The 72089-nt window shown below is 32.0% G+C and overlaps 1 protein-coding gene across 1 annotated transcript; it reads left to right on the top strand.

The window, feature by feature from the left end:
- The first annotated feature begins 3234 nt into the window (after positions 1-3234).
- Positions 3235-31116, top strand: LOC149906911 (uncharacterized). The gene is made up of 3 exons (XM_090103984.1): positions 3235-3402; positions 20865-21937; positions 29824-31116. The coding sequence occupies exons 2-3, from the start codon at positions 20896-20898 to the stop codon at positions 30294-30296; spliced, it is 1515 nt and encodes a 504-aa protein (XP_089960110.1). The 5' UTR covers positions 3235-3402; positions 20865-20895; the 3' UTR covers positions 30297-31116.
- The last annotated feature ends 40973 nt before the right edge of the window (positions 31117-72089 follow it).

The following is a 72089-nucleotide window of genomic DNA, read 5'->3' on the forward strand; positions in this document are numbered from 1 at the left end:
AGAGAATGATATAACGTGACGATATCGAAGTGTCAAATCGGATTCCCAGATATTTCGCACCCAATCTATGGAACCCTCGAATCTGGCTCGCCAATAATTTTTGACCCTTAAACGATTTTGGGCCATAAGTGAATCGCGTTAAAATGTCTTTTTACCTGTCAGCTTTAGTCGTACTTATTTATGACAGTGACATTTCATTGTTTTAAAATTACATCAAATATTCAAACGTTTCTAATAACAAAAGAAAGCTTAATTAAATTCAAATTTTGGATTTTTATTTCTGTTTAAAGCTGTTTTTTCATGTTGCTGTTATTATTTAAACAGGATGGCATTTTTTTACGTGAGATTTAAAACGCTTTACTAATAACCAGTAATAGATATTGGATAGTTATTACTATTGGAATTGTAGTATTTACCATTGGAAGAAATCTATTTCTTTGTTTACTTTAAGTTACCTTAAAACTGTAATTATTTTACGTGGTAAAATATTTAATTTAAATGAGCGAATGAGGTTTTAAAAATAGACATCAAAAGAAAACGTCTATAATATAATAAGCGTTGATATCAACGAATATAAGAAAACCTATTTTGACAACAAAACTTTTCCTTTAGTTTAGCTGAAGTATTTGACTTGCGTAATAATTTAATAAAGATTATCTTCAGTAGTATTTGTGTTCAACATTAGTGCTTAGCTAAAATATGCCTAAGCTTGATAGGGATCCTGTATATTCTGACGGAATTATTCAAATGTGAAGTTCAATCAGTCAAAACGAACACTGAATGTCAGAGTTAGGAGTACATCATGCGAAATTTACTGTGGACTACAGATTTACTAGACTTTGGTGTGATTTCAGTGTATTTCGTATATTTTGAGCTGCTCATTGTAGTCAGGCATAATTGCTCAACGTGTTATGGCTTGGAGCAGTTAGAGCATATTTGTATTAGATTTTTTTTCACACAATATGATTTTACGGTAAGGGACTCTGGTGGTGAATGACGATCTACTGTCAACAAAAAATTATCCATAAAATGATAACAAGATGGAAACTAATGACCCATGTGACTGGATTTTTATAAATAAAATAGTTTTAATAATAAAAATAAATATTAGTATAAAAAGTAGAGAGGGCTTTTAAATATATTTTTATCGTCTTTAACAAGTACTTACCTACGTTAATAATTTAGAAACAGGTTTGATATAAGTCACATAATAGGCTTAATAAATATAAATATAACTAGCAAGTTCTAGAGAAAATATAACCAAAAGTTGTGGAATATAAAACGAGTAATATCATAGTGTTCGCCAAAAAATATATAGGCGGTAGCTCTCAAAAACGTCGGGAAGAGCACGTATGGCCAATATTCGGTAATATCCTGACAAAATATATTTATTGGGTCACGTAGGCACGTTGACTCATAATTGGTGAGTTTGTAACGTTTCCCGTTTTATAAGCTGCTGTAAATTTAAAAGATGTACCTACCTTGTGTTAGGCGTGTTTACAAAACTTACTTCTTTATGGGTTAATTGGAGTGCTCTATTTTTATTTAATGCATGTTATAATTATAAATACAGGTATATTATTTTTGTAGAACGTAAGTAATACAAAAAAAGTAAATAATACACGTGTACATACTATGAAACATGCGTCGCTATCTGTCCGCCCCTATGTATGCTTAAACCTCTAAAACTACGCAATAGATTTTGATGCTACTTTTTATAGACAGAGTGATTCTCCAGGAAAGTTTAAGTGCAATTAAGCGGCCGCGGGTGGAAAGCGGGTCGTTTAAATATAGGATTTTTTTATTAAATACTTAACAATACAGTATCAGTAAGCTAAATAGAAATTATCCTGAAGTTTTAAAACGGGTTATAATACTTCTAGCTCTTCTATTAAAAGTGGATTTCAATTAGGGCCAGTATTCCGCTCTCGACTCAATGTAAATAACTCAATTTTTACAGCTTTTATTCGAAGATTTATGTAGGCGTTTATTGACTTTTACCGATAACTCTGTTATAAGTGTAATAGTAATATAAATTACTTGTATAAAAGGTCATGTACTAGGAAGATAAGACAGGTGAAAGGTCTTGTATTAAATTAAATCAACCCTGTTAATGAAATAATCAATTATTGGAAATTTATCTCGTTAAAGTTCATATAGATTAAACAAATTCACAATACATGTGCTACATTATATTAAATATTATATATTTTTATATTTTATTATATATATATTATATTTTTTTTTACACACGCATAAGAGAAGCTCAAAAACTGATTCAATCGTAAAACTTTATTTTAGACTTTATACCAACCACTACAATACAGCCAATATTGCTTTGAAGAGTAAACGAAGTGGCATGACTTACATAGTATAAGCTTAGGCTACGCCGTAGCAACGCCGTAGCAACGCGTGAGTAACTAATAATAATTTAATTAAGTTATATTTAAAGTTTTTTTCTCCACTTCCCATATTGTTATAAAAATAGATTGACCAAAAACGTATTTTTCAACTATAGGTATACAATTGTGAGAAAATTTTCTTTAAAATTTTCTCATTTACAAAGCATTTGAATAGTATAAAATTAAATATTAAACTGTACAGTTAATTATTTAAAAATTATCGTTATGAATAGAGCATTTTATATAAAACGTGTAGGTCTGAAAGACCTTTGCACTTGGGCGTAAGGAGAATCAATCAGCAAAATTTAATTTCAAACCCTACGCAACATCGGCTTATACATTATTGATATATTTATTAAGTATGGTATAGTTTATGTATTTAATACATTTTAATTTATCTCTTTTGTTAACATATCAAACACGCTGCAATTTTCGTAGCAAAGAAAGTGAAAATAAGTGCTAATAAACAATAATAGAGACCTCCCCCAACTCAATTTGAAAGACAAATTCACTTTGATCGAAATTAATAATATTTATTTATACATACCACGTTTTAAAATAGATAATAGTAAAAATAATATTGTAATACTGTGATAGTACATTTAACTTAACCATTTCCAATCACAGATCAAATATTAACTAATTATTAGAAGCGAAAAGTGAAATTGTATCATTTATTAACCGATCCAAGATGATACGTTAAAAATTCCTGTTCTAAAAGGGTATTAATATCTAAGGTATACAATCAAAAATTAACAGTGCATTAAAGGAGCTAAAGGACTATGAGTTTCGGTTGCAGACCTTCAGTCTTATTGAGACCGTCGCCGTGTGCGAACGTGTCTTAACGCTTAACATGTTTCAGTTCTCGTGAATACTCGTCGGGAAGGCACGCTTATGTTATCTGTGCTTTTCAATCTAGTGCTTCTAATAGCTTGTTTTCGCGCGTTAAATTGAAATTCGAATGTTTTTCTCGAATCCAATGAGGTTTCATGACGTTTATGTGAGTAAAACTTTTGAGCTTTTATTGCGTTTTAAGTGACTACTATAAAAATATTGTAACAATACGATCGTTGATATAATTTACTATTTTTAATATGCTTTTTTGTATGATTTTGTATTGAAATATAAACATGACAGAGTGACAGCTTTATTGAATATTGTAGAATCTATAAATTTACTATACAAAGTGAAGCTTTCGAATTAATAAGCCTGAGCATAAAATATTTAAAGCCGCGCAAAATTTACGAGACAAGTTAAGTAAAAAGTTTAATATCTTTTTTGATAGTAAAAAATTTACCTCACAGGCGGCGTTTGGGGTTGTATAGGGTAAAAGTTTTTATTGTTAAGACCCAAAGCTCCCGCGTTAAGTCGCTTAAGTTTCTTTTAATTAGTAGGTGGAATATTATTTACGTTATTTTAATGTATTTTAAATATAGGGCACTATGAGAAGTTTAATACGGAGACTAGTAGAACTGTTAGCGTGATTTTTTATTTAAGATTTTTGTTTTTTTTTGTTTTCGTGAATTCATAATTCATGCTCTGAAAAATTTCTGATGAATAGACTACATATATAATGGAATTTGAGGTCTTATCGTTATAAAGCGATTTCTTCCAGACAATTGTATGGATGAAGAAATTTTATTACACTAAAGGAGAGATATAGGGTAGAGCATAATAATGAAGAAGAAGAAGTTATTTTTTGATTGTTAAATAATGCATCAAATATTCGAATCGAAATGTTTATATAATTTCAAAACATATAGGTATGATATTGATGTAAGTAGTTCTTGAAAAGTTAAAAATATAATATTGTCGAACACCTACGTAGTTGACTAATACCTAAATTACTTACAAATAACTTCGACCTAGTCTAGATTTACCTAGAATCTACAATTATTTTGACAAGGGTATGTTTATTTACTTATGTTGATTTACGTTGGGCTTGGTAAATAATACAAATATTAATTTAAATGTATGTTAGTAGGAAAATGTATTTCTAGTAATTTATTGGGTTTTATTTATAGATATGTGTATAATATTTGCGGATTAGTGTTCTTGGAAATACTAGTTTCCAGTATATTATGAGTATAATATTTTTGATTCCTAACTTACTGCTTTTATGAAGTATTTCGGAGAAAATGTGTATAGTGGTAAAGATATATTTATTGAAATGTTATTACGTTGATACGTAAGAAGTTTTTTCTGATATTTATGTTAATAGTGAATTTAGAAGTTATCGAATTAATATAGTATTAAGGGAAACAATATTCAGTTAAATGAGGTCTTCTTCATTATAAAACCTTTGGTTTAATTGAATTTTAATAATTTGACTATAGGTAGGTATTCTATAAATCATAATATGTAGAAAACTATTATGTACATAATTTGAACAAAATAAAAATAAAAATCAAAGTATTTTAAAAAATAAACCTATCATTTTTCACTACAAAAATTCAATAAAAACATTACAATTACCTATACAATCTATTTCTACAATCTACATATTATTAAATATAATAAGAATATATTAACAGCAAATGTAGACTGATATTTTATGCTTTTATTGCCTTTATATTCGGTGGCTTTACGAAACGCCAATTGGCACTTTATAGCCTTTCAAATTGTCACGCTTCATTTTGAATTCTACACTAATATCAGTATAAGATATTGGAATACACTTTCAATAGTATTTTGAGTTATTTTAATTATTAATATAATATGTATTACGATAAAGGTAAAGCAATTTTTTTTCAATGGCAATTCCCTGTTAGTTTCTGTTTAAAAAAAGTAATCAAGATATGTTAAAATATATTTATTTTTTATGAAATTAAAGGTGGAATAATCTACGATATAAACTTTTGACTGCGTACATTTATCTGTCCCACTATTGGTATACTAAGCGCGAAGGACTTGTAGTTTTACATACCCTGATCACGTGAAAAATACTTAAACAACAAAATTACGTAAAAATTTTTTTGTTACATTTTTCCTGAAAATCCATGTTTTCTTGGTGGCAAAGTTGGGCGGGTTGCTTGTTATGGGTGTACACTGTACACATTGAGTTTTAAGAATTCATTTATTTGAAAAAAAATGCGTCTGGAATTTTATAAGTATTTTTACGTACTCAGCGTATCCAAAATTATAACCTCCTTTGAGCTTAGTATACCAACAGTGGGACACCCTGTATATTTCAATTTATTTATTTTTATTTTCTGTGCAACGTACCTACTTGTATTATGTAGATAACTATGCCATTTGGAGTAGCATATAAAAGTTTCGAAAACTCGGAATAAGTAATGAGAATAAGAAGAAAGAAGGAAGAATTTTTAAGGATTTTATTTGGAAACCTCTTAAAAATTCTTGAAAGGAATTGTATGAGGTTTCATTTTGTTATTTATGTTTAATGCTAGCTGAAAGCGGAGTGAATATAATTCGTTTTATTCAATCCATATATAACCAACTATTAATAGTCTTGTCATATTATGTAGATTCTTTGATATTGAAACTTGAAAGACAAACAATAATTAATTTGAGATTACTATAAAATATTGCTTAGTTATTACGACTAGAACTATTTTTATTACCTACCGATTTTTTAAGCACTAGAAATCACCCTCTTACCGAGTAAAATTTTACGTTTTTTTTAAGCGAAGCTTGAACATTGTCTATCAGATATTCCTTAATTGAAGTCAACTAGTAATATGGACGAAGTAACACTAAAATACTAGTAACTTTACATCAAAATATATTAGTAAGCATTAACACGGATATTTGCTGTCGAATTCCTGCAGGTACAGTTGCAGCTCACATTAGTTTTTATTGAAATCGGTGACCATTACAGTTAGATACAAGTTTTTTTAATCGAAACCAATTCACAGGGACTATAAAAGATTATTGCTTCTGTTTATAATGTTTTGGTTTCTATTAAAGTATAGATTAGTTAATCGTTTTTATGTAATGATAAGAGATATTATTTTGCTATGTTTTGAACTTTGAGAGCTTATTTTTTTTTCTTTTTCATTATATAAAATAACAGAATAATAGTAAGCTTTTCTCCTTATTTAGTTTAAGTAGTATGTTTTGCCGTAGGAATAGGTGTTTCGGTTGTATTATATAATTGACGACGTTATATATTTATTATAATAAAATATTAACTAGTTACCTACTTAAATCAATGATGTTTTAAATAAAATACTGAATTTAAACAGGATAAAATACTCGTATTATGATGCTTCAACAGCTTTCAAAGTCTAGTTAAATGAGTAAATATTTGAGTTTCAGTTTGTGTTTAATTTTTAATAAACGGACATTTGACGGAGATAAAAGTTTTATGAATTATCCTTTTTGGGTCTGCACCTAAAACGATAATTTATAAAACTTTGTCATGGACTTGTTGTTTGTTACCTTGAGCCGATATTATTTTAAATCCGTGCAAGTGACGTTTTAACGGATATGTGATTTTTTATACGGAATAAAGGTGAAAATACATATTCTTACAACATCCATCAAACAGAATGAAACCCTTTCAATGATGGCTATTATTGAGATTCATTCAAAAAATATATAATGTAACTTACAGGCCAAAGAGTCAAGTAGAATTGTTAAATTTCCCTACTTTGGTCAGTTTCAACAATAACAACTTTCTTCTTCTTTTTACCCTCTCATGTGAAGATATTTTGTAATAGAAACATTTCTTGTCTTTTTGAAGCGAATTTGTGAACTGATATGAACCGATTGTCGCAAAATTATTAAAGTAATTAGCTTAATTTTGCAGATGTCCGAAGGTTTTGATGAAGACGTGACTTAGACATGGACCTGTCTAATGATCGCTTTTTCGTCTTTACCAATTAAGATAGAAAGATTTAAGGACTTCTATTAAAAGTTTTAAAAAACTTTGCTAACTAAGCTAACTGTTAAAAACTTAAGCCCTAATTGTTGAATATTGGAGTCACTGTCTCTTTTAGATTTTATTTTATCAGGAATTTACGTTTAATTTATAAATTCAACTTATTGTACAAATATTATAAATGCCAAATATTATTATAATGCATAAGATGATTTACGATGTAGGATGTATCCTATAGTCGGATATACGGACATAATTAACAGATAATATGATATCACTTTGAAACGTCGGATAGATTAATTTATCTAGCATTTACAGCTATAAGCCACCACCAACTGAATATTATTGTTATTGGTTTAATACTTATTCATCATAATAATATTAACAAAAACTGTCAAACATCGAAAATAACCGTTCAATTTAAAACCACTGTTCTAAAAGTGAATAAACATAAAACATTGTACACATTTGCTATGAACGCCCACATTTCACCCCAAAGTAATATTAAAATTTCAAGCCCCAAATGGCATTTTTGCTTAATTACCAGATGCACTTATCGCTCGTCGCTTTTTGATATGTTTTAAGGGACTTTGTATTAATTAAAGCTTTTGTAGGTAATTCAACGTGAACCACAACAATGATAGGGTTTTAAAATTTATCTTTTAACTGCGGTGATGTATGTGTGACTTGGTTGAGATTGAATTCGGTATTTAAAGTATGATTAGTTTTATTATGCAATTTAAATAGTCAAACATACAAACATATTTTGTAGGAAGAAGTACTTGGCATCGTTAACATATTTTCAATTTACGTGTAAATTACAGTTCGTATCGTATGACTTAAATTAAATAAAAAAGTCAACAAATTTTCCCTTACTAAGAAACTCGTTAAAGTACATTCGAAGCATAAATCAAATGTGAATTACATGAATAATAAATGTACTGAATTTATCTAAATTACCATTTCAGTAGGTATCGGACTTTGAGTCATTTAGGAAGTTTTGTTAATAAATGGACTGAAATAAAAGATTTATACAAACAAACGGAAAAATATGATTGTGCATGTTTGTGTATATTTTAAGCTATTGCATAGCTTCTATCGCGGGCCTTGAGCGCGGGGACCGAATCCAGAAATTCCGTAACGAAAAAAACCTCACGCTCCCCACTCCGACGGGAACGGCGGAGGTGTGCTTGAAGGCATGCTATGCAATAGCTTTACCGCGGCAGTCCCCGAATGCCACACGTCTTTTTTTTTTAATATCTAGAAGAATTTGTATCTAATTATAATTGCAGTTCTACGGTGTAAAGATAGATCTGAATTAGAAACTTAGGGTCAAAAAATTTCTTTTCTAAACGTTTAAAACCACGGAATAATAAACACGCATACCATACTCCTATCAACACATATAATATTTTATACAACCATCGAGATAATAATATTATCTCGATGGTTGTATATGTACTACGTAGTACATACTATCTCTATGTATACAACCAATATTTTTGATATTTAAAAGCAATAACCCTTTTCCTTGATCTGATTACAATATTCATTAAATAAGTATTCTTTCACTTATTCTTTCAGTAGCACTTGTACTACAAAGACGTGAAAATAGAAAAAGAAACAAAATGATTGATAAATCTGAAAATAACCGTCGAGTGCTTTGGATTTCCCATTAATTTATTGCAGTGCAAAGTCAATCTTACTAACAATCTAGTGAAATGGAAAGGAATTCACAATCAATCTATTGTAGAATAAATACATTTCTATTGTCTGTTAAATTGTACTTTTAACAATGCTGTTATGTCTGTATGTTTGTAAATAAATATGTAGTTTTAGAAATAATATAAGAATTTGTGTTTCTATATTACCTATATGAAGAAAATAAACTACTTAATCCAAGCTTATTCAATCCCGCAAATTAATTCGATTTAAAATTTATAATTCACATTTCAACGCGTAAAACATATTTTCGCCTACATTAACAACACGCCACACAAACTAATTAAAAACGGCAAACAAATATTTACACGTAATGTTAATATAATGAAAACGCGAAATCGTTCAGAAATTTTCGTAAATCAAACTATGTTGAATGGGTTTTTAACATCGACGGGATTTGGATCAGTATAGTGTAATGAAAGGTCTATCGAACGTCGATTAATCACAGTTTATATGTAAACAGCTTACAAAGATATTCACCAGCTAATAAATGACTTTCATAGCGCTCTACTTTCAAAAGCATTGAAGTCTTGTAAATTAATTCTAGTTAGACGACAGGTAAGGCTAATCACCCACTCGCCTGACCTCATACTAAATAATAAGTTGACGGTACCATTAAATAGAACTTTAAAAGCCTAACTTTGAATTACATAGTAGTTAGTACATTGTTTGCTCGCTCATGTCGTTAGCGTTTGTGAAAAATTGTTCGTCTTTCTTATGGTTAAGTATTTTTCGAGATAATTATACAAGCACTGAATTGTATGATAATTTTATTGCAGAAAGCACCTTGAGGCTCTCCATAATTTCATGATATAATAACTTAAACATTCTTTTTAGCATTATAATAATGTGCCAAATAAATAAGATAGCTAATAACGTAGTTCATCAATTTCGATATAGATTTGATATTGATTATATCATTATAAGACAATTTTTTCGTGTTTTAGAATGATATTATTATTTAATTAACAGGAAACTAGTGATTAATTACATTTTTAAAGTCTTATGTTGTTTGAGTTGTATTTTAAACCGATGATTTTATCGCATGCATACGTCTCATCTTTTAGGCATAGATATAGAAAGTATCAACTCGTTGAAAAAGAAATGCAACACTTTATCATACAGTAAGAACCTTAACCTGTGACATAATTATCGATTCATTACCCAAATGAGACTGTTTCAAATGTCTATTAACGCAAAGCGGCAATCTCAAACATCGCTCATTCGGCGGAATCGTTAAATCGACACATCAATTTCGAAACCGCCAAATACAATCCGAAATACGTTTACTAATGAACCTATTGTGCTACGGTTTTTACACTGCAATTAACATCGATTCTCAATCGATGTGGTCTGTTTAATCATTCGGTACTGCACTCGGTGTGACTACTTGACATTCGATTTTGGCCTATCGATCAGCATCGATAGTAGTTGAAGTGACTCGATTTGTGGTGACGTATATCGATTTTATTTTGATGTTAATTGGCGGATAAATTATGGGTGTGCTATTTCGTAATTGAGTGCTGTGGGATATTTGCCACTTATTGAATTGTGAGGTTTTATTGCACGCCTCATAAGCGAAGCGTTGAGGTGGGTACTACTGTCACTTCGCGCAAAACATCTGATTTTTCAAACTTAAAATGTCTTTATGTATCATACATTGCACTTGTAAGATAATACATACACACACATATTAAGAAAAAACACTATTTTTAACGTTCATGATATTTTTGATGTCATTTTTGTTATTTAAACTAGTTAAAAAACAGTTTAAAAAAGTTCTGTCTTGGACGTCCGTGTGTCTGTATGTGCGGATCCTTTTTCTTGTTAACACGATAGCGACCGAAATACTTTACTAATCGAGTCTTTTTTTCTCTCTTACGCTTGAGTATGCTCAGGAATAGAACCCTTTCATTTTTCAGGGTCTGATTCGATGTGGTTTAATTGTTATTAAATAAACAAAAATAATAATTAATAAATATTTATTAAAAAAAAATTATGAGGCGTGCACTTTTGGATTTTCCAAATTATCTGCTAATATGTCTGTTATTTGTAACATATTTAACCCGAAACCACTAAATTTGTTTTATACTTTGATAAAAATAATTTTAATGTTGGGTTTTGAAGAAATTGTTAAAATTAAAGTACCTGTCTTTCCTTGTCTGTAATGTTAAACATTACACACAACAACAGGCTACGACACAACTGGTATATTTATACATTAATGTAAGAAACGAATAGTCATTTATTAATAAAAATACTATTAAGCTCAGTATACTGTGTCGTGAGTTATAAAAAAGTAATTATATTAATATCAACTATGACATATTGTCATACCCGTCCCAAAATAAACTTTAACGACTGTTTTTAATTAAAACTTACAATGTAACAAAAGTTAGGATTAAAGGTGTGGATGTGATATTTAATTAGACTTTATTACTTAGGTTAGTAGCATGTTTCGATACAACAATTTAATTTACACAATTTTTTCAGACAGCCCTATGTATGCATAGTGACACTTCTTTAGGCGCTATGAGAGTAAAATTTCAAGGTCGCGTCATGGCAATACTGTCACGTCATCGATTAAGGCGAGGATTTTAGTATCTTTGGATCTTGCCAAAGAAGTTTCACTTCTGACACGTGTGTTCGGTACGCACGCCCTTTTTTAATTTGTAAAGACAACGTGGGTGAAGCCGCGGGCAAGCCAGTTTAGACATAAAAATAACATTGTTAGCAAGTTAATGAAAAAAAATATTTTTGTTTTTGTTTTTTAACTTTTATTTATGCATCTAAAGGACAAATTATAACTTCCACCAGATTGGTATGCATTAGCAAGTAGCTGTTATCGTTTGAAATAATAAATTAACTACTCCAGACTGTTAGTGGTTTGAGAAAACTTGGTTGCATCTTCCATTTTAATTACGTTTCTGGAAACATCTCAGAAATCTAGCTCGTTATTTACCTTTGACATAATAGGGTTGTCCTTATTTAAACGGGGTGCGTGTTTGTGTGTTTGTTGCATTGAAACTACATATTAATATTTTATATTACGATCAGGAATAAAGAGACTGTAATGGTAAATATTGGATGGAAATTATCTTCTAAGATGGACAAGCTTGCTCAAACAAAATTCTTAAAATTATTATTTGACTTGAAAAATAATCGTATCTGCACTTACCATACTGGTGCAAACTTCTGTGACGTCACTATTGAATTATCTCTTTGAATTCTGCTATTCTGTAGAATATAGATCATTATTGTACATAATTTTTTTTGTTAAGGAAATAAATATTATTTTTCGAAATATCCTTAAATTATAGTCTAACAACATTTCTCAATAATTATTTCATTTCGATAATTTAACTATGTCAGCTCGTCATTACATATTCTTACGATATGTAGTGGGCGGAACTCATTATAACATACCTAAAATAGGAAATTTCACGAAATCCATAACATCGCTTCGTTAATAACTCACGTACGGACTTTCTCGTACGTAGTTTCGGCATAGTATACAGAGAGAAGTAACCCAACTCCCGGTGTTTAGGTACAGTACAGGTAAACTCAAGAGGTACAGGGCTGTCACTTGTCACATTAATATTTTAAATAATTGTATAAACAAACACTGGCAGCTCACAGCAATGACGCGGCCCTCACGAGACCGGTCCCAGAGCAGGAACATGATGATCAGCGTTGTGTGCGTGAACCAACGGCGCGATGTACCTTTGTTCGAAGATAACCTACTTTACTCCTTATACTATGGTATCGGTCCGAATTAATTAAGATCCATTTAATTACCCTATATTACCCCTCGCACGTCACTCCCATATTATTATTTCCCCAACTTGACATTTAAACACAGTGACGGAGCGAGAAAAAATTGTAACATTTCCAATTTCCAACTCAGTAATTAGAACTTTAGTTGTCAAGAAATATTGTATAATTTGTGGTTAATGATAATTATTATGTGGACTGACAAAGTTTTGTTACATAATTATCCACGAAATTATAGTTGGTACGATTGTTTGTGTCGAATTAATAAGGCAGTGATATTTATCGATAATGATGACTCATTTGAAATGAAAAATGAATAAAGTAAAAAATATTAATTAGTTAACATCTGTAGAAATTTCATGAAACACGCCATTTTTACGTTTATTTAAATAACGTATAATATTATATTGTATGGGTTATTAGTTTTGCGCTAAAGGATTTCAATATAAGTAGCAATACTTGCCAAATATTCAACTGAACTTTGCGAACATTTTTTTTTTATATCGGAAACATAGGTTTTTACATTTCCAATAATAAAAAATAATTGTCACCCATATCAGCCGTTTTATGATATCATTTTAAGCCCTGATTGTAAAAATTGAGCAGTTTTGTAAAATGGACAAAAAATTGATAGGATCAAAGTATTTTACATTTATTTGGAATAGAACATTCATAAATAACAATAAAACTGATACCCAATGACAATTTACCAATTTATTCTAGTTATCGCTAAAACCGCACATAAATATGCAGCAATGCATTTTTTGCAAAATGTAAAAAATTCGTGTAAAAACTGTTTCCCCGCCTTATAAAAATATATCCCGGTTTTCCCATTTCAGTGCGGTAAAGATAACGCCTGTCGTCTAAATAAACAGTGGCAAAGTTAAAGCCGTATCGTGTGTGAAAAACCGGACATGTCCTACCGTTGGCAAGTTTTTATTGTTACTGCATGTTTAGTTTAAGAGTTGGTGTCACTATTCATGTATGATGTTGTGTGTAGAATATGGGAAGTGAATAATAGAAACATAAAAAATAAAAATAGTTAATTATTTAAGTATAATTCAATTATTAATTAATATTAACATTACTAATGATTGATGATTTAACTGTAATCTAGCTGTTACTGAAACTATTTTAGACTAGCTGTTGCCCGCAGCTTCACTTGCGTGGAAAAGATAAGCAAACTTTTTTCCCCTTGGGGGTCGAATTGATCAAAATCCTTTCTTAGCGGATCCCTACGTCCTAACATTTACCTGCATGCCAAATTTCAGCCCGATGAGTTCAGTGGTTTGGGCTGTGATAGATCGTTGATAGATCTCAGTCAGTCAATCACCTTTGAGTTTAATATATTTAAATATTTTATAAATCATATTTATATCGGAGCTATAAATACTTACAATTCAATATCATATGGTATTCATAAGTTATTGTCTTACATACTATAAATATACAACAATGAAGTCCATTCTCTATTACGGTACGTACGAGCGAAATGAAATTTGTATCGAAGATTGATCGACTTGACTATTAATAAAATAACCACTTTTATAGTACACTAGCTGAAACCTGCGGAGTCGCTTGGTACTGGGCTAAAGAGTAACCTATGTGCTAATGCAGACTATAATCTATTTGTGTAACAAATTTCATACAGATCTGATCAGCGGTTTTTGCGCGAAAGAGGAACAAGCAAACCTTTCATCCATCCATTCTTTAAAATTTGGACGTTTATAATATAAGTAGGATACATCGATTTCATACATTTAATATGGGTTGAGATTAATCTGTTCAAACGTTTTGGCGTTCGTAAAATATAATTAGGTATACCGTATACGAGTATATTTTGTTAAAAATATTGTAACTCAACCAATTACTGCCTCTACACAACACTTTATTATGTGTCGCAGTTGGTTTATTATCCTTTTTGAGACTTATAGTCCCAAGTGTCACATTTATTTGCGGACACGGTACAGCAAGTTGAAAGTTTGTATGAAGTTTTGGCGTTACGAAGTTAATGAAATAGCACTGTACAAAAATATAAGTAGAAGAAACAAGATGACAATAATATAAAGACGGCGCTTTATATTATTGTCATCTTGTTTCGGCGTGGCGCTCTTTTTTTCTCGAGATAAACGTTTGATTTTGTCATGATAAAAGTGGTTTATCGCACATAAAACCAAAACTGAAAGTAATTACACAAAATGCTCTGACAAATATCTTGCAAATGTTTTAATATAATTGTTTATGAAAAAAAAATCATAATAAGTATTACCATGTCAAGTAGAAAACGTAAAAGTGTGAAAATTAGAGCTAACTTGGTGATTTTTTTTTATCGAGTCAATTTTAATATTTTATGTTTTTGATTAAACAGAATCGTTGAACATATCATCTAGTTTGATATATATTTTATTTTTTAGATTTGGTCTTGCATATTACACGTATCATCTAATAGAAGATTGGTTATTTTGCTTTATGCGCCCCCTTAAGTATTACTGTTCTACCTATCTCGTATTCTATAGTGTAACATAATAAACTAACAGAAAAATACACCTGCTCATACAAAAGTATAAAAAAGCTAACCATAAAAAATGCAAAAATTCCCTCAGAACGCCGAAAACACCAAACACATCGGCTCCTGCACAAACAGGGTAGTTTATCTTTAAAAAACTCCATCATATTATCCCTGAGGAAATATTTGGTAAATGTGTCAAGCCGATCACTCAATGAAGCATTGTAGCCGCGTTGATAAAACATTGTCGGAATTTTTCCCTCAGCTCTTATTCTTTCCTTTTTGTAAGCTCTTTCCGAAACTTTACTGCACCCGTCACGTTGTTGACACGAAATTTTCCACACAAATTAATGTCTTTGTTGAGACGTATAATGGCGCGACGCCTTTACAAGCCTCGGCGAAATTTGTTTGAACTCCTTTTTTATAGAAGTCAATATACGAAGGAGCGCTGTGGAATTGTTAAAGAATGGCTTACAATAAATGAGTCGTGACGTTTTAATGCGTTGTTATATTTGTTTGTGAGTACTGTGGTTGGTAGAGGTGAGAAAGGACACGTTGATTTAATTCTTTGTCTATAATTTGAATGGTAGAAACATGTATGTTTATTTTTTTTAAATAAAAATCCTAGCTAACGCTTAAGTTTTGTACTTTTGTTAGCGTTAGTTACTACTAAGTATTCTGTGCTTTTGTTATACAGTTTATTTGCAATTCTTGTGCAAAGAAATATGATTGTGAATTGAGTAGCTTTAATTGTGTATAAAAGTTGCGTTTGTGCGTGTTTCATTTCATAAAATTAATGTAAGTTAAAGTCTTTCTTTTAAATAGTAAAAAGAGTTTATTATTCTGTGCACATTATTAAGTTCGCGTCAAATAGAAACAAAATTATGATGCCTTTTATATACCAATAAAATTTCACAAAATCTTAACGTGAAACTTAATACATTATAATTAAGAAATTAGTTTGAAACAGAGGTTATAATAAAAATTTTGTAATAAATAACCCCGATATTATTTTGTACTTTAACAATGAAAACGTGCATAATAATAAAATTATTTAATTGCTGAGGGTTCATTACTGAGTTGAATGTTCTCGAAGTAGTTAATGAAGCCCGGGAGTTTATGACTAACTAGTCTCATTAATTTATGGCCCCCCTGATAATATTATGAGGGCGTTGAGAAAAATATAAGTTTCAAGTAGTACTTCAATTTAAGTTTTCTTTGTAATAAAACTAAGTTCGCGACCTTGTTTTTATTGCTATTGTTTTGTTCGACGAAATTATTTTATATTATTAGATATTTTAAAATTAAGTAGCAGATATTGGTCCTAACAAATAAATAACTTTAACCCATTAAAAATATGATAAATATAAGCAAGTGTGATTATTAAAAACACTTTTATTTTTTAAATAATATCATTCCTTAACGTTAACTTTTATATTTTTACGTAATATGTTAATTGATGGGACTTAGAAGAAAAGTTTTGAGCAAGTTCCGACTTCTGTCTCTTTCCATACTATAAATATTCTAGCATCTTAATGTGATCTGTAATTCATATGAGATAACTTCTCTGTATGTGAGTGGTGAGGAAGCGATGCGATGTTCTGCTTGAAGCAAAGTTTATCTAATTAATTAGTAAGTACTACGGTACCTAATAAATAGTTTAAAATTTAAATGGATATTTGTTCATGTCTAGACTGATAATAATTAATCAAATGATTGCTGTATTGAGGCACTATTTTTACGAAATAAACGAAAAATTCAGACACACATAAGTAATTGCCAAACCAATCTACTTTACCTCAACAACGGCTCAAAAAAAAGAACCACGATAATTTTCAAACAACATACGAAAAGCGACGTCATAAAATATAACACAATATATCACGAGCATGAACCGGCCGTAACAAAGTAAAATTAAAGTTTATTCAAGCAGCGGTACTACGGTACAGTGGACTAATTAAGTAATTAGGCTTAATTGCCCATATGACAGGATGCTGGTGTGACAAAAGCTAGGACTAGTTCAACATCTTTATTCGTTGCTAATTAACTGCTTAAGTATGTATGTATGAAGTCCTTTAGTCACGGAGTAAGGAAACAACTGTATCGAATTGGTTAATTCTTTGTGTTGTTTTGAGGAGAATTTTTTTATTAAGTTATTAAAAAAATAAGAATAGACATCATTCATCGATAACAAATAGGAATATTTGAAATTTTAATGTATCTTAATAATCATTTAAATTTTACGTGATTCACTGCGGGCTAAGGGCTCTATATCACTACATAGTATAAAACAAAGTCGCTTTCTCTGTCCCTATGTCCCTTTGTATGCTTAAATCTTTCAAACTACGCAACAGATTTTTATGTGTTTTTTAATAGATGGAGGTCAAGAGGAAGGTTGTAGTATATAATTTATTAGGTTTTAGACAAAGCGGGCGAAGCCGCGGGTGGTAAGCTAGTTCTACAGTAATCGGGTCAACTCGTAGCATTATAAATGTCATGAACGTAGGCTTTATTTAAAAACAGATTAGTTTATCGTTATTGTTATTAAAAAGTAGATCGATCATGATAAGTGAATATAGATTTTGTGTATAGTATTTTAATAAGCATAGGTATATTTAATCCACTTGTAAAAAAATATTAGAGTTATTCAATGAATTAGGGCTAGTAAAAGAAATTGCAATAAATATAAAAACCATTTCCCGCAGCCATTGGTATCGTAAATAGGGCGTGTGGAAAATTTTGATGTACAATACAATAAAATCGTCAGTAAAATTTATTTATCGCTATTTTCATATTTAAGGAAAATGAAACCCGTCAATGATCTTTCCACGATAATTAACGACCTTAGCACGGAACATCATCCAATATTTATTTATTTATTTATTTAATCATTTATTGTACCACACCATTTAATATTACAATGTACAGTATAATATATATCTGTTTGGATGCGAAGTACAAAAGGTGACCTTATCGCTTAAAAGCGATTTCTTCCAGGCCACCTAAGGTAGAGGATAGATATATAATACATATAATTAATGGAACCAATAGAAACATTAGACCGCACTTTTGTCTCAACTCTTATAAAAAAGACGTAATAAAAACGTTGAATAACGATATGAGCAAAAGTTTCACATGGAAAGTTCACGAGGACACACGCTCATAATCTACATATTTTTACGAGTTTTCTTTCGAGAGAGGAGCATTTTAATAAATAATACCTCTCAGTTATGTTTACGTGCTCTGCTAAAAGGTACGTCGAGTTTTGTTCGTATCAATAATTCGTATCTATTGCAAATAATATATGGCTGTTGTGTAAGGGATGAAAAGCTATCGTCTACAATACATATTTCGTAGATAAAGTGCAAGATGAATGAGCATGCTTTATGTGGTACCTGTTGAAGATTTTAACGTAGTTTTTTTTTGTTCGACAATGGGATCTAGTATTCAACATTTTTTACTGAATTCGTAAATTAATATCTATTAACGAATCAACGACTAGTAAATAATAATATGGAAACTTATAAATTGTGTATAATATGCACGTTCATATATTAAGCAATAGATTGAGATTCTATATTTAAATAAGATTATCAGAACATCAACAGATAATATAAGCACAGTATTACAATATTATTTCCTATTGTAATACTGTGGTGTAAGATTATTAAAATGGTGATCCATTTGCAAATGCATTGAAGGTTCAACCACAGTTCAACGCAATACAAATTTTTCGTTCATTAATTACTATGTAGGTATATTTAAAGAACTTCCGACTCTATAATTGCATCGTTTTGTGATTCCACGATACTTTTTTGTTAAAAGCTATCAAATAAATAAATATAGGTTGTTAAAATTGTTTGAGTTTTCCACCTTTCCTTACCTTTTATGAAAAATGAAATACTCTATACGGGTATTAAAAATGAATAAGTTACCCGCATTTGACGTTCGCCCCGGTTTTCAAGCAACTACACTGTAAGTTTAATATGTTGTTGTCAAGAGGCTGTAATATATTATCAAGAAATGCACCTGATGCCAAGTACTTACCCACTACATTGTTAATACTGCAGTATAAATTTGAACGAGAATTAATTTCGATTATTACTCTGTGCCTCGTTAAAATTTCGGACGATGAGTATTTAGGATTGTGTTTCCATTTCATTTTTCGAGAATATTCTGCGTTGTGATGGTATTCGAATATATTGTACTGTACTTTTTTAACTGCGTTTTATTTCATATTATTGTAGTTTTTTTTTGTTTTTTTTAACCGCGTTTAACTAAATGAAAATATGTTTGTTCTCCTAAAAGTATAAGTACGAATTTGGTTTCATGTTTTAATAATAGTATATGAGCAAACTGCTAACATATTATTTTAGGACAGGGTTGAAGTATCGTAATAATTATCGCGTTATTATTTTTCATAACTTCGATATTTATATTTCACCTCATTTGTTTTGTAAATATAATATTTCTTTATGATGGAGATTAAATGTCTTCATATTGCCGACATCATCATTTTAAGCAACAATTGCAAAGATTTAACTATTCGCTAACAATTGTTAGCGATAAAAATATAAATTGAAAATTAATGTACCTATGTATAGTATCTCTTACATTATGTACCTAAATTATATACCTACTAATAATTTTGTGGCAATTATTCCACAGCATAATATTATGATTGTCTCGAAATATGTATATACGGTTATAAGTTATATTTATATAGATCTTCGTCATTATGAGCAATGATCATCAGAGCATATTAATAAGAACTCATCAGTATTTTACATCGAAAAATAGATGTGCATGTAAAACATTATCTTTATAATATATTCGTGTATGTAAATAGAGTACGTGCGAAGTATTCAAAATACATTTTATTTATTGCCAATACAAGTTAAACGACGCGAACGTTCAGTAAAATTTTTAAAAGAAAGCAATTTGTAGATAGCGTTAGCAAAAAAGCAATATTGTAATAATTTTATTAATGTGAAAAATAATTCCAAGATTCTTATACCATTTTTGTATCGAAAATGTATTGTTTGAAAAGCAACTATTTTTTAGATATTTTAGGTACTTGGTTTTGCTAGAATAAGGAGGCTGTGAAGAAGGATTTTTTTAGTCTTAAAATCCATACTAATATTATACAATGCGAAAGTAACTCTGTCTGTCTGTCTGTTACTCAATCACGCCTGAACTACTGAACCAATTTGCATGAAGTTTGGTATAGAGATATTTTGATACCCGAGAAAGGACATAGGATAGGTTTTATCCCGGAAATCCCACGGGAACGGGAACTATGCGGTTTTTTCTTTGACTGCGCGGACGAAGCCGCGGGCGGAAAGCTAGTAATTATATATACGTTATATATAATATAATATACCTACGTTATATTATAACACTTACAGCGATTTCAGTAATAATTTTTGCCCAATTCTGATAAATTGCAAAATAAATAATATGACATTTTACTCCAAAAAGAAAAAAAAAACTACTTAAATTATATCTTATTGTGAGAACGATACATATTGAATTACTTCATTTTAACTTCGATAACAATATGTGATAATACAAAATAGAAAAACGAAATCTCAATATTTTTTCTTTGTTACAGATAAAGGGGCCTCAATGTGAAAGGCAGTAAAATGGGCTTAAAGTATCTGATCCTAATGATTGCTTTTGCAACAGTCGAAATAAATCTAACAGAGAGTCGGCAAAATGATAAACGAAGATGGAAATCGGAGAAGTCGCCTTACTCACATTACGTAAACATTTGTGATATACAAGACAGAGTGTCGAAAGTACATTGTTACTGCGAAAGTATAAAAATCAAGACAGCAACCAAAGCGGATTGCTGGGTTTTCAACGGCGGGATAGCCGAGGACGATCCGTTTTGGTCCAACTTTTATTCACAACCAAAAATCGAAAGGCTAACATTTAACGTAAGAGCTGACGGCGGGCTTACATTCATCCCTGCAAAAGTAATCGTTCGACTCGACCACTTGCAGTTCCTAAACATTCAATACGCCAATATCTACAGCATACCTTCGTTTGCATTCACCAACTCGACCACGTTACGTGAAATAACGCTGCCCAAGAATAAAATTGTTAAACTAGAAAAAATGGCTTTCGCTCATTTGATAATGCTAGTGAATGTTAGTCTCGTAGAGAACCAAATTACCGAAATTGCGAAAGACGTATTCTATTTCTTACCCAATTTACAAAGATTGTATCTAGCGAAGAACACAATAGAACTGTTACACGACGGTTGTTTTAAACATTTGAACAATTTGATCAAATTGGATTTGTATAATAATTTGTTGACTGTGGTGGTGCGAGAGAATTTCCAAGGATTATCAAATTTAATTACTCTCGATATGCGGAACAATAAATTGAATATGATCGGGGACCTGGCTTTTGCGGAACTTTGGAGCCTTCAAGAACTTTACCTAGATGGCAACGAAATAAAATTTATTTCGGAAAGAGGTTTCGGCGGATTGACTCAGCTTAAGAAACTTTCTTTAGCCGATAATAAGTTGGGAATGTTGGATGATGGAGTGTTCGACGATATACAAAAGTTGAATGTCTTGGATCTGAGGAACAATAACTTGGAAACATTGAAACAAGAGACGTTGAGAAGTGTTATTGATAATATGAAATCGAATTACGCGTTAATCTCTCTTGACGGTGAGTTTTATGTTTTATCGTTTATTTCGTATTTTGTACGTGTTAAATGGAATTAATGTTATAATTTTAGATTTGTACTTTGTTATTTATTAATTTGATGATTATTTTGTATCTTGGTTCTTGATTTTTGTACTATCTTTCTATAATAACATGAAACATGAGATTTTAAAGGATTATTCAGTTTAGAACTAGACGTTAGACGTTAGACGGTTAGTCTAGACGCTGCTTTATTCTGCTTCGCTACATACAGATGATATTATAACTATACAATTAATTGGACAGCTTATTTTATTATAATACTCTGTTTTTTTAAAACGTCTGCTATGTAAATAACGTGGGTAAAACTTGGGTAAAACACTTTTTGACAAATACGCGAGGAATATTTTTTAGAAATATTTTCGTACTTTACATAGAAATGCATGTTTGTGGACGCTGTTCCTACTTCGTGTAGTGTGCGACTTTCGATATTTATTGCACGCCTCATAAGCGAAGCGTTGAGGTGGGTACTACTGTCACTTCGCGCAAAACATCTGATTTTTCAAACTTAAAATGTCTTTATGTATCATACATTGCACTTGTAAGATAATACATACACACACATATTAAGAAAAAACACTATTTTTAACGTTCATGATATTTTTGATGTCATTTTTGTTATTTAAACTAGTTAAAAAACAGTTTAAAAAAGTTCTGTCTTGGACGTCCGTGTGTCTGTATGTGCGGATCCTTTTTCTTGTTAACACGATAGCGACCGAAATACTTTACTAATCGAGTCTTTTTTTTTCTCTTACGCTTGAGTATGCTCAGGAATAGAACCCTTTCATTTTTCAGGGTCTGATTCGATGTGGTTTAATTGTTATTAAATAAACAAAAATAATAATTAATAAATATTTATTAAAAAAAATTATGAGGCGTGCACTTTTGGATTTTCCAAATTATTTTATTTATTCACTGAATAGATAGTGTAAATACTGAGTCAAAAGGATTCACTTTTAGAAGCTTCTACTTGTATCTTGCAATAGTTTCTCTGTTTATATTAATAAAGCGAGTCGGGTGACATTGTCAGCCAACTGTTGGCCCATATTTTATGAACAGAATTAATGTAATGAATTTGTAGAATAACAATAACAGCTTTAATTAAACCCACGATATTTTCTTTGTACTTCTAGACATGACTGTCTCCTTAGTTCATTTCCCGTTGGAATCTCACCTGTATATCAGTAAAGATATCAATTAAAAGTTTTCTAACAACTTTTCCAATTAACCAACTATTTTATGCGTTTCTCAAGGCATTGAGGCGTTTCGAAATCTTGCGTTTAATTATGTCAAAAGTTAGTCATCGTCAAGTTCATATAACTTCTGTTCACGACGCACGGCGATATGAAATGTTCCTCATTACCTTAACAATCTTCCTCTGGGATTAATTACACATCCTAAAATATGAAATATAAACATAAAATTATAGAAATTTTAATGATTTTTTGAATGAGTAAGGTGTATTCGAGTGTTTCGATGAACATATAAATTAACTAAGTTCTTGTTAGCTTGTTCTGTGTGTTGTCCATAGAGCATACAAAATACAAGGTAATTTTTTGTTATTATGAGACAAAATAACACAGCTACAAAATTCTGAAGGCAAATATTTTGATTAATGGAGTAGTAAAAATAATAAAGAAATATTTTCCTTGTTAGACATTCATTATTTATTTAGTAATTCTTAACATCAAAACAATGACAAAAATTCTTATTAAAAGATCAAAAAGATAAAATACCGAGTCCAAATTAGTAGCGTGTTCGTTCATACAAAGAGCTTTAAGATTACAATAAAGTTGTCTTTGTTTCAAGACAATTTTAAGGCTTCTTTCCATTATAAAGGATTTATAAAAACAATTATTTACACTTTCATGTTTTCGAAGCGCAAAAAGATGTTTTATTATATATTCCGTCCTTCATTTGTCCGTATTTATGCAAAATGGAACCACTCGACAAATTTCGTTTTTTACTTTTATTGAAGAATACTCATTCAAAAGTGGTCTAAATTCTTATACAAACAAGAACCACATGATTTTTACGTTGGAAACAAGGTATACTAAAAGCAGAAAGGAACCACCAGCAACAACGAATAATACCATATTAAGCAAAACCGAACCACAGCACCACGGGACTGCTTTGTTCAAACAAATAAACGATATTACTATCATGTCATTTAATACAAAACAGATCCACACCTACTTGGTACCATTATACATTACACATATTTCTATTAATAACAATTATTTTTAATACACAAAATGGAACCAGGTTTCTGTGGTATGGTTATGCGTAAAATAAATACATCATTTAATTGTAATTTTTTATTGCAAAATAAAACCACAAGCATTCGGTTCTATTATGCATAAATAAATATTGTAAAACATTCTGAAACCCATCATCGCTATATGGAACCAAATGCCTTGACTTGTTACAATGCTTCTCATCTTTAAACAACGTATTTCATTACTTAAGTGCAAAACTCCAATTTTTTAAGTAAAACCTCGAACATCTGTCAATATAGGTGACATTCAGCGAAGTAGTTCGAATACGTGACGGTGTTTTTTTCCTCCGCGAAGTAAGTTCTATTGTTTTTGTTAATTACCTTTAAAATTAAATGTGAAAATGTTTAGTAATAAATAAATAAGCAAGCAATTGGTAAGAAAAGCATTGGAGACGAACACCGAAGATAATAATGAAGATACAACGGGTAAGTAGTTTTAGTTAATGCATTTAAGTACTTATTGAATCTGAGATGCAGGTACGCTTTATCCACTTTTGATTCATTCCCAATTGTGGTGTGATTTTAAGAAGATAGTTCATTAAGTAAGTACAAGAGGAATCCTCTGTGGATTTACGTATTTTAACGACAATGTCGTTGTTCACGAAGGCGAGTCGAATTAAGAGATCATTTTGTTACGATTCATCTGTCATTGTGAGATGAAACTACTAAAGTCTAAACCCTGTTTTAAAAATAACTGTCGATGATCTAGGTACCTACCTACTATTTTGGTAAAATACGTTTAGATTCAGATTCAGTACAGTACATTCAGCCACATCATTCAGCGCATATAATTATTTGTTAGATTTTAAAACTCGCGCGGCCACTGTTTTGACCGGAACAAGGCCCTAGCCTGCGAAATTCAAAATTTTAACAAGTTTATTTAATTTTTGCTAGGGTTGCCACTGTTGCGTATGATTTTTAGGGTTCCGTACCCAAAGGGTAAAACGAGACCCTATTACTAAGACTCCGCTGTCCGTCTGTCTATCCCTCTGTCTCATGATTAACCGTGACAGTTAGATAGTGGTACGGAACTCTTCGTTGCGCGAGTCCGACTCGCACTTAGCCAGTTTTTTGTACATGGCGCATGTACATACAACATACTTAGTCGTCTAGTAGGGACACGGCTTTATAAGAACTAATAATATTTTGCTGTCGCCATATACCTACCTACGTATAAAAGCCACGCGGCTTTATTATTTTGATTTAAAGCTTTTTTTCTATTTATTACAGAAGATAACGAAGAACCTTATACGACGCTGCCTCTGGAGAAGCTTTTTTCACCTTCTAGCGATATTCAGTCCATATTACATCTCATTCAACAAGATGCACAGTTTTTATAACGGTCTCATTAGTGATGATGCAATAGAAGACCACATAGATGGACTAGACAGGGTGGATTTCGAAATCCAATTTGATGATAACGTCGAATAAACGTCCTATATAAGTATTATTTTATATATTTTATTAATTAAAGCTTTAATTACGATATTATAAATACATAGTTTCATTTATATCATTAAATCCCTGGGATGTGGTTCCTTTTTGTATAAGAGAAAACCTATCAATTGATAAATGTTAAAAGGAACCACATGCACATTTTCTTAATTATCTAGAAAGTTTAAGAATATTCAGAGCAAATTTATATACACATACTTAAATAAGTAATTTATCAATGAATTCAAATAAAATAAATTTTAATTTTACTTCATCTAACAGAGCTGCAAATGTTTTTGTAAATCCTTTGATATCTCAGAAGTGCGTTTTTGCTGGGTGGTTCCTTTTTGCTTAAATACGGACATTTATGAAATGACGCGGGATTGCCTCAAGCGGCACATCATGTCAAGAGGTCGTGTTCAAATATTTTTTTCCTACGAATAGTTTATTATTCCCCGTTCCACTCAATTTTTAAATGTTTTTAAGGGCAGTTTGCAAAAGTTTGCGGTGATTGTATGAATGTATAAATGTTTAAACCGCAGTAGTGTTATTCTATGAATGCTATTGTATGGGGACACGGGGGGTTACCATGACGTCTTAAAGTAATATTACTTACAGTGTGGGAAAGTGATGGCGATCCTATATATATGAACAGAATTAATGTAATGAAAATAAGCGCTGTCATTTTTCCACACTCGAAATAATACAGCTTAGATAATATTATACGAGGTATGATCACGAATATTAAGAATTCGTTAGAAGAAATCAGCACGAGTAGGAGCAATTTGAATATACCCCAATGAATTAGATAAAAGTGAAATCCCTTGTACTATAAAGCATCATAACATGGGGAATTTATTATCATACTAGCTTTCCGCCCGCGGCTTCGCCCGCGCAGTCAAAGAAAAACCCGCATAGTTTCCTTTCCCGTGGGATTTCCGGGATAAAACCTATCCTATGTCCCGGGGTAATAAGTAGCCTATGTCCTTTCTCGAGTATCAAAATATCTCTATACCAAATTTCATGCAAATTGGTTCAGTAGTTAAGACGTGATTGAGTAACAGACAGACAGACAGAGTTACTTTCGCATTTATAATATTAGTATAGATTATAAGTAGTAAGTTGTGTGTGTAAGTTTGTGATTTTAACTCCTTGGATATGTATCTAAAAGCCAAATTTTGTGATTATAAACTTTTGTGTAGGTATATCTTAAATGTCTCTACATGTAAAGTAAACGAATGCATATATCACGGGGACACTTTAATGTACTGTACGGAGCCAAGAACTAGATGTGTGAGCCACAGTTGGGCTATCATATAATATAATGTATTATAGCAATATGCAATTGTATGCAAGTAGTTTGCTGGTAATTTTTAACCGACTTCAAAAAAAGAGGAGGTTCCAAAAAATAAACCGGTCGAATTGAGAGACCGGTTTATTTTTTATATAGATTTTTTATACGGTACACCCGTGCGATAATAATTCGAGAGACGCGGTTGTAATGAGGATTTTAATTTTGAATATTAATTGTTCCATAGAATAACATTTCAAGTAACTTTTTATACAATTTTAGGTCTTATTTAGGCCGTTTCGTCTTAATATCTACAGGTTCGGCTATATTATCTATAGAAGACTATAATCATAATATACAGTAATATTTTATCAATATTAAGAGAACATTATTCCAATCAAAATAGAAAGAGTATTAAACTTCTAGTAAAGTAATGAAACTTATTTACACTTTAATATATTTTCTTTTGATTTAAAATTCTGTCAAGAAAACTTGTAATCAAATTCGTGGTTTGCATCATAGTCCATTGAATGAGTCCCTCCAAGGGGGGTCTAGAGTGCGTGAGTTAGTAACGTAAGATATTTCTTCGGAAACATGTCAAGAGTCCCTAGGTAATAAACATACTAAAACCCCGGGCCACTAGGAGGAGCCCCGGAGTGGGGGGAGGGGGGAAATGGGTCCATTTTTTCATTTTTCGCTTAAATCTCAAAAACGGTACATGTTAGAGAAAAACTTTCAAGGAAAAATTGAAAGTCCATAAAATTATCTACAAGTTGTACCTGAATCATTTTTTCCTATATCCTACCGTTTCTGAGTTATACGCAGTAAAACATGATTTTGGCTCAAACAATTTCAACATCAATCGATCAAAAAATATTTCTTTCTTCCAAAAAACTCAAATGTGCAACTTGTGACCAGTACTGATAGATTGCTCTTAATTAGTTCTATAATTGGTAAAATAAACACATTCCTCCATGGAAGCCTTTAGGAGGAATCGATTGTCAAAATATTATATTAGGGCAGTTTGAGTTACTGAACTTGATCTTTTTATTTTTTTCTTCCAAAAAACTCAAAAGTGCAACTTGTGACTGGTACAGATAGATTGCTCATAATTAGGTCTATCATTGCTAAAAATACCAGATTCCACCACGGAGGCGTTTACGGGGAATTAAATTTTATCAGGGTAGTTACGATACATGAACTTTTTATTTTTTTCTTCCAAAAAGCTCAAAAGTGCAACTTGTGACCGGTACAGATAGATTGCTCATAATTAGGTCTATCATTGATAAAAATACCAGATTCCACCATGGAGGCGTTTACGGGGAATTGAATTTTATTAGGGTAGTTAGTTAAAAAGTTCATGTATCGTAACTACCCTAATAAAATTCAATACCTCCTAAAGGCCTCCATGGTGGAATCTGGTTTTTTTATCAATGATAGACCTAATTATGAGCAATCTATCGGTACCGGTCACAAGTTGCACTTTTGAGTTTTTTTGGAAGAAAAAAAATAAAAAGTTCAAGTATCGTATCTACCCTAATAAAATTCAATTCCCCGTAAACGCCTCCATGGTGGAATCTAGTATTTTTATCAATGATAGACCTAATTATGAGCAATCTATCTGTACCGGTCACAAGTTGCACTTTTGAGTTTTTTGGAAGAAAAAAATAAAAAGATCAAGTTCAGTAACTCAAACTACCCTAATATAGTATTTTGACAATCGATTCCTCCTAAAGGCTTCCATGGAGGAATGTGTTTATTTTACCAACTATAGACCTAATTAAGAGCAATCTAACAGTACCAGTCACAAGTTGCACTTTTGAGTTTTTTGGAAGAAAAAAATAAAAAGATCAAGTTCAGTAACTCAAACTACCCTAATATAGTATTTTGAAAATAGATTCCTCCTAAAGGCTTCCATGGAGGAATGTGTTTATTTTACTTATTATAGACCTAATTAAGAGCAATCTATCAGTATCGGTCACAAGTTGCACTTTTGAGTTTTTTTGGAGAAAAAAAATAAAAAGTTCAAGTATCGTAACTACCATAATAAAATTCAATTCCCCGTAAACGCCTCCGTGTTGGAATCTGGTATTTTTATCAATGATAGACCCAATTATGAGCAATCTATCTGTACCGGTCACAAGTTGCACTTATGAGTTTTTTGGAAGAAAAAAATAAAAAGATCAAGTTCAGTAACTCAAACTACCATAATATAATATTTTGACAATCGATTCCTCCTAAAGGCTTCCATGGAGGAATGTGTTTATTTTACCAATTATAGACCTAATTAAGAGCAATCTATCAGTACCGGTCACAAGTTGCACTTTTGAGTTTTTTGGAAGAAAGAAATATTTTTTGATCGATTGATGTGGAAATTGTTTGAGCCAAAATCATGTTTTACTGCGTATAACTCAGAAACGGTAGGATATAGGAAAAAATGATTCAGGTACAACTTGTAGATAATTTTATGGCCTTTCAACTTTTCCTTGAAAGTTTTTCTCTAACATGTACCGTTTTTGAGATTTAAGCGAAAAATGAAAAAATGGACCCATTTTCCCCCTCCCCCCACTCCGGGGCTCCTCCTAGTGGCCCGGGGTTTTAGTATGTTTATTACCTAGGGACTCTTGACATGTTTCCGAAGAAACATCTTACGTTACTAACTCACGCACTCTAGAACTTTTTATTCAATGGACTATCAACTGTTTCTAGATTAAAAATAAAATTGGAGAGATTTTTTTTTCTAACTTACAGAATCAGGTGAACCAAATATATTATATAAAAAGTGATTTATTTCTTATAAATAATATCTTATCTCTACACGTTACTAATATTTGTATTTTTCTACAGGTAATAAGCTAACATGCGACTGCCGCCTGGCCTGGCTCCACAAACTACGTGAAGAAACCCGAAGCAAACGGATAAAGGCTTCTCTCACACGCCTCAACTGCATCATGGACAACAAGCTAAAAACCAACATGATCAACATAAAAGTACAACAGAAAACAGAAACACCAAATAAAGTCAACAACTTACAAATGGCACAAAAGAACGATAGAAATTACGATGAAATTGACGACCTTGATGACTACGACGACACACTACAAGATCAAGAGACGGATTTAGATACTAGTAAAGTAGAATACCGTAGGAAGCTTCTAGAAATACCAAAAGATATGCTACCCTGTCCCAGCAAACTCATTTCAGAGGCTTCCTACTCTCCACCCACACAAGATGAAGTCAAATATTACAAAACATCAGGCAGCGAAAACAAATCTCTTGCAAGAATATTAATTTTATGTATATTGATCAAAATACTGTAACGAATTAAGCACGTTTTAATGCTAATTTTATGAAATTATGGTTAGTTTTAGTGTAAATAGCTAATGTAAAACTTAAATATTCTAAAATGTGGAGGTAGTATATAAAATTGCTTTCGTTGATAAGATCTGCTTAGAGTTAAAAGTTTTATAAGTGAAGGTACGTTGGGAGCGTAATCAGTTTAGTAAGAAACGTCTTTAATAAAGGTATCGCCTCTGGATATAGAGTTTATAAGAATTAGCGATTGTGGAGTTAGTTACAAGACCAGTTTATTGTGCTGGCTATGCCGCACGGTTTTACCTAAAATCAAGTATTTCTATAGCTCATGTGTTATTCTTATTTATAACGTATATTACTGTAAAATTTCATCAGTTTTTTCCTTAAAGAGTAACAAACGTCTCACAATCTTTCACATTTATTATATTAGTAGGTTTGTTATTTTGACAAGTGGTCAGTGACCCTGATTATTACAAGGCTAGTATGGATTTGATTGCGACTGCTGGAAAAATATTGTCATAAACATTAAGTTTACTGTGTCTGGCCGAATATTGTGTTTAATATGTGTGCATGTCTTAATTCTTGTTGTTTTTGTCGTATTCTATACTAGTGCGTTGTTTGAATGTGTAATATATTAATAATATTAATTTTTAAATACTATCACAATTGCAAATTGTAACATATTATATTGTTTTATATACTTTTATAAATGTTTAGTTACAAATTCTCCATAAACACGAAAGATGGCAAAAAATTGTTTTTTCTGGCACGAAATTTTACTCATTACGCTCTATATTTTATCATATCTATACACTTATGCTGCAGCACGTAAATTAAGTACCACTATAAAAAACTTAACAAACCTCACCATTATTGTGTTCTCTACACAAATTCTGATATAATATCTTTGTAATATCAATGTTTGAGATTATTGTTATCATTACTTTAATATAAAAAGCCAGTATCTAGAATATTTATTATGTCATAAATAATGGTAAACTATAAAAATTATATTTTATACTAATAATCCAATTAAAATTGTATAGCAATTTGCGTTTTCTTCACTATTTTTATACTAATTACGACGTATCTTTATTTAAATAAGTGTATTTTAGCTATAATTTTAAACTATAACAAACCAAAGATTAATTAGAATAGATACTCTTGTTTAACTTTATTATAATTAAGACTTAAGAGACGCCTTGTGATTCATTATTCATTGTAAATAATCATCATTCCAAATATGTATTAATGTTTGTGTATTCAATTCAAATGTAAAATAAATTGATACTTTTTCTGTTGTTGTTTTATTTTATTTCTCAAATTGTCTTGCAAATGATATAGAAAAGTTCATGACCTAAAAGGTTTTTAAAATAATTTACCGATATAGTGAGATATTTTTTATTATATTATACATAGTGAGATTGGATTAAATATTAGTTTTGGATTTATAACACAAAGCATAGAATAATAACTAGTAGCTCCCAATACAGCTTACGTAAATATTAATAAAATAAAATATTTTACCAGTGAAAGTAAGTTTGTCAGCTTTTCTGTCTTTCAAGATGTAATTGTGACTATAGTAATTTGTACATGTATAGTGTATACATCTAAGGAAATAAGACATTCGAAAGCCTATATCACAAAATTACCGACGCGGATGTACGTTTTTTCAGCTAATAAAGTAAATTAATTTCATTCATTCCTGTTGGATATTACGATTTACGAAAATTGTATTGAATATCTTATTTCGTAACAAAAATATCTCTCCATTTTACTGATGGTTCCGGTTACATTGAAAGTAATTTTAAATCTAACAAGAGATACACACTTACATTGCGTGTAAAATTTTTATGTAAATTTATTATACGTACCTATATACCTATAAGATAATAATAGGCTATACACGTTTGATTTTCAACAACTCCGAATATTTTTAAATGGTTAAATAGTTATCGACGTATAGGTAATATTATGTATAGATAACTTCAGGAGGTATCCGTTATGCACGCCGTTTCAGTATTTCTTGTAGATCTTTAAATATATCTTAATAAAAAAAGATTCCTTTTTATATTCATCCCGTCACACTTTGTTTTGTTATATTTTAAGGGGATTAGGCGACGTCTTAGATGAAAGCTCCCAGTAAGCTTTATTTTTTCCGTCATCTTCAGCAATCGTCGTAATATTTTTAACAATTTACACGAAATTATCACAACTTATATTTATACTTTACATAACAAATGCTAAATAATATATTATATATAATACTAGCTTTCCGCCCGCGGCTTCGCCCGCGCAGTCAAAGAAAAACCCGCATAGTTCCCGTTCCCGTAGGATTTCCGGGATTACGTCATTTTCCCGGGATAAAAAGTAGCCTATGTCCTTTCTCGGGTATCAAAATATCTCTATACCAAATTTCATGCAAATTGGTTCAGTAGTTCAGGCATGATTAAGTAACAGACAGACAGACAGAGCTACTTTCGCATTTATAATATTAGTATGGATTATAAATGCGAAAGTAATTCTGTTTGTCTTTCTCTTCTTCACGCTTCAACCACTTAACCGATTTGGACGAAATTTGTTAGAGAAATAGCTGGAGATCTGAGAAAGGAAAAGGATAGGTTTTATCCCGGAAATCACACGGGTATGGGAACTATACAGATTTTTCTTCGACAACGTTATTGAAGCGCGGGCAGAAAGCTAGTGTTACATTAAATATCAATTCTATAAGGAAAGGTAATTGAGTAATCACATTAATCTCTCGTGATATTATTTTATCATACGCAGCTCATGTAAAGGGCTACGTTTCATGATCCCTTCTATAATTGATGAAATACGTAATGAGCAAAGCTCTTTTACGAATCCATCCTGTATTTAAATTTTGCGGGAATAAATTTTGTTTTCGTATGGAAATTGTCGGAACTGATTATGTTTTGCCATATGTCCAATATTGATAAACCTGGATTGTTTCGAATGTATTTTTATTGTAAATGTTTTATGAGCTTATGTTATGCCGAACTTATGTTCGGATGGAATATTTTTGTGGAATTGGAAATATATCGATGTAGCAAAACCGCAAATTACAATATGTACCTACATGTGAACCATAAAATAAATAAATATAACATTTTGGTATATACTTACTTAAAGGTATTCCCTTAAATTGGTGGATATTCCTGAGAATGTTTTATTTATTGAAGAATATATTGAAATTCCTTTAAAAAGAGAGCCTACCCTCCTTCGAAAGTCGGTAACATCCTTTTTTTTTGTGTGGTGTCCCTCAATGTTAGCCAGAAGGGCTTCAACATTTTAACATTTTAACGCGAACGCGGGGGTGAACTGAAGGTTCACCCTGGTAGCGACATGCACAAGGGCGTCCCCCCTTGACGGGGACCACGAACCTCGGCTTGAGTTGTCGCTTGAGTGGAGGAGGCCAGAAGGGCCCTAATCGGACGGGAAGTTGGTAACAGCCTCACAAAGGTAACTTTGTGAGTGGTCATGGGCGGTGGTGATCATCTCACTAGGCGACCCACCTGCTCCGTTACCCGCTCTATTATAAAAAAAAAATATATTCCTGAGAAAATATCTTAATTTACTTCAATATTCTTCTAAAAATTCACAACATGATTTCAGGTAAGTCTTTTAACTGGAATTCGAACCAAGAACCAGTTAACTCTATAAAAGTAACTCGTACCCAGAAGGCGAATTGGTTCCCGAAAATATTTGTATTCTAAAAATATTAAAGATTTTCGTTATTCTGTAAATAAAGTATTCGGTAGCCAATTAATAAATTCAAAACGTTAACATTTTCCTCTTTAAGTGTAACAGATGTTGTATAATTTTGCTCATAAAAAAGCCGGAAATTAAATCGGCAAGGCTATTTTATGAGGGTCGCATTTTTGTTTAGTTTATAAAATGTATAATGACTTACTTGAGTATGATGTTATTTTTAAATGTAATGTAATAAAGCGAATGAAAATATGTGGGTAATTAATAAAATTATGTAACGCATATATATTTATTAAAAAGCATACAATCTTCTACAATGAATGATTTATTTCATTAGAGTACCTACAGCAGCCAGTGACAGTATTAACAGTACGTATATTATACAATCATAAAAAGTAAGTCATACATAAAAATGTTGAAATGTTGAAATATATTCTAAAAACATTTGAAATAATATATTATGTCACTTACTAAGGTTAACAATGAAAAAAGAAATACAATGGAAAATTTTTGAGGTACACAATAATGTACTCCAATTTCAACGTCTGGGTGTATTTTATTTTATTATTTTAATTTTTGTTAGCACCTATACTAATATTTTTTTAGGTTTTTATAAGGATTTATAAGAACCTTTGCTATGGACAGATTAGGTATTTTTTATTATAGACGGAGGCAAGCGAAATTAAAGTACTTAGTAGCTTTTAAAAAGAAGGTTTAAAAATATAGCTAAAAGGTTTTTCTACTAATGCCAATTTCATGTTTATCTAATTAATCATAGCCTTTAATATAAGAGGGTTGAGAAATACAATTAGATTGAGATAAATTGAATCAACACCCTTACAATAAGTATTTGTAAACTTTCTGATTCTTATTACGTTCTCCTAATTAGTGCTCTGATTTATGGCCCTAAACCAATTACTATTATTACATTTCTAGTAGGGACTAGGGGATATATTTATGCAATCAACTATTACTGCTTTCTCAAGTCTAAAGGTAAATTCTGCTGGTCTAATAATTATTAGTGTTTTCTAAGGCTTAAAATACCAATGGATAATTCTATACGTAGATCTCTGTTTTCTTGCTTTTAAGAAATTGGTCGTAAATTTCTTTTATAAATTTTTTTAGAGGCATTTTTAACTGACAACCATGGATATCGCCTATACAAAGCAACAATCATTTAAAAATTAATTTCATCAAAAAACATTTACCTGTAGAATAGAGCAGTGGGATCTTAGGCTATTACTATTATTAGACGCAGACTATAAAAGTTAACAATTTACGACTAGGAAATGTTATGCTACACAATAATAAACTATAGTTACGTGTTAGTATAGTAAAAAAAACTATAGTTAGTAGTTACTACTACTACGTTACGTGTAAAGAATCATAAGTACCATCATATTTATTATTTCCAGAACATTTTCTTCAAGTAACCATAGATCATTGCATCCCCTTAAATTCCCTTTTAGAGGCAAGAAGGCATATTAGTCTCGCATGATATACCGAGGGGGCAACAGATGGTCGAATCATTAACAGAACGTTCATATAGTATTAAAAGATTTGGGCTATTTGTTACCATGTGGAATAAAGTTATACCGATTTGTATATGCACCCTTTGTGACACTAGTTTTATATTTTCTGTGGTTACACATTGCAAGAATTGTGTTCGAATATTTTTTATCTGTGCAATATTACAAACTGAATAGAACGATCATTCAAATTTTGAATGTGATTCGGTTACTAAATTTTTTATGTTGTTAACTTTAAAATTGTTGGGATTAAATATGAATAAGTAGATATGGAGTGATTTTTTTTTCAGGAGTTTTTTTTAAGTGTAAGAGTAGGTACTGTGTAGTAGGAATATTAGAAAAGTTTAATAATGACTATTATAGGTAAGCCTTCTCAGAACTGGAAATATTAAAACTTTTTACTATTCATTTGCGCAATTCAATAAAATTAATTACCTACTAAATGATACTCAATACACCTTCAAGTACTTTATTTTTTTGACAAAATTTAGTCTTATCAATCAGGTAATGGAAAAAAGCAAATGCAAGACAAGTGGCCTACAGTTAAATACCAACTAAATCTTACAAATTATATGTTTCATATTTTCGTATCGATCGTAGGTACTTATGTTAGTTCTTTAACTAGAAACATTTATCATAAATAATGAAGCAGTCAAAATTGAAAGTGTTAATATTTCGTGAACAAGCAATATAAAAACCGCTTCTAGTATTTAATGTAAAATTATTTGAACATAAATTCATGTAATCGCAATATTAATCTAAGATAAAGATTAAATATTTTTTCAAGACCGCTAATTTGAACTCTGTTGTGTTTGTTTTTAGGTAGAAATTAGTGTAATTTTATATTCCGGTTACAAATAACTTCTTATACATAGGCTATAGGCGATTAAATTTATGACTCCATTTTTTATAAACTCTTGATAAACTTTAACGATAGTTACTACTTGTATTAGGAAAATTAGCATAAGGTTAGAAATGTTTGTGGTATAATAGAACATGGATATATTGTTCGTTTATTTGTAAGTATTCATGAAGAATAGAAATACATTTACGTGGTCAATTTACCTACTTACAAATAGAAGAATGAAATAAAAGGATAGTTTATATTTAAAGCACTCGTTTGTGTCTATTTCTGATATAAGAAAATAGCTGTGTTTTACCTGAAAATAAAACACATATTAAATACTTACCTATATTTGAAGCTTACTTCATTGAGAAGGTACCTAGCTTTTTCCGCCTATTTTGCCCTCTCTTTCCGTTGTATATATGCTATCTCTCTCGCACACCTCTCCACCAGGTGGCGGGGCGCACGATAATGTGCGGGCGCTGGATGTTTTTTCATTGAGTCGAAATCCACAACAGGTGGACGTTAAGTGTAAGCTTCAAATATAGGTAAGTATTTAATATGTGTTTTATTTTCAGGTAAAACACAGCTATTAAACACTTGACCGTAATTTGAAGCTTACTTCATTGAGACCTGTCTGTTACCCACCTGGTGTACAATGTGACGCCAATGTGAATTTGAATACATAAGTAATTACTTATTTCTTTATTTGAAAGAGTAAGGTGTGCAGATAGTATACCTACTAATAAATCACACAAATTTTTATATTATATAATATATTAACAATCCCAGATGAAAAGTTAATCAAATAAGAACCAAAAAGTTAATCATAATGATTAAAAGTATTAGAACTTATGAGATTGGTTCAAGCGTACCTTAGTTAACCTTTTTGGGCTTGAAAAGTTAAAGTTACTACAATTTCCACTATCTTTAGCGTAAATCTGCGAAAGCGCCAGTAACGACTTTCAATTACGCATTTAGATGTTACTTACAAAATGAAGCAACAGCTGATCCCGACGAGGCAAAAAATACCTCAAACTCAAACCTTTATTTATTCAATTAGAACTCTGCAGAAGCATCATTGAATCATCTTAACATAGAATTACCAAATGTCTCAACTCACACAGTTTTAACCCAACCTGCTACAAGCGGACAAGAAGAGACCTTGGTCCTTACTTTTGGGGTCAGAAATAAATTTAAAAGGTCACCCCTTGAATTAGGCAATAAAATAACAAAACAGGTAAATGGTTTAAATTATAATACAGATTTTTAACATCCAACTAAACCGTGCGGTATCTTTTAATGTTTAGAGCCAACGTCGCAATCATAATCTAAACATGGCTGGTACTTTCAGTACAATGCATGAATTATTTATTTAAAACTGATAGGTCATAAACTCTGTACTGGAAACAAATATACTGAACTCAAGAGACTAAAATGATAAAGAGCTTATCTGTGCCCCAAAACTGCAATTACTACAGCTAAGTACGATACTTTTAATCAATTCAGTTTTAAGATATAATTATGATTTACAGCAGAACTTATATACCGAAAGTCTCGGGACTACATAACGTGACTTATTTATAATAGTGTTTGTGCATAACACTAGGCAGTCAACAGCTATATGAACGTCAGATAGGAAAAGAGCCAAATTTATCCAGTCAGTAATAAAGGATTTTAACTATACTTATTATAATTCAACCAACTACTACTAGCTACTCCGTACGTCTTTTGGGTAGACGGAGGCAAATAGGATTTTTATTCCAACTATATCATTTGATATTTTGAAAATGTACTCCACATTTTCATACCGTCAGAGTCATTTTGCAGATTATAGCAGTGCAGCACTGAACACTGTCTATTAGGTGGCTGGTGCTGCTGACCGGGCCTTCAGTTCCGCTTTCCAGAATACCTTCACCCTTCTAGGTGCTACTACTACTGAAATAGCGGTACTCTATCGCGTCGTTCAGGTCTCTAACTGACAGGATTTCTCATATTATCGTAACAACCTCGCTCGTTCTAATGCTGGGGCCACACTAACAGGAAATGCCATTAATTAACGCGATAATGGACGTTAACTTTAGGTGTAGCCAGTATTATTTAACAACGGCATTAACATTGCCGTTTGGCGAGGCGATAGCTTTATCGCGAGAATTAACGCAATGAAGCGGTCACACTACGTCCATCTTGCTAGAATTTTAGTAAAATTAACGCCGTTTTTATCGCCAACAATCGGCATTCACGTTGACCGTTCAAGTGTAGCCACCCACTTAACGCCTTAAAAATTATCGGAATAATTATCGCGATAAAGGGCATTAGACGTTAGACGTTAGTGTGGCCCCAGCATTACGAGAACAAATTATCGCCAAGGAATTCTGCTGCAGGATAATGGCAAGAGAGATTATAAGCTTAACTATGCATTATTATGCTCAGGAATATGGTGGATTTTGAATACTATCGTCGTCTGAAAGTATCTCCTTTCGATTAACTTCATTAAGGATGCAGATCTGATCCCATCTTTGTTCCGTAGGAATGCTACGACAGTCTAAACGTTACACTGGACAAAGAAAATTGCCCTAAATATAGTCGGTTGTTCCAACATCCGTAATATGGCTAGCCTACCTTGCTAGCCCTTGATTGTAACTGCTACCAATGCAGGCATTGCTCTCGTGTTGTCCACAGTTGTGCGAGTGCAAAAATGAAGAACAGAGCTCGTGGGGAGCTATGTCCAATGAATCTGTGTTAAGATTATGACAGTATAGGACAGTTAGCTGTGGATGCGAAGACAGGACATTACTTTATTCATCCGTAAACACGAGAGGCAGCCACGGACAGCGATATAGCAAGAACTAAACTAGCAAAGTTTAGTTCGCTTACCAGACTTATATTTTAAAAGCCGTATAGTCTGTACCTACTGCATTTCATTTATTGCCCCCCCCCCTCAAAGCAAAGAAATGAACAGTCATTTGGTTTCTCGTTAGGGTAGGGGTTCCAAGTAATATCTAATAATAAGAGGCTTTTGTTTGGATAGATTGACTTTCCGTTATTTATCCTCTATCCTATGTAACTCAACAGTCAGTATTCTCAGTATTCGTTGAGTACTTAAACGTTTTACGTAAATAGTTGTATATAACTTTATTATACAATATAATAATCCTGGTGGGATGACAAGAAACTTGTCTAACAAACGATTATCCTAATCCCTCAGCGATTTATTGTTTGAGCCCTGAAGAAAAAACCTCATGGGTGCAATAATGAGGTCAAATGGGTTGAAAAACGAGTCAAATAAATTGCCTACAAGACCGGGCAACTAAAATAGGCCTATGAGAGGTCAAATATACGTAATCAATCGTTTGAAATTTGAAATTTGATTTTGAATCAATCGTCATTTGTTACATTCAATCGCTTTGCGATTAAAAAATCTCTTCCGATGTTTTTATATGAAAATTGGTCGGCTAGTGCCATTGAATGACGATACCAAACATACCGTTGACGCAAGGCTTGGTGACAATCCTCGAAACCACCGCCACAAATCATCTGCGAGATGATATTTGATCCGACTCGCCTTCCTTTGTTGTGAATAGGCTTTACATTGGTAAATACGATTTGTTCAATTCCAATTTCCATAATAATTGGTAAACCAATGGTGGTTTCCTGATTCCTGAAGCGTAAACTTTTAGGATACGAAGTATCAATTTCATGCGCCCATTATTTGACGTCTCTAACCTTTATTGTATTTATTAGGTCATATTACTATACTGCCCACTGTGAAGAAGATTTCAAAACCTTTTTCTACCTACCTTAGAAGAGTGAAGATCCGATACGGTCATATCCAAAACTTCTTTCGTGGGTCCTCGTTGACGAAAGCAAATATCTATGATCATTTTAATGATCAATCCTTTGTATATTTGCACCAATCGCCATCAAAGCCCCGCGAGGGCTGATATATATTTGCACCACGTCTCCGTGAGGTACTGTTGTAGTCAAAGCCCCGCGAGGGCTGATATATATTTGCACCATTTCTCCGTGAGGGACGGTTGTAATCAAAGCCCCGCGAGGGCTGATATATATTTGCACAATCTTTTCCGTGAGGGACGGTTGTAATCAAAGCCCCGCGAGGGCCGATATATATTTGCACCATTTCCCTGCGAGCGACAGCTGCGCGAGGGATGTTTGTAACTAGAAATAAGTAGGGCCTGCCAAAAAAATGCTTAAGAGACACCCTGCGAGGGTGGATTTGACCTGGCTAACCCCTGCGAGGAGTAGTGGCCACATTTATGTATTCTGCTTCGAGCAAGAATACACCTTAGTGCTAATATAAAATTAGCAGTAAATAATCATTTAAATAATATAGCAATTAACAAGGTCCTTTAACTTATTTTCCAATGTTAGCGACAACTGTCCAGGATGAATTAATAAGAATTGATTTGACAATGGTAATTAATTATTATGTTTATATAAAAAAGAACCAACTATTTAATAAATTCATAATTCAAATCAATTCACTAAATTTTAAAATGAACTTCGATTCATATTTATTTTTGTTCATGCAATCGATGTAACATTTAGTTGCTTTATATCCGTTTTAACATTCCTTACGAACGCAACCATACCGTCGTAGGACGTTATATTTAATTGCACAAAATAATCTCCACTCACCCGCAATTTTTTACTTTTTGTCAAGGTGTACAAGTTTATAATATTATTCTAAAACGTTAGAAGTGAATTGTAAATCCTTTGAAATAAATGTATCTAAATCTAATTTATATTAAGGTATCTCGATAATTATTATACGATAACCCTTTCAGCACAAGTTCAGTAAACCAAAGAATTGAATTGTAAAATTTTGGTACTTACTCGTTTAAACAAAAAAGTTGCATCATTTGAAACATAGGAAACGTAATTTTCAACAAATTAGCCGTGTGTAATATGTCTATTTTCACATAAAAACGGATCAGAATAATACTCATAAAAAGGACACGTATAGACTACGGATAGTTTTGAATGTGTGGTACATTCATGGTACGTATCTACTATACATGAGCGAATTCCATCATTATTCAGTTGAGCGGTAACTCCCGTACGATTTATAAAATAATATCACAACATGTTCTGACATGTCGTGACTTCTTGGAGCTGACTCATCTCGTTCGATAATTTTTAGTAATAAACTATTATAGGAATTCCGAACCGTTCCTAGCGATAACGACAATGTAATAAAGTCGTAGCAATGGATCGTGTGCCTGTAAAGCTTTGAGTTGGCTCATATCCATACTAAGTAGGTATTAATTGTAATTTTTCCAAGAAAAATTCACTTGTAACCTTGTAATAAAAACACATTATTAAAAATGAAATAAATAATTAAAAATATCTATATACAAGAGAGGGTATTTGATATATCTAGTAATATCAAATAATCACAAAAGTAATATTAACGATTCGAGTAAAGCCGAACGGTAACACCGTTAAAATAGCTTTACTCACAGTATTAAAAATTCAAATATTAATTAGTACATATTGCATAATGAAATATTTCAAAAGAAAAGTTACTATTTCAAGTAAAATGTAACGGTTGTATCGTTAATTTTAAATATCTTTATTCATGCTATTAAGTATTTAAGTATATTGAAAAATAAACTATTGCTGAAGGATTCATTAAAAACCTCAGCATTTTAAATAAAGTCCAACGATTATACCGTTGACTTTAAATTAGAATAGATGTAAAAATAACTCACTGTACCGATCCGACGGGATACACTTTTTAACACTTTTAGCACTTGCTTTAAGCAATACTTAATACTTAATAGCACCAAGGTTGTAGTCTTGTAGACAACCTTCTCGCGGCGGAAGCTAGACGCCAATGAAAAAACATCCAGCGCCCGCACATTATCGTGCGCCCCGCCACCTGGTGGAGAGGTGTGCGAGAGAGATAGCATATATACAACGGAAAGAGAGGGCAAAATAGGCGGAAAAAGCTAGGTACCTTCTCAATGAAGTAAGCTTCAAATTACGGTCAAGTGTTTAATAACGAAATTGGTGTCAATAGATAATGTATATGGTCTCCTTTTCAAACGCTAAAAAATTCCATCTCACTGAGCATAAATCCCATACCTATAAATAAACCAATCTTGATATTCCTTTAATATCTTGTACTGCATATAACATATCTTGCAGCATATTATATTATAGACGTCCTGTTACCGCTGGAGCGTAGAATCGTGGGATCCAGAGTTCGATTCCTGTGGTGGCTAAGAAAATATCACAGTAAGGCAGCACAGAGAATACCGCACCTACTTGTCCGTACAGAAAAACGATCAGTGAAACAGCTTCCTCTATCTCTTAAAAAAACCGCATAAAAATCCGTTCCGTAGTTTTAAAGATGGCATAAATAGGGACAGAGAAAGGGACCTTGTTTTATACTAGGTACTGATAATGACATATATGACAATAAGGGTTAAACCGGAAGGTGATACGTGAGTTGAGGTGGCGGCAATTTAACTTGTAGAATGATGGAAGGTCAGATACGGCATTTATTGGCACTAACTTTGTCTCTGGCTACTGACGCAGAGTAGATGTTTGTTTTGACTTTAGATTAAAAAAAAAAAAAAAATAAATAAAATAAAATTTATTAGCAACTTCAAATATAACATTACAATATTGCTCTGCCTTCTGAACTAGGTAATTACCTGTATCTCAGAAGGCAGTGCCTTCCCTTACAAATTCCATATTACATTATATTTGGCAAGTTAACAAAAAAGATTTATATGCTTAGCACGTGGATTCGCTTGCAGAAGTGGATAAATGAATGAATGAATGAATGAAATACTCTTTATTGTACATACATAGTAATAAATTATGTTACATAGTTAAGATAGCTAGATGAACAAAGAGCGGCTTTATCGCTCGTGAGCGATTTCTTCCAAGCAACTCGATGTAGATATAGATATAGTGAGCAAGCATTAAAGAGTAGAGTAAAGGATAAAATGTAGCCGATACCATAATATTCTACTCCACATTCGGTTATTTTAATGTGAACGGATCAATCCTAATTTCTATCTGTTATAATAAGGTCACTTTTTAACTACTTCTATTTATACAAGTGTACTACGAGCCTAGAAATCTACCTGTCTAAACACTACACCGCAAAATCTTAATATTGTAGTTTATTTTATTTTGTGGAAAATTTATTAAATTATTATATTTACCTACGACTAAACAGTCTCACTATAAAATTTTATAACGAAGCAGTCAAATTCCTTACACAATGTTTTTCATTTCTACGAATTTGGATTTTACAATTTTGATCATACAAACGTCTATACCTTTCTTACACTATGTGTAAAGATAGGTGACGTAATCACAGAAGTTTGACGTCCTTACGGTCGAATCAAATTAGGGTGAGCGAGGGGTTAGTTCAGCCTTCATATGTGTTTGGTTGTGGTTAACATCTTAAACCTTATGGGGACTTACCATATGTATTGATTTATTTATAACTTGCTAACTATTCCGTAGAAACCATAATTAAGTGAAGTTAATTGAACACGGATAAATTAAATACGCAGTTTTATGATAATATCGTATTCTCTTTATCATCATACACTTTCGAAATTTATAACGGAATCTTTTAATTAGATAAGGGAGCCAATAACAATTATTTTACGACCGATTTACTATTATTATAATGTTGCTTGAAACACGAATCTATCTTATTTCGTGATAGCTCTAGAATATTCCACACACAATGTACATTAGCGCATCGCAGGATACATCTTTCAATATTTCTAGAAGCTTTTATTCTATTCCATACCTTTTACTCTAGCGATACACAATTTAAATACATTTGTGGGGTGCTTTGTTCCCAGTATATTTGCCTGTAAATAATATTTAAAACACGCCCGTTCCGTGACGAATAGAAGTGTGCAGTCCCTGAGGTAAAGGTTATCGCTCAATTTACATTTAGGCATAACGTTTGTTTTAGTTGGTTTTAGTTCTATAGATGTTATCTGTCAAGTGACGGAGTACCTTTAGAATACTATTCGTAGTATGATTGTTAGTAGTTTTTAGATTTAGAAATAGGGAGATCCATAATTCAGTTGCCTTTTAAAATCATATTTAAAAAAAAAAGTGAAGTCCCGTGTCCCCGTAGTGGGGTAGGGGGCAGATGCATTATTCATACATCTGTTTCACTGATCGATTTTTCTTTAGGGACAAGTAGGTGATCAGCCTTCTGTGTCCTGCCAGACCGAGACATTTTTTTTTTTCGTCTCCACCAGGAATCGAACCCAGGACCCCTCGGTTCTACGCTCACGCGTCAACCACTGTACCAAGGAGGCGGTCAAAATCATATTTGAAAAAGAAAAAATAATTGCATTGCCGATTGACTTATGTTCTAATAGATACGCTTATTTGAAAGTGTTCTTGAAGTTTTTTTTTCTATTATAATAATTAATAGCCTCGTTGAAATGATTTGATTGTAGAAGTATTGTTGGATAATATATAAATATTTGAATCCTATATTCAATTATAAATAACGTTAAGAATGTTGAGATTACTATAAACAAATGAAACTTCAATCGTGAGGTATGATTTAATATGGCATAATTTGTGAGAAACAAAATTCGTTTATAAGTAAGTACTTCGCTAAGATTCAGAAAAAGCTAGCTAGAAAATTGAAACTCGTTTTTATTTTTAGTATTAAAAAATCTTATAAAATATAGTTCTAAGTTACCTAATTATACTGAAAGAAAAGACGTTGTTAGTCGTTATTTTTAAAGAATTAAGTTTTTATTACTTGTATTATTTTATACGACATTAGGTAGGTTGCTAGTATTAAATAAAATTAAACACGAGTAATAATAAATTTCGCCGAAAAACACTTATGTCAAGAGCCTTATCTTGATAAACAATTTAATCCAGTTTTGACCTCTGACCTTAGGTATTTATATTTTAAATTCAATTTATTTAAATTATGAACGCAGGTAAAAGCAATATTAATTTAATGTTATTTTAAACAAGCTTTCTTACCATGATATCAATCTGTTGTATTCATTATTTTTTGGTGAATGTTTTCAGTTTGATTTCTGCTGGTTTGCATTTGATTAAGTTTTTTAAATTCATTTCAGAATCGTTAACTTTATTTGTTTTATTTAAAAATACACCAGAATTATGGAGTATTGTGTTATTCATTTCTTTAGATAACAAAATATACAGCTTTTCAATATTGTACCTTTCAGTAGCATACTCTATTGATTTCTTCTTCCATTAGTTACTTTTTAAACAAAGATCTTTAATTTGCCTAATTAAAAATCTTATAGGTAGTGTAAAATTTTATAATAAATTGTCCGAAACGTGCATATTTTACCTGTAATCTTATATAGAAATCTATGAATTAATTTCGAATCATGTGTATATTTTGCATAGCATGCACATGCGAATGAATTCCTTTGACGTATTACCTGGAATAACGGTAATAACAAGAAAACAGCTATAATGCGGCACAATTAATAGCTACACGTTCATTTTCATAGAAAATGTATGGTATTATTGCACTAATACGTGCTTTTAGTTCATTTAACTTCAACAAGTTGTAATTTTAAATTAAAGGATAATCTAACTATAATAATAGTGGCTTAGCAACGCAATTAGATTAGAGAATATGAATTTAAAAGAAATTGTTTATAATGAGTTTAGTAAAACGTTTATTGTTTACATTTTGGCTAAAAATAAACACGGAAACAAAGAAACATTTTACGGAATTCAATTATTTTTTTACTTATTAATTTAGTGAAGTAACTACTAGTTCGAATTGAATAAATATTTTTGTGTTAAACATTCTATTTATCGATATATGAAACAATGAAATTATTATTTCACCTTACGCTTATAACGAGAAAATTTTAATAGATATTATAATATTTTACCTACCATAGGCATTGAGAAATTGATAATAAAGTCATCCACTTAATATTATAATCATTATTCATCACCTTTCTCAAATGGTACAATTGAGAATGGTGATGAATTTTGAAAGCGAGTGTTTGTCCACAGCTTAACAATGGGACTCGGGTCAAACGATAAACTGGCATTAGATTTCAGTAATCTACGAATTGTTGATACGGTACTTGATTATTTTCAATATTATTGAATTATTCTTACAGCTGTAACTGGCAACAGCAACGGCAACATTTACAGCTTTTTATTCGCTTTTGTGCATGTATGTTTCTAGGTAACAACCCACTAACCTACTCGTAATTTAGTGTAAATGTAAGAAGTAGTAAAAAGGTCGATAATTTCTATAAATAAATAACCTCATTTCACATTTAAAAGTAAAAGTGTTTAAAATATGTACCCATTATTCATATTTATCTAGTAAGAAGTAGAAGTACAGTACGAACACGAAAGCTTATCCAAAATTACTACATCCATGATAAAGGGCTTTGCATATTTAATGAAGATTTTAGGTCAGAACTCAGTTCAGGACCCTAGGCACGAAATATCAACGCAGGTACCTTGAAATTATAGGCTTGAACATACAATATTGACTTACGTTAGCTTTGCTTATCAAATCCCGGGGGATCAAGTTTAATATCAATTGCTATTGACGTATAAGTATGTGCATTGTAAGTAGGTATTTAGTTAATACAGCTGTATTGTATATTATTTCAAATATTACTATACCTACTTCATACAGCGAGTAGGTATAAAAATTAATCTATACTATATATAGGTAATATAATATAATAAAGCCGAAGAGTTTGTTTGATTGAACGCGCTAATCTCAGAAACTACTGGCCCACTTATCGAGGAAGGTTATAGGCTATATATCATCACCCTAAGACCAACAGGAGCGGAACAATGCGGGTGCAACCGCGGGGCACAGCTAGTCATTTATAAATTTATGAAAAGTAATAAAATATCAAATTAAACAGTGGCACCTTTAAAATTTAAATGTTAAAAAAGAGAAAACACTTCTTTCACAAATTTAAAATGAGTCAAATATTTCACAAATTGTTTAATCGTAAAAACAGTTATCAAAATAAAATGTGTTAAACTTTGATCGTATCTGCATCTAATCCTTACGATGCAAGAAAATTACATTACCCGGCTAAAATGAAATGTTTTATTCATGAGAATTAAATTTTTAAGCGCGACAGTAAAAATCTATCATGATTTGAAAGTATGGGGTGTTTTATGAGCGCTTTTGAGCTCGGCTTATGGTAATGTATTTGATATCCATTCAAGTATCGCCATTTAACACTGAGTTCAATCGTGATTTAAGATTTTATTACCTTTGTATTTTATAAATATTGATAATTTATGCTTTGCGATATTCTTTTAATTATAATTATTGTTTTTTACAATTTTAAAGAGGAGAGTGTATTTAGTTACAGAAAATGAACACCAAAATAAGTGTAAATTTGTGTAAAAATAATGATTTTGGTGCTCTTTATTTTACTTGCACGCACACCATTTAATTTACCACAGTATTTTTTTAATCAAAGAAATGAACAAGTTTTTTCTACTTTAAATACTCAAACAAACAATGCATTCCAAATGAAAGTGTAAATGCTAATAAAAAAAGTCTCTTATTGTATTTAATAAAGAAATATGATTCAATATTTCAATAACACAATATTATTGAATAAGTACACTTACAAAGCTGGATTATTATGATTAAAGAAGACCACAACGTTACATACAAAATAATCCGTTGAGAAACCAAACACACGATACACATTAATTAAACAAAGAAGATATAATTGTTTTATTCAAACCGCGTTTCTAATTAGACTATTTTAGTGTCTAGCAGTGGAAGTTTGATATGAAATACATTTGTGTGCGAACTTTGTTGTTGTATGCTTAATTGTATGGACCAGTTTGGTGGCAAATCGATTTATTTTACGTCGCATACATTATTATATTACTATGTAACTTTTCTCTAAATGAAAGACTGGGTCAAAGTGTTATCTAGTTATTTATAATCACACCTTCGAGAGCTCATAAGTTGTTGGTCCTGCGCCTGATCTGTGTCGTATTATTAGAGAGAGTACGTGCAGTCTTGCGCCGAAAGTGTCTTTGTGTGGAAAGCACGGGTGGAAAGCTAGTTTATTTATTTATTTATTTATTTAGCCTTTATTAATCCATGACATTTCAACACAAATTACAGCAAAGTACACTTAAGAAGATAATATTAATATTTATCATGTAACTTGGATTAATGTCCTGGCCCCTTTCGGGTATAGGCCTCCTCCAATTGGAAAGCTAGTTATTTCTATATTAATCGGATGTTATGGTTAATCGCATGGCAGCGTAATAATATTATGACCGTGAATTACCCTAAATTAATTTGAATCAAAATTGCTCTACAATATATTAAAATGAATACAAAATTGCAATAGATAGAGTCAAAATAACTTTAACAAATTATCTGACCACACCTACAAAAGCACATCCGATGCGAACCAGAGTGCTAGTCTATTTTTATTATATTAATGCAGACGAAGCGGCCATTTAGGGCGATATAAATAGAAATAGGATGCGAAAATATCGGATAACTTCCTACGAAACGGCAATACGGCATCACGGTTCACAGTGTAGCCGGAAAAAACTCCTAATACGATACTAATTTCATTTTCCACTCGACTGCGTACACTTAACAAGGTGATGTTCATTTAAGTTCCCTTTAGTGCTCTTAGCGTAATAACAAATAAGAAAAAATAAATTGGATACTGTCCGCGTCGGTTGCTTTAACAGCCAGTCGCACACTTTGTAGGTGGGTTAAAAATACTCGAGGATTTTTTGCAAGGACTGATGTTTTTTTTTGAATTTATAACGCTTCATGAAGTCGTGTAGCAGTTGATCTGGGAGGATATAATGAAGTGCTTATTTATAAGCGGTTAGAACTTTTAGAAGTTTTGCATAATTTTTCTGCGTGTGACATCTGTGCTGGGTCAGCGTGGTGGGTTTAGAGGTTTGGTGTAACTTTTCAAATGAGAGTGTAGTGATTAGAGAATGAGCGGTGATGAGTATGATTTTGATGATGATCAGATTTATTTTATTTTTATAATCCAATTTCGAGGATCAATCGACAACAACTGTACACCAAAGAGGCCAGAAATATCAAAACTTCATGAAAATCTTTTTCAATACAATTCTCGATTTTTTATATTTCCATTCAAATTTCAAATCCTCAATATACAAATAAAAATTATTTCTTAATTAAATTTTGCATAACGTAAAAATTAACTACATCGTTCCATTTCAACAAATATTTTGCCATTTCATATTGAAAGCAAATATGGATTGCACTTTAACAAAGCTGCATCTATGTTTAATAAAATATTGACTTTTAACTCGACAATTGTACTGCGCGTTCAAAGAACCGGTTTTGTATTTATTATAAATATAATAATTTATACGGTGTTTAATTGATTGATGAAATAATTAAACATTGCAGTCAAAATAATTTGAGTTAGAAGCTTTTTGATGCATGCACTCTTAAGCAGTCTGTAGTACAATTAAAATCATCTACGTTAGAAAAATTGATAAAAAAATCATAAAAATAAGTAAAGTATGAGACAAATAATTTCTTCTAATACATAAATCAATACATACTTAACGTTAACAGCACATGAATACAACAATTTAACAATTATTTCCGCTTGGTTAAAGCTTAACACAATATAATTATAATAGGTCTTGATTAATCAACGCACATTTAGGGCACAAAAAGATTCTGATCTTTGAACAGCTCATTGATTAAACCATATAATATGTGATATATACGTGAAAGTCTTCAAATAAATGATTTTCGAAGAGTTTTAATTTAAGTGGGGACATGAGAGATGACTCTGTGTCGAAGTTTTGTGTTTGAGAGAGGAAAAGTTTATACGTACAAAGACGCGACTCTCGGCTTGCAATATTGTAGGATTAAAGTTTGTTATAAATTTGAATTTAAAGCCTAGTATTTTAAAGTTTAAACTAATTACGCCGTATGTACAATAAATATCATAGCTTGTACTTTATTACTCAACTTGTTACGAAGAAAAACTTTAAAGTTTTGGCTCAAAGTTGCGAGAATCAGTTTTACTACAACAATGAAGTCATGTATAATATATTGAGATAATAAAGTATATTATAATATACTGTTGCCATTGTATATTTATAATAGCAACTAATTGTAATAAATACTAAGCACATTTAAACGTTGCATATTTTCTACATATAGAGATGAATAAAAAACATGAATCGTTCTTTCTAATTTTTCTTTAGTAATATCACACTGTCATTAAATATCAGACAGGAGACTTTCTTTTAAAATAATACGTGACACAAACGCGCTCCAGTAATGCACTAGAAGGATAAATTGTATGCGGTTATAGAATCCAATTCTCGAAGCCCGCTAAACAAGTTCGAACGTGGGTTTCAGGAAAAATTCGCTTTGCGGTAATCAGAAATGGGAATAAGTTTCTTTGAGTTGAATATTTGAAATACGCATCGCTTTTTCAGCTCACAATCGAGAATTCAGGCTCTAGTTGAAAATAAATATGTACGTATCGTATGAATTCGGCTGCAGAGAGAGTTTTCGAAAAAGGTTCGCACATTTTTCTAGTCGTACGTGCGTAAAGCAAACACCCTTGGTGTTACTCACGATTTTTTTGCTGGCTCATTTTACATAGGGCTGTAACGTGGTAAATATTTGATTTGTGATGTTATAGGTCTAGTTTTATTAATTATAAGCTTAGTCATTTGATAAAAAGGAAAACGTTGATACCGAATCTGGCGTTAAATCGCTAACAAGCTAACGTTTTAAAACTTTAAGTAAATCCGAGCGAAAATAATTAGTATTTTGATACTCAAAAATATACAGGTTTCCTCCACCTCAAAGAAACAAATGTTAATTTTTTATACCATTCATAAACACTTGATTTAACTTATATAAAGATGCGTTAAGATTACACTACGGTGTAAGAGAATGCCGTGATCTTGTGACACATAGGTGATACGCGAAGGTATTTGTAAGCGTGCCGTGTTTGACGCCGAAACATGCAATTTGGAAAACATTACTATTTATAGCATATAATCTACTGAAATACTCGCAAGAAGTTTCTCGAAGAATAAGCGATGTAATTCAGTTTAAGATATTGTGTATATCGATTTAATTTAGTGTTTTTGCTGCCTCCTATTTAGAAACTGACTTCCGAAGCGGTGGTAAATAATTTCTGTTAAGATGATTTGAAAGCGCTTACAAGTTACAAACAAGTCTAATTGAATAAGTAAATGTGTGAGTCTATTACAGTAACTTTTTACCGTGATGTTACCTACCAAGTTTTATCCATCTGTCAATTAGAATCATCCTCACAGTGGAAAAGGAATAAAAAAATTAAGGTAAAAAAAAATATTTTGCGTATCTCCATGGTCCTATATTTTCTTTATTGTACCTTTAATGGGTGTCATATGACAGTTTTAAGATTTTTATTAACCGGCCTAAAGCACTTGGAAAATTAAAAGATGGTGTAAAATATCAATTTTCTTAATAATGTATTATTATCGAAGTTAAGACATATTTTAAACCCACCAGAAAATAATTTGCTTTCCATACAAGACTTCAGTTCAACCGCTAGTTCTTTATGATAGGATATAAAGCGTCTCGGGAAGATCATAAAAATGTCCCTAAATACAAGGCAAATGCATTTTGCATGTTTTATTTATCGATTCATACTTCAGTTCCAAGAATTTCAAGTTTTCGTTAAAGGAGGAAGCGCTTGTTGTGTATAAAATTAAACTATAATTAGAACCAGTTATTTATTTACCAAAAATAAATAAATAATAAGTAATTATCACTAAAAATACTCGGGATTAAAATTAATGCTTAACCGTAATTTTAATTATTTATTAATTTCCTTCTACTCAATATTAATCACTCTTCTGCACACTAAAATCTCAGAAAAAGTTATCACTTCTGGCTGGGCGCACCACAAACATACACTCTTAAAACATATTTTTAGGTGTAGGTAGATAAATGTGACTTCTCGAGCATTTTTTGAACGTAGTCAATACAAATACTTATGTAATTGTTACATTCATAAAAATACTTTTTAGTTATTTATTATTTAACTCAAATCGTAGATATGTATGTTAAAAATTGCTCTTGTATTGTCCATTTTCTTTTTTAACCGACTTCAAAAAAAAGGAGGAGGTTCAAACTCAAACTCAAACTCAAACATTTATTTATTCAATTAGACTTCTTAAAGAAGCACTTTTGAAACGTCATTACATATTTTAAAATTTACCACCGATTCGGAAAGCAGTATCTACGGAGAAGAACCGGCAAGAAACTCCATAGTTGCTCTTTTAAATCATGTCAGTTTTACAATTTTACAAAATACATATGTAACAACATATAAGTATTGTAATAACATGCCAAAGAACTGTCCTGTGGTTTTTACGCGACAACCCTCCATGGGTTTTTATCGTCCATATATCCCTGAATACTGTAGTACGCTCTCTGAACTAGTACATTTTTTATATAAGTTTTAAATTTAGAACTACTAAACTCTTTAATATTATGAGGAATTCTATTGTAAAAGCGTATACCTTGACCCATAAATGAATTTTTAACTTTAGCTAATCGGAAAAATGGCATTTCAATTCTATTTCTGTTCCTTGTGCCATAACAGTGTCTATCTCCTACTCTTGTGTGTAAGTCGGCGTTTTTGTGTACATGCAAAATATTATTAAATATATACTGTGATGGTACAGTAAGGATACCAGTATTCTTAAAGAGATCTCTTAGTGAGTCCCGAGCACGTAAATTATATATAGAACGAATGGCTCTTTTCTGTAAGATAAATATAGTTTCTATATCTGCTGCCCTGCCCCATAGTAGAATTCCATAGGACATAATACTATGAAAGTAGCTGAAATAAACCAATCTAGCTGTATCTTCATCGGTGAGATGCCTTACCTTTCGGACTGCATATGCTGCTGAACTGAGCTTACCTGCAGCGGTGTTGACATGGGCTCCCCACTGTAGTTTCTCGTCCAATGTTAACCCAAGAAATACAGTCGATTCTGTAGGGTGTAATACCTCCCCGTTCAAGGTAATATTTCTGCTTAACTTTTTAACGTTTGGTAGTAAAAATTCAACACAAGTTGTTTTTTTGGCATTTAATAATAAATTATTAGCAGTAAACCAGTCGGATATGTGTAAAAGAGCACTGTTCACTTCGTCAACATTTGGGTCATGCCTATCCACATTAAATATTAATGAGGTATCATCTGCAAACAGAACTATTTCACACCTATCCTGTAAATAATAAGGTAGATCATTGATATATACCAAGAACAAGAAGGGTCCTAAAATAGATCCCTGTGGAACACCAATGTTAATTGACGCACCGCTAGAACGTTCTCCATTAACAACTACAGTTTGTATCCTATCATGCAGGTATGAGGCTATGAGGTTCTGAGCTTGTCCTTTAATCCCATAGTGATTAAGTTTACGCAATAAGGTACAATGTTCAACGCAGTCAAATGCCTTGGAGAGGTCACAAAATATCCCCAAAGCATTTTTTGAGTTTTCCCATGCCTTATATATATGTGTTAGTAGTGCAACTCCAGCATCTGTGGTTGAGCGCCCCTTTGTGAAACCAAACTGTTTGGTGTGCAGCAAATTATTAGATGCAAAGTGACTAGTCAATTGGTTTAATATTAACTTTTCGAATACCTTACTTAATGTTGGTAAAATCGAGATAGGTCTATAGTTGTTACAGTCTTCTTGATCGCCTTTCTTAAATAGAGGTATAACTTTACTAAGCTTTAATAAATTAGGAAATGTACCATAGTCACAACACTTATTAAATATAAAAGCTAAATTGTTCGCAATATTTTCTATTATATTATTAACTAAATTTACGGACATTCCCCAAAGATCACAAGTATTTTTTAAATTTAGTGTCTTAAAGGCTGTAACAATATCATTAGCAGTTACGTGTCGCAATTCAAATAATGTGCTGCACCCCGCAACATGGTCCCTCAAAAAGGTCTCTGCAAGTGCTGAAGACGAATTTAAATTATTAGTAATGCTAGCAGGGACACTACTAAAGAAATCTTCAAATGCAAGCGCAACATCAGCATTTTTGTCAATAACCATGCCATTATTAACAAGTTTTATGGTATTACTTGATTTGCTTTTACCCATTTCACCATTAATAATAGACCAAACTGTTTTAACTTTATTATCGGAGTCGCGTATTTTATCTCTGATATACAAACGCTTCGCAGTAAAACAAACAATTTTAAAAGTTTTTGAGTAATTTCTAACATAACTAAGAAAAGATGGGTCTTTATTATATTGCTTCATACCATATAACTCATAAAGAACGATCCTACACCTATGTATGCTAGGTGTCGCCCATTTACTAAATGGTAAATCCTTGGTAATATTTAAAGATTTAACTTTAAATATTTTTTCAAATTCATTATGCACTAAATTAAAAAGATTTTTAAACATTTCACAAGGATTATTATGACAGGATTGATCATTCAGTACGGGCAGGCTTTTATTAATATTATCTCTAAATTTATTAATGCCTTTTTTAGTTATAGGCCTAACATTAATTCTTTTAAATTCAGGTAAACAATCCCATTCAAAAACTACTTTCTGGCCACAGTGATCCGAAGTGAGTGTATTGAGAATATTTTTCTCTAAACAGTTGCAGTCGCAGTATATATTATCAATACAGGTTGCAGAAGTAGGTGTAATTCGTGTGGGTTCATTAAAAAGTTTATACAGATTAAATGACTGAAACAAATTAACAATTCGTGTTGCCGTTTGTGTTTGTAAAAGTATATCAATATTAAAATCACCACATACTATAACTTTTTTTTTACTCCTACTTAAACGCTTTAATATTTCTTCCATGACTGTCTCAAACATATTATAGTCACTGGAAGGGGGTCTATAAACGCAAACAATAATATAACGCTCCAGCTCCACACAGGACAGTTCAATGGTCCGTTCTACAGAAAGGCTAACAATGTCAGTTCGTTCCTTGCATTTTAAACTATTGTGTACAAAAATAAGAGAACCTCCATGAATAGCGTTTGTTCTAAAGTATATACTTTTTAATTTATAATTATCAATATTTATTAACAACTGACATTGTTTAAGCCAATGTTCTGTTACACAAAATATTTTAATTCTATTATGATTTAAAAATAATTCTATTTCTAATAATTTGCTAGCCAAGCCTTGAATATTTTGATGCACAATAGAAAAAGACTGCTTAGCTGTTGTCTTATAAACTAGTTTAAATCTAGCTTAGGGCTAGATTGTCTGTCAACACTTAAACTAGGTTGATGTATATAATTACTACTACATAAAATTATAGTAGATCCAGGGTCTGATACTAAACATGTACCAGACTGGTTAATAATTTTATATGCTATTAACATAGCAAGTTCTCTCTTATATCTAAATGGCAGATACACTGTATTCTTTGTCAAACAAAAAGATTTAATACAAGAATTTATGTCAAAATATATAAATGCATCACTATGATGATTTGTTAAATTATATAATTTCAAGTTAATATTATAGATAAATTTATATTGATTTTGTGTCAAACCAGGCAAATATGGTAATGTACACAACATAAATTTGCATTTTGTCTCACTACTAATTTTTAACATTTTTTGAAATCCTATATCTATGTCATGTTTTTTAATTTAAAACTATCTCCATATAATATAATAACAATACTATTTTCATTAAAAGTAAAATTACTATCTAATGAATTCATGATATATGTAAATGAACTATTAGGAGTACAAAAATTAGTTACTTTATGCCCCAAATTGTTAAGCAAAGCGCCAAATCCCTGACCAATATTGTCTGACAACACAATAATTTCCTGCGTGGAAAGATGTTTCGTTTTAGTAGATGGAATTGTTGCCGTTGATTGAATACTATGTATATCAGTGCAGTCAATTAGCTTATGGGGCGACTGTTGCTTATTGTCACTTATTGAACACTTACATACATAGTTATTGGTTAGAGATTCGAAACGATCCATATTTTCATTGCTTAACTTAATTAGGTAATCTGCCTCTTTTATGTGTTCATTAATTTGTAACTGGGCAGCAGAATATTTTTGGTTGAGGTCAAGTAATGTATCATTTAATGAGTCTATTTTCTCCTTCAGTTCAGTAGTTTCCACTTCATATATCATTTTATAATGTTCTAAGTCCCTATGATATCTATCTAACTCTTTCACAAGACTGTTATTTTTATTTTGTAATTGTACTACATTTTTCCATGAAAATCTATTTCTAATAATTGATTTTGTACGTTTTATAAACTTACTTAATCTAAGATATTTTTTCAATTTGTTGTGTGAATTGAACTTAATGTTTCTACTGTTTTCAAAACCACTTAACTGTCCACATTCAAGCAGTTCACCAAAAAGACTGTTGGATGAATTGCATAGCCGCTTGGAGTTATCCTCCTGAACCTCCATTAAACTGCATTCCAGTTCAGCGATACGACTGAGAGCCTTCTCGTGGTCATTGGAACACTGTTGGAAGCTGTCGACAAGGTCTTGAAGGGCTGTGCATTTGTTTTGGCTGTCCATATATTGAGTGTGGAGTTCAGCTAGCTCGGCCTTCAGACTAGTATTCTTGTTTATTATTTGCTGGATTTCTACCTCATGTTCCTCTCTCTCCAGCAAGAGTTGTTCACACAGGGATTGAGAAGCCTTTAAATCCTGTAGTGTGGCCTTTAGTTTGTTTTCCATATCTTTGGCCACTGCCTTGCGGGTCAGCATGTTGTAATTTTAGTTGCTGAAACAGGTGAAATAGATGTTAAAAATTGTATATAATAATATGATACAATTAAAACAATTTTGCTTGTGTTAGATAGGCTTAATATGGTTTAATTATAAGAAAAGAGTAGATAGTGAATGGATAAGATATAGGTTTTGTATTAGAACTGAAGTATATTTTGTCTGGAGCTATTAGTTTTTGTCCTCTAAATTGCTTCCAACTTGTCAAGCAAAGTGAGACGATAACTATGCGCTCATGTATTTATTGTGACGTTACTCATAAAATATGAGCAGTGTTATTAGTTTAAACTTTAAATGAATGTGAATGTTGTGTGTATCTATAAATAAGATATATTAAAACTAGTACTCCCCTGGTTTTATCCAAGAAGAAATTCGAATTTGAATTTCCGTTGCCGTTGACATCCACGTTATACAAAACGCAGCTTCAGTCACGTAATTATACGTATTTCACATTAAATAACACTTGTACGTTGATAAGATAGTTAACTATTACTAATTTATACTGTTTTTACAAGTAATTATTGAATTTAATATGATTTTTGAATTTAAAACTAAGGAGCTGATATTCACTCAGCTGTTGACATCTGTCAACACGGTTATCAATTCGGCCGGTATATTTTTCCCTCTCCCTCTCCCTCTCCCTCTCCCTCTCCCTCTCCCTCTCCCTCTCCCTCTCCCTCTCCCTCTCCCTCTCCCTCTCCCTCTCCCTCTCCCTCTCCCTCTCCCTCTCCCTCTCCCTCTCCCTCTCCCTCTCCCTCTCCCTCTCCCTCTCCCTCTCCCTCTCCCTCTCCCTCTCCCTCTCCCTCTCCCTCTCCCTCTCCCTCTCCCTCTCCCTCTCCCTCTCCCTCTCCCTCTCCCTCTCCCTCTCCCTCTCCCTCTCCCTCTCCCTCTCCCTCTCCCTCTCCCTCTCCCTCTCCCTCTCCCTCTCCCTCTCCCTCTCCCTCTCCCTCTCCCTCTCCCTCTCCCTCTCCCTCTCCCTCTCCCTCACCCTATCCCTCTTCCTCTACCTCTCCCTCCCTCTCTCCCTCTCCCTCCCTCTCTCCCTCTCCGTTTCACCCTCCCTCTCCCTCCCTCTCTCCCTCTCCGTTTCTCTCTCCCTCTCCGTTTCTCTCTCCCTCTCCCTCTCCCTCTCCCTCTCCCTCTCTCTCTCACGCACACTTACACTTACGACTTTCGATGTGCTATTTATTAAAATAGGTTTGATGTCGGTGCACGGGCTTAATACTAAGTTTGGCACCGACTTCAAACCTATTTAATAAAAAGCACATCTAAATAATATTATGTAGTAATGATATCAAGTCTTTTTTATTTTGTACTTTTTCGTTTTTGAAGTCGGTTGTTTTTAACGCAGTTATTTTTATATTAAACTACCATAGGTTGAGGTCAGTCTCTTCCATGGAAGCCAATTGCTAAAGTGGTGGCATTTAGATTTGAAAATTGCCTCGACAATTTTCTATTCGGATGCAAAGATGGAAGAAAATCATAATAGTATTTATTGCTTTTAGTGAGAATGCATGATGAATATTTTGTAAGTCGATAGTTAACCATTTCAATTTTACACCAAAATATCTTGCTATCACTTCATGGTGTTGTTGATTTGTTTGTATATATTTTCTTTCGCGTTGCCTCTGGTTTTTATTTATTTTATCAACTTTTGAATTGAAATAGTCTAAATTTTTCAATGTTTCCAAGTAACAAAGACTATAATTTTTAGTTTTTATACCGAGCCGTAGAGGTCGAGAGGTAGAGCCGGGACGAACAGCTAGTAATTCATAAGCTGAATTGTCCGAGAATATTCAGGCCTATAATTTCACACCGCTTAATTACCCAACAAAACTAACGAAGTAGGTATAACAAAAATATATTAGTAGATAAAAACTAAATCATTAATTATCATATAACAACAAGACTTTCAAAGTACACGAAAACATAGTTACCATAACAGTGGTCGTTAGGCGATCAAGCTCAGCGAACTATCCCTATAAATGTTGGTAATGTTGGTATTACTCAATCTACGGTAATGCCAACTATTTTAGTGCCGATTCAACCCTCTTCAACCTCTGAAATTTCAAACTGAATCGATGCAATGGATCTGTAACTTGATAGTGTTTGGATTTCGTCGTTTCTGAGTCGTCTATGGGCTTGTGATTTTGTTGGTATTGGTTATTGTTTGTTTCAATATCAATGTGTTTAGATGAGTAATAATTATTGAATTATTACTCATCTAAACTAATAATTATTGAATTATTACTCATCTAAAAAAAACAGAATATTATTATTGAATAATATTCTGTTTTTTTTGTGAATAAATAGGATGCAAAATTGCAAAATTAATCGATGGATTGTAATATGTTTAATAGCGCTAAATAAATAAGCACAAAATTGATTTTATTCAGCAATATAGTTTAAAATTAATTATTAATTAATATACATAGTGTATCCTACATACCGCCATCTCCATCGCTCAATGGAACTTACAGTTTTCACAAGTAAAAATACGTTAAGTTACGACTATTTTATAGAAATATCTCTTACATAACCTCTATTACATTACAAAGTCACAACTTAATATTATAACATAATTCAATTTTCCTTCAAGCATAAAATTGGTAATTCGAAATATTCTGCTCTCTAATAATATTGGATTTCGCTTGAATCGACAAAACTGTCAAAAGTATCGCTTGTTTTTTCCAATAAGTACTAAAAATATTTTTTACTCAAACATTTAAAAATATGAAACGATATAATGTTGTAGTTCAATTCTGATGCGGATTTTTTAGGGTTCCGTACCTCAAAAGGAAAAAACGGAACCCTTATAGGATCACTTTGTTGTCCGTCTGTCCGTCCGTCCGTCCGTCCGTCCGTCCGTCCGTCCGTCCGTCCGTCCGTCCGTCTGTCAAGACCCTTTTTCTCAGGAACGCGTGGAGGTATGAAGCTAAAATTTATATCAATTACTCAGGTCTACTGTCCCTTGAAGCTGTGAAAAAGTCAAACTTCTAAGCCAACGCAATCAAAAGATATAGCCGTTTATGCCGCAAATTTTCGACACTTGCAAGGGAATCAAAACCTACAGGGTGCTTCCCGTGAACTCAGAATCTTGAAATTTGGTACGAAGCAACGTCTTATAGCATAGATAAAGGAAAAATTACGAAAACCATAAATTGTACTTTGTAAACCTTGCAGGTTTGTACGGAACCCTCGGTGCGCGAGTCCGACTCGCACTTGGCCGGTTTTTATTTTTGTTTAAGACTTCATACTTTTTTAAGATTTTGACGGCTTTTTGTAGGAAGCTATTTTGGTCTCTAGCCTGTCCTGAAAAATCCAACTAAATAATCGGGAACTACTGATCCGATTTGAAAAATTCTTGCGGTGTTAGATAGCCCATTTATCGAGGAAGCTTTTAGGTTTTAAATCATCACGCTAAGATCAACAGGAGCGGAGCAATGCGGGTAAAACCGCGGGGCACAGCTAGTACAATATAATTCTAATATCAAATATGTATATAATAGTTTAATTATAACACGATAACAATTATAACTTATTATCAATACTGCATCGGTCCGAGAGCGTTCGATTGAATTTCAATTAAATTAATTTGTGTGTAAGCTGAATGAATATCGAATTGCGAACATTAAAGTCACACGATAGCGTATCTGTTATTAGTAGTTATTGAATATTTGGATTCAGTTATGAATGTATGTATAACGTCGACGCGGCTTCGCGCGGGTTAAACGGGGATTTAAAATATCCTTTGTCACTTGGATGAGCTTTCTTATTTTTATTATTGGTCGACTGGTCGTGTTCGTACATACATTATAGTTATTAGTTAGTAGTTGTAGTTTTTGGGTAACGTCACGAAAACAAACATTTTATTTTTGGACTGGAAACGTTATGAACTTATGACGTCAAACTTATACTACGTTTATCAGATAAATATACAAATTGAATATGTGTTTCGTGATACGTTTTGGACGGAGTAGATATCGAACCTAAAATATCCTCAAACTTCGCCTATTCGTTTCCACATATTTTTGACATGTAACGTGTTAAACACGACACTTTATTAAAACATAGCGAGAGCACTTCAAAAGTGTCTATCCGGCAATTTGGTTTAATTATTTCTAGCACAGATTTATGTGCCGTTAAGTGTCAACGTCAATACGAGGCGCGGCGGGGCGGAAAATAACTACCAATTTATTCGCCCGTCCATCTGAACCATTATTCTGGGAATATTTTTAAATTTATACCATTTTTTTTTCAAATTTGTTCTGACTTTATGTTATGTGTGTTAATTGATAAAGGTGGTAGAAACAATCATTTCATAGTCGTATCGTCGGAAATCGCGTCTTGTTTTTAAATTGTAGAAAACTTAAAATTCAACTGTAACTTTATGGTTAGACATAGGTGATGAGACTATTAATAGATGTGTGAAATAATTTCGTTTTTCTTCTTTTATAGGTTAATAATTTAAAGAAGTGACCAGCGACAATATACATACAGTGGATATAATGAAATTCCCTGTCATTTTGAGTGATAGATTCATTACTTTTATTTCCCTAGTCCATTAATTCAAAGAGGTTAAGTTGTTTGTACTGTAATAATAATTAAACAAATGCATTAGACTCGTAAAAAACAAAACTTATTACAATAAAGTTGTAAAATAATGTAAATGGAGAGGTATGTAGATTTGTGTTTCTAGTTTTGCCTCGTTAGAAAAGTGGAATAGTATTCTGCGACTTCTAACTTTCTCTAAAATTTGGTATAATAGAACAACTTTGTTTGTATTCTATTGTTGTTTAGGCGGATGCCTCTATGTCCCCAAGTTTTAACTTTTACTAGTTACGATAAAAATTTCAAAAAATAATAGTAATAGTTTGTAATAGTTATGTATATTAGTTGTGTAATAGTTTTCTTATCATATGTGTAACAACTGTACTTCTCTGAATGTACGCAATTTATTTATAATCCGTTTCAAACTTTGTATGTACAATTTCGATTCTAATTCAGATTGTTTTGATTCCATTTTATCTGAAGTAGTTTATTTAAATACGACTTTTCCTCATCCAAATCCTCTTATAGTTACTAGTGCCAAAGTACCTTGTTATTGGAACTAAACGTGGGAAAAGTTTGCTAATTCTCGTTACACAAATCCCCAGTTAGTTTAGATATTAATATGATGAGTTTGTATTTGTAGCTGTAAATTACCTAATTTATACGCTCATTTTATTTCATCGCTCGAGTAGGCTTCACTGACTCGATCGCTTTTTCAAGTTCGTATTTGTAAATTGTTTTTTATAATTCATGGGTATTGAATATTTAGTGAAAATTCTTGTAATCATTTAGTTACCTATTAGATGTTTTATTTTCACTTTCATTCAAACTCAAACTCAAACATTTATTTATTCAATTAGACTTCTTCTAGAAGCACTTTTGAAACGTTATTACATTTTTTAACATGTACCACCGATTTGGAAAGCAGATCTACGAAGAAGAACCGGCAAGAAACTCCTTAATTGCTCTTTTTAATCATGTCAGTTTTACAATTTAATTTTACAAAATACATATTATGTAACATCATATATTATCATAATATGCCAAAGAACTGTCCTGTAGTTTTTACGCGACAACCCTCCATGGGTTTTTATCGTCCATATATTCCTTAATACTGTAATAGGCTAAATTCAAATAATATGGCTGATTATTACACTTGTAATGTAAATCGTTATTATTTGTCATTTACTACGGACTATTTAACTCTCAATAATAGTACTATTCGTAAACCATAAAAAAACTTGAATAAAAAAAAGGAAAAATCAGCAAAATTCAGAATAAGTACGCAATGTACGAGTCTGACAAGCTATTTTGGAGAATGTTTTACCTAACATAAATGTTTAACTGATGGAAACATGTCTCGATTAAAAAAAAGGGATCGTTAATAAATTCTGTTATAATATTTGCTTTTTGAAATATGGAATACATTTTTGATGTCTTTTTTCCCTACTTGAAATTGGTTTATGCAGATACGTCATATTAAAAATGTTGCTCTCATTTTGTTGGCGTTTTATTTATTGTTTTATAAATATAACATGAATTTGTGTATAATAATTGACAGAACAAAATTGTTGGTCGAATTTAAACAACGATTGTTATTCGTACCGTATATTGTTTCAATTTTAATTATTTTATATAATTATTTGCGTAGTACCAAAGCTTTCTGCGTGAATTTATAATTTTGGGCTTATTTTATATTCAGAAACTACTCTCGTCCAATTACTAATTTTATTATTTAAGCTCGCAGCCAACCTTTATTGCTGTTTAGTTAATAATAATAGCATCAAATATAAAGATTTTATTCGTTATGGGAATTGGTATTCTTTTTATCTATTTGTCTCTTGTAGTTTTTATACCATTTGACGACGCGGTTGGCGCAGTGGTAAAGTAACTGCCTACTGAGCCGACGGTCCCGGGTTCGATCCCCGGTCAGGGCAAATATTTGTGTGATGAACTCAATTATTTGTTCTTGGGTCTGGGTGTTATTATCTATATATGTATTTATTAAATATTATATTTATCGTCGCCTAGTACCCACAACACAAGCCTTAATTGAGCTTACTGTGGGACTAGGTCGATTTGTGTAATAATGTCCTATAATATTTATTTATTTATTTATTTCCCTTTTTTAAATTATCTGTTATCTATAAGTTAGTATATTGATAACTCCTTATATTTATGTGTAAGCGATTGTAATATTTTATAGTCTAGTAGTCAACACATGTTATTGCAATAACAATTAGTCATTAAGGTTTAAAGTGAAATAACTATTGTACCTATATTATTGTTATATGTGTTTGTGTTGCAAATAAAATAAAATAAAAATAAAATTCAGAACACTGTAACTTGAAATTACAGTGTTCTGAATACCACCTTCATATCTATTTCACATCAGAAAACTAAATATAGTTATTGACCTGTAAATTCTGCTCCAAAAAGAAAACCTTGCAAGAAAACATCAACGGTTGCCTGATTAAATTCTTACAAAATTATTAAAGATATCGAAGCGTATTTAACCAAGAAATTAAACTCGAAAGTAAATTAACGGTAATAAGTTAGTATGAATAATAATATTTCCCAATATCACGTTGGTTAAATCAGTCTCGTCTCCATCGGATCAAACTTTGTAATTCCAACTACACTTTAAGCTCAGTCTAAACGGTTGATTAACGAGTAGGTACCGACCAGTTCTAACTTTCTTCGCTTTAAGCGCTTGTGCGTTTGATACCGTCCAGCGGGTGTAATCAGTTAAGCTGATTTAAAGCGCCCTTCTGCGATGTTTTGAGTGATAAGTCATCACATCATCATCATCATCACATCAGCCTATTCCCGTCCACTGCTGGACGTAGGCCTCTCCCAGATCGCGCCAGTTTTCTCTTTCTTCGGCATATCGCATCCACCCAATGCCGGCCACCTTCTTCAAGTCGTCAGTCCATCGCGCCGCAGGGCGTCCTACACTACGCTTGCCTGTACGTGGTCTCCATTCGAGCACATGCCGACTCCATCGACCGTCTGTTCTCCTACAGACATGGCCAGCCCACCGCCACTTCAACGTGCTTATTTTGCGAGCTATGTCGGTTACTTTGGTTCTTTGTCGGATAACCTCGTTACGAATTTTATCAGACAAAGAAACTCCTAACATAGCTCGCTCCATAGCTCGCTGCGCAACGTTGAACTTATGGATGAGTCCGCATGTGAGAGTCCACGTTTCGGCTCCGTACGTCATTACAGGTAGGATGCACTGGTTAAATGCTCGCGTTTTTAAACTCTGAGGGATCGATGACTTAAATATGTAGCTAAGCTTGCCGAATGCTGCCCAACCCAGACGAATTCTTCTGTTGGCTTCCACCTCGAAGTTGTGTTTGCCTAGCTGGATGTTTTGGCCAAGGTATATATAGTTTTGCACAACCTCAAGCGTGGATTCATTAATGATCACGGATTTTGGGACTACGTGTGCGTTGAACATTACCTTCGTCTTGTCCAAATTCATCTTGAGGCCTACCCGTTGTGAAGATTCGTTTAGATTGTTCAGCATATCGTCAAGCTGTTGCACGGATTCCGCTATTATAACTATATCATCTGCAAAGCGCAGGTGCGAGATGTATCGACCGTTGATGTTGATTCCGCGTTCTTTCCAATCGAGTGTCTTGAAGATGTCCTCCAACGCATTTGAAAAAAGCTTTGGCGAAATAACATCACCTTGCCTTACTCCACGTTGCAACTGGATTGATCTTGTACTCTGCCCTTGTACTTGAACGGTCATCGAAGCGGTTTCGTAGATACACCTCAGCACATCGATATAGCGGTAATCAATTTGGGCTCGCTGCAAAGAGTCCAACACTGCCCAAGTTTCGATGGTATCAAAGGCTTTCTCGTAGTCAACATATGCCAGACAGAGAGGTCGATTATATTCTTCCGTTTTTTGAATGATTTGTCTTAGTGTGTGTATGTGATCTACGGTACTGAAACCTTGTCGGAATCCTGCTTGCTCAGGTGGCTGAAATTCGTCAAGCTTACGAGCGACACGATTTGTGATAGTTCTCGAGAAAAGCTTATATACATGGCTTAGGAGGGATATAGGACGGTAGTTTTTCAACGCTGTTCTATCACCTTTTTTGAAAAACAATACCGTTGCACTCCTACTCCATGTTTCTGGGATTGAGCCGCTGTGGAGGATAAGTGTTGCAGATTAATTATAGATAAATCTCTCTTTTTAGTTTTAGTAGTATTTTTAGTTTTTTATACATGGAGAAATTAACGGTGTAAGTTCTGTACAATTAGTAATTACCTATCTAGCTTTCATTTACATCGGTTAAGAAGTTTATCTAAAAAGTTTAAATAGCTCACAACAAACGGCTTGTTAATTAGAGTATCACTATGATAAAAAAATAAAATAAAATAAAAATCATTTATTGAACAATTTGCGGGTTAGGTACAAACATGTAACATTTGGACCCCAAACTAGGACAGCCTGTATTTTGGAGTCCACCTTCCTCAATGACACAATAATAACAGAACTATAGCATAATATTATTAAATAAATAAAATAATGATTTAGGTAATTTAGCTATTTTTTATACAAAATTATACAAAATAAAATTTAAATTATACATTTTAACTCAAGTTTAGTAGATATAGTATACTCATAATAATAATATGTTATTGTTGTGCGTTCGTGTTTGAATGAGTGTGCGTGTTTGTATGCATGTGTGAGTGTGTGTGTATGATGTTGATACAATGAATTAAACTATCGCTGTCTTATCTGTAACTATCGCTTAGGCCTATATACTCACTACTCAGTCTAAATCGAAATAAATATTTTATTTTTCAATGTATCGCTTACAATGTGACCATCCACGTAGGTACTACGAGAATCACTCAAGCGTTTCGTTTTAAAACTAGTTTACGATTTTCTTACCACTAAGTTACCTTCTTGCTAATAAACTTCATACAACACTTTATTATTTTTAACTCAAACTTATTACTCTGTTGTGTTTACACTTTAAAATTTAATGTACTCTAATAATAAATGATTGGTGGATGTTTGAAACTTTGAATATAAAGTTGGTTAACTGTAATCATTTAATTGGAAAATAACGTTGAAAAACGTCATGAACTGGAAGCCTGACAACAGTTTTAAAAGAATAAAGTTTTTGGGGTAATTTCGCAAAAAAATATTAAAACTTTTATAAGGGTATTTAATTCCTACAAGGTTATAAAAAATGTTGGATTTAATCTTAGGGTCGATCCCGCATGCGCTTGCTTGATTTAGTTTTTTAACATCATTTATTTATTTAGTTATCTTAATCATAAAAAAATAATATCTATGTGATTGTTCTCTTGCTAGATCAAAAATTAAACCACAATTAACTTGAATTTAAAATACTATATGTATAAGGTGTATTAATTCCGGCCACGGGGTAAATACGTATATATGTTAAATTAATACGTAACTATCGATAGATTAAGCAAATATGTATGCTAATAACAAACCTATATATCTTCATGCCCTTCCTTCGCGATACTTATGATAAAGTGATGCTCTAAAGTGGTATTCACAATTTACCCCTCATCCGAAATTCCCCCAATGCACTATATTTAACCAAACCGTGACGTCACATCCTCATGTGAGAAAAGTAAAAAAAAATCTTAACTAGAAGGTGCGAAAGTTTTTCTTTCCGCTGCTGTAGTCAAAGTAAGCTACTGCCTGCTAAAGGCATGCGAGGCTTTAAAATAGCTTATTTTAAAATAAAGTGTTTCTTTATGTTTCTACATAATTTTAATCTTAGTGAGATATGTGTGACGTGCTTTTGATATTTGCATTGTAAAACATGTTGGTTGAATGGTTTATAAGGATAATAAGGAGCTTATTATTCGATAAATGTTTTTAATAAGGTGTGGACAATGAGAGTATAAGTTTACAAAGTTGATATACATACGATATTTAATGTTCTAATTTAAAATAATGTAATTTGTATTGGGTAAGGAAATTTGTGTATGTATTTTAGTACCTATATAGAGTACTCCAGACAGGTATTAGTTTAGATTTTAAGGCACGTGGTTCTTGTGTCCAGCAATTATAATATTTATCTATATTTTGACCAAGCGCTTTCCTAATTAATTTGTGGTGTAGATATAATACTAGCCGCTCATTTTCAATGACAGTTCAGAAATTTAGGAGCTTATTTAGTACAAATAGTATAATATATTCAGTGTATAAATTATTTATATAAACATATCAAAAAAATATCTAAAACTAGTTTCAAAATAGAACCGCTTTAGCAATACGAGGTTAACGTCATAAAGCTCTGTATGCACGTTCGATTTAATGCAACACGTCAGCCAGTGACGACGATAATTTGCGGGTCTCTGTAACATTCCTTATCGATGCACATTATACTGTAATAAGTAATAACATTGTGCACTTTGCCTTATCGCGAACACTTGTTCTGAGTAATTTTAATATTAGACCTGGTGTACACTCTTGATATATGTAACTCGCTGTGCCGCCCGACTCGCAGACAAAGACGCAGGAAAAAGCAAGTATCTATTTATAAAGCTTATACATTATAATTATTCTGGCAAGTATATTAATATATTATGACATACTAGCTTTTCGCCCGCGGCTTCACCCGCTGTGTCTGAAACTTATTAAATTATACATGTAAACCTTCCTCTTGGCTCTTCAATCACTCTATCTATTAAAAAAACCCGCATCAAAATCCGTTGCGTAGTTTTAAAGATTTAAGCAAACTTATAGATATAGCGACAGAAAAGCTACGTCAAGCTAAATCTCTGCCAAGTATCAACAAAAACAGTTGAGTGGTTTTGCGGGAAGGAGTAAGAAACATACGTGCATACATTCTTAAAAAACTTTAGTGTTTACAATATTAAGTTGGATATAATATTAATGGAAACGCTAGAAACGTCTTTGTTGACGCTAAAACCACACCATAAGTACAATAGTGCAGCCCTATTCATTATTTGTAACGGTCAAATACAATTTTCTATTAAAATTGGTTCAAGTACTTACCGATATGCTTTCAAAAGGAAGGAACGAAATAAAATGTCGAGCCAGTGGAGGGAAATAACGCGAGATAAAGAAGCGAGCGAACCGAACTCGAATATCATTAGCATTTATATATTTGTGCCTCGACGAGAATGCAAACTATGCATAACTATTTAGCGTATACGTTTACGATATTTTGTACTGTACTGTACATTTTACAGTAATATTATAAATGGAATTTTCAATAGCGGATTTTGTCCATGAAATGGATAATTGTGCATATTAGGTGCAGTGGCAAGTCGTAATAGCTTGCTTGAACCGTTTTTACTAAATGCAAAATTGTTTTTAAACACCTCCATGGTAATTCACGTGCATTTGTGAATTATGTGAAGTAGCTATTATTATAGAAGTAAATTGAAATAAATACAAGGTGTTGTTAGATTTTAATTATTGTGATTGTGCATTGTAGGTACATAGTATTATAGTAAATTATATCTAATTTGTAGTGTATTAGAAAGGTATAAAAATAAAAAGTTTGAGGTTTTGTTACTGAGGTACCTACAACGAAGACTACACAAATAATAAAAGTCTATTAAAACACTAGAAGCTGACTTTATTTTCCTTAATCTGCCCCACACTCTACACAAATATAATATTAGGTTGTTTTAAAAAAAGTTTTAGTAGCAAGCTTATTTAATACAACAGAATTATTTTAACTATAAAAATAGCTATGGAGACTTGTAACGAAATATGACATTAAGCTGAAAGCATTTAATCCAGTACACTGTAATACCAAAACCAACTATTGGTAGGTCATACAAATATTTGTTCCATTTGAGAATTGAACACGCAACCTTAATGTAATTGCTCAGCCTATGCGCCAAATACCTGCATAAGAAAGTTTGACTCAAATGCAGTTACAAATAAAACACAAAACAAGGCATTATGTAAAGGAATTTTAAGTTAAAACGATTTTTGTTTTACGTCAAAACCTTATTATTTCAGTAATATAATAATACTCAAAAATTTTAGGAAATGAGTAGAGTAAAGGAGCAAAAGGAATGGAGCTAAGAAAAATTTTTCGGACATTAAAAGAAAGATACGGAAACAGAGAAGAACTGCATAACACTTTCCGATTTTTCTTGATGTTCTTCGACCACAATAGATACCGGTCGAGGAGAACAAAAAAGAAGTTTTCACGGTTTTACTTATTTCGGATTTTTTTTTATCGCACAAATCTACTTTAGCGCTTCTAGACTCCTAATCATATTATTATCTCGTGAAAATTTTCAGCAAATCTTGACGTTACTAATAATAATTTAACGACTTCTAGGAAAGTAATTTTCCTAATGGAATGAAATATACATATAGGTACTGAATGTTAAATTTGTATAATAATGTAATATTATGTGTCTCCTTGAAGATACGACATGTTTAAAATATGGTTAATGGTTAAATAACTTAAAAAATAATAATTGTTATTCAGATTTATGAAGGGAATTAGATAGAAATGAGTAAGTAAGAAAATTTATGAAATCCTACCAAAACGGACAACCTTTACCACATAATTGGGTATTCCAGAACAATCGATATATTTCCCGAACATTCCTCGTTTTACAAAGCGCCCTGTGGAACTTTCGCCAATAGCACTAACGATAGATCGTTACTAACCTTATTCTAAGTCTATTACCACCGTTCTCTACAATTGGTGAACATAAAATAGTAATAACTCGGACTGGAATGAGAGCTATTAGCCCTCCAATAGCGTGTAACAATTTGCGACACCATTGTAAAGGTCTTGGCCCTTGAGCAAGTTTGTCGATTGGCGAATTAGTTGAATTTAATGATCTACCCTCACAATGGACTTCTGTTGCGAGGGTGACAATGGTTTTGGTAAACTCAATAGTTTCTTATTAATATTTATCGATTTTAAGTATACATTTTGTAATGTTCATTGGAAAGAATGTTATACCGTTTTTGTTCATTTATTACATTAAGCTTCGATTGCTTAAGGAGTTCAAATATGTTATTTCAAGACAAACCTGTCAATAATCAATTAGCATAAGCAGTAACAAATCAGATAATCAAAATCCACGAAGTCTATCAATTTCTCTTATACAGCTAATCATACAGATTTGTACAGCTAATAACGCCACCATTAACCCGGCATTAGCGGGTAATTTTTAAACAAACGACCCACTTAAAGGATTGACAAGCCAATACATCAATAGGTATTTAAGCTCTGCCATAAATCACAACAGACAGTGTCTGGGCGATACTGACGCATGTCCAATTTAGCAGCAAATTGTAACAAAACCAACGCTTGACGCAGTAATTGTAGGAAGGTTTTAGTAATGGAATTAGTTGATCGTTTCTGGGTGGGAAGCTATTACGCGGTCGCGTTTAAGGGTTAAATGTTTGCTACGGTTGTCTGTCGTTAAGGTGCGTAATCTATAAATTGAGTTGGTCTGTGCGAAAAATTCTAAATGTTTTGTTATCGATTGAGCTAAAATTTAGACACGAATAAATGGCCTCCATCCACTATTCTACTATTATTTGTTTTACTATATTGTTAGACGTAACTTTTGATTTAATATTTTTGTACTCGTGGCGCATTCTTACAAATCGTGCCTGGGGGCTCGGACGTTGTTTATACGACGTTTGACCCAACTACCCTCACTTTTCTAATAGTCATTGACTAGCTGCGATTTGTTATCAACTACCTACATCAATTAGGTAGCTGTGTAGAATCGCAGTACATTCTTATTACATTCAAACTAATATTTAACCCGGCCTCGCGTATAATTTCTTACAATTATGACAAATTTGAAGCTGCACAGTTCAAATATGTTTTTTTCTTTATGTTTTATTCCGTATTTCTCTTCCATGCAGCCACATAATATGTGACAGTGAAAGGTGCAATAATTATCCTTATATAAATATATTCTTTGTGAATTTTCAATTATATCAAATTTTGTGGTAATAGGTTACTTATTAAAACATTAACATAAAAGCTGCATATTGCGTACCTGTGTAAGCCTTCCGGCGTCTGGCATTATGGGTTGAGCTAACGAAATTCGTTTACACAAATTAATATTTTATTTATTTAATTTAGATTTTTACGGACTTCATCCTATATCAAATGAAGGCAGCAGAATGGTCATAATGTTTTTATTTGGATAAAACTTAATTCTTGAAATTTTGTTATTTATATTTTTTGAATTAAAGTTTTCAAATTTCAATCAAATGTTTCACACTTTGTATATTTATTACTATCTGTACCCGTATTA

Source organism: Colias eurytheme, chromosome 7, assembly GCF_061535395.1.
Source record: "Colias eurytheme isolate Ceu_HAF_F1 chromosome 7, ilColEury1 Martin Lab GWU primary, whole genome shotgun sequence".
Taxonomy (NCBI): Eukaryota; Metazoa; Arthropoda; class Insecta; order Lepidoptera; family Pieridae; genus Colias; species Colias eurytheme.

What these genes read in the sequence shown, in the direction of transcription:
- LOC149906911 (XM_090103984.1), top strand. Translation starts at nt 20,896, where the DNA reads ATGGGCTTAAAGTATCTGATCCTAATGATTGCTTTTGCAACAGTCGAA. An exon ending in CGCGTTAATCTCTCTTGACG is followed by an intron (nt 21,938 to 29,823) that starts GTGAGTTTTATG and finishes ATTTTTCTACAG; the next exon opens with GTAATAAGCTAACATGCGAC.